Here is a 72,089-nt window from a genome sequence, read left to right as displayed (position 1 = left end):
AATGTCGTTTTTTTTCTAGCGAACAAATGTCACTTCCTTTTTTTTCGCATTGCAGTAACGTTTGCTGAAGAAACAATGGGGTTGTTGAGATATTCTCAATTAGAAATCCCCTGAGTAATGTTTAAATTCATATCATTATGACGTTCTCAGTTGCTACTACGACAGGAAACTAGCTAAATAACATAATGCAGATTTTTTTTTTAAACAAATACATTTTAACTGTTTTTTTTTCGCCCATAATTCGGACGCATTGGTCAGAAAGATAAATTAAATAGTCATGACGTTTAAATCAAACGTTCAAAGCCATGTATTTAAAGTAGGACACCCTGATATTCCCAGGGTGTGGTTTCTGGGACGCGTATGGGCACAAGCACCGGCAGCGAGAGCAAAGACACGGTGTTTCTGAAACAAAACGATTCAATGTAGTGCTCAAAAACAAATAAAATGTTCTAACCTTAGCACCAATCTGGTTTCCGCACTGGCCAGCCTGAAGATGCACAATTTCCCTCATTTTTACTTTGGAGGTAGGCGAGACCTTTCGATGAATGACTTCGTTTTTTTTATGTGCGCGCACAACGGATCGACTCCCACCTTTATAGTCCAAGTGAACCCGCCCTTCGCTCCTCAGCTCGAATGCCTATTGGTTCATTCGTCCAAACCTCCCTTACAGACACAAATATAGACCAATCGAATGTTCCCAGTCTTATCCGTGATTGGTCTAATCCGTCTGCCAATCAAGTTCATCTAAAACGTGTGACTAACGTGTAATCTGTAGACGTTGGCCTACTTCCCTCATGATGGCGGAATAGAAATGCGACACTGACAACAGATTTTATTCTGCATTTATGAGCCGCATGTCAGCGTCCGTTAGAGACAGAAAAACGTTTGATTTGGCCGATATAATGAAACATTTTGATTTGACGTGATCGTTATAAAACAGTTACCTAATTCACTGTTAGTTAGCCACAGTCCACGTGGCTGACATAGTACAATAGTCCAGTTTAGCAGAGGTTTCACTAGCGGAACTGTCGCAGCACTGGTGTGGCTACAACACTGATTTCGGTCATGTGCCTCATTAGGCCAAAGGGTCCACAAGCTTTTCATTCCAGCTAAGCACGAAAACAGCTAATTTCACTTATGAGTTACTGTACAGTTTGTGGGAATGAACTGATGTGCAGTTTGGGGATGAAATGCTGCTTCTTGGCCTTGATGATGCAGATAAAACCACTAGCCTGTAGACAATTACCTATATTGAGAAAGTCTCACTGGATTCAGATTGGGGTGGAATTGCGTCAAAATAAAGAAAATAATTGTAATACTGAGGATATTTACCTTTTTGTGTGAACAGTAGCCTGAAGCTTATCAAAAAAGGGAGAAGGAGTCTGCAGTGCCCTGAAAGATGATCATGTGTGTCTGAAAGGGGCTTTTATTCACTCACACAGTGCATCTTGCAGATCATGGTCGGTTGTGAAGATGAATAAAATATGAATAGAAATATTAGAAATCAGCCTCAGTGGTTCTAATGTAGAGAGGCTGGCAGAGACACTGCATGTCTGTCCACATGCTGTAATGCAGAGTTGTGGAATGAGGGCCAGATGGCGTATTAATAGTTAATCTGAATGCCAGGCGAGAATGTGGCTGTGACGCCAGCGCTCCTGCATGGTACAGTTGCCACAGCCATGTCTCTAAAGACGAGTGGGGTGGGGGCATCACTCCCAGGTGGTTGTCGCCATGACGATTAGGCTTTCCCAGTGGGTGTTGTGGACTTCTGTGTATTAGTACAGGGCTTTATATAATAGCTTCCCAGCACCTAGTCAGGCTTTGCACAGTATATTGCATGCCATACAATTTTTATGTAGATTAGTTCTTGTGCAGACTAGCACGCTTTCTGGGAGTGTTGCATATTAATTCCTAGAATGTGTCTCATTAATGGAGATAGAATTCATATTCACTCAGCCTGGGCTGCATGTTGGTGCACTAGTGACGGGCTTATCATATCCTACAGTATGTAGGTCACACACATAGTCTCTACTGTGTGTGCATTGTGTTCTGACACAGAAGATTCCTCTCTGCTCCAGAATCCAGACAATCAAGCTTAGTAACTAAATATTAGTATGTAATACGGAAACCAACGATAACTAAACTAAAACTAAATGTAACAATAAAAACTTAAATGATCACACTCTGGAAACCAACAGAAACTAAACTGAACTTAAAAATGAAATACAAATAAGAACTAATGAAAATCCCAAACTATAACTCGTCAGATTACAAGCAAATCTCACTCGTACTGTAGCACTGCTCCTATCTCTGTTGGCCCCTGTTTTTAGGTGCGCTTGCTTAAACGGTGGGGCAAAATGTATTTGTTGTCCTGCAGACATTTGAGCAACTGACCCATGTGTTCGTCTGGCACCTTATTGAAGTTCAGTCCATTTCCTTGTATTAGTTTACCGGCAGATCTGCCACGTCCAATATGGCGGACCCGTTGACGTATCGCGACCAACGACCAACCCGCTCAATGCGGTGTCTATGTATATATGTCTATGATATGTCTATGTATATATGTCTATGTATATATGTCTATGACGGTGCCTCTTCACGGTGCGTCTTGCATGCTGTTTTACTTCTGTCATTAGTAAATTGACTTTAACATCTAAAATCAATTTAACCACCACAAACTAAGACAGAGAACCTTTGTGAAGTTGTGGGGCCCTGGGTACTTGCCTGCTTTAACTAGTTACTAATCCAGTCTTGAAAGCTGTATGTCAACATCAAACAAAATACCATTAACAATACTAGATTCTAGAGACTTTTAAACCCCAAGTTGTATCAAAGATTGACCTATATTTTCATAAAAATAAATAAAAAGTATCAAAGATTGACCTATATTTTCATAAAAATAAATAAAAAATAACCGTTCTGCCTTCTACCAGCTCTGTCTAGATATTGCTTTTTTCTCCTAAATGATTGAGATGTGAATGTTCTCTTAACTTAAGGAAGGAAGATGCTCCCCAAAAACTGTTTAATTGGGATCTTGGGTGTACCCTTTGTACATGACATGTACATGTATTGTACTGAAATGTAATCTTCATTTGAAACGTATTTGTTTTTGACAGAGCGGTTTTGTGACACGCTTTGGAGAGAAGCCGGGCTTGGAGAGCCAGGTGAAGAGAGTGTGCTGTTGGACACTGTTGGCACTGGCCATAAGCATTCTCACCTACTGCTTGTGGAAAAGAATGGCTTAGCCGAGGCTGCCACCTAGTGATCACGACTGGAAACTATAACAGGGAGCTCCCATACTGAAATACTGGTAGAGGACCAGTGTGTAGGATTTAATGACATCCAGCAGTGTAGTTACTAATTGCAACCACCCTCACCTTCAACCTCTTCTTACAAGTATGTAAGAGAAAGCACAATGTGTAAAAAAAAGAAAACGCCCCTTATAGAGCATGTGTTTGGTTTATAAGTTCTGGGCTACTGCAGAAATATGGTGGACATGTGGAAGATGACCCGCTGATTCTGTAGTAAAACAGAATTATTTTCAGGTGATTATACATTATATCCCATTTCTATCACTGTACATCTGGTGGCATAAATCTGACACACTGGACCTTAAAATAACCCTCCCATCAGAATTAACAGCATCAATGTTCTGGTGTTAATGTATGAATCTGGAGGATTTCAATCATTCCAGGCAAAAAAAAAAAAGCCACTTGTGCAGCAGTGTATGGACTCTGATCTGGTATTAAACCATTTTGGTGTGAACTCCATGTAGCCTGGATTAAAGAGCAAAATGATATCACCTGTTATTCTGGTTTATGCCTTTATTGAAGACACGTCTGTTCATTGTGTCACCACCATTTAAAACAAATGCTCATCATGTAGTTTTATTTACCTTTACTATTTGACAGCCATTTCAGTCTCACTCAAAGAATGCCAGTAATGCAGCTGCACTTTATGTACAGTGCATCTGCTCAACTAACTATTGAGTCACCCAAATCAAATAAAGTAACTTAACACAAGGAAGGCAAACTGATTATGCAGAAGAACTTTTATTAACATTACCATTTAAGGCAGACTTTCAAATGTGAAGAACTTTATGAACACCTGTTTAGGTAAACTTCAAATATGCAGAAGAACATGAACAGCAGACAGAACACTGAAAACTGGAGAAGACTTGGAACGTTACATTTCACGGCAAAGATTTAACAGCAGAACTTTGTAAAAGGTACGTTTAAGCCAGCTCCTCTTCACCCTCCTCTTCCTCAAACTCTCCCTCCTCCTCAGCAGTGGCATCCTGGTATTGCTGGTACTCAGACACCAGGTCATTCATGTTGCTCTCTGCCTCTGTGAACTCCATCTCATCCATACCCTCGCCGGTGTACCAGTGGAGGAAAGCTTTGCGCCTGAACATGGCTGTGAACTGCTCGGAGATGCGCTTGAACAGCTCTTGGATGGCTGTGCTGTTGCCGATGAAGGTGGCAGCCATCTTGAGGCCACGGGGAGGAATGTCACAGACAGCGGTCTTGACATTGTTGGGGATCCATTCAACAAAGTAGCTGCTGTTCTTGTTCTGCACATTAAGCATCTGCTCATCCACCTCCTTCATGGACATGCGGCCACGGAAGATGGCAGCCACTGTCAGATAGCGGCCGTGACGTGGGTCGCAGGCGGCCATCATGTTCTTTGAGTCGAACATCTGCTGGGTGAGCTCTGGCACGGTGAGTGATCTGTACTGCTGGCTGCCCCTGCTTGTGAGTGGAGCAAATCCTGGCATGAAGAAGTGCAGACGGGGGAATGGCACCATGTTTACAGCCAGCTTCCTCAGATCAGCGTTGAGCTGTCCAGGGAACCTGAGGCAGGTAGTGACACCACTCATGGTGGCAGAGACCAAGTGGTTGAGGTCACCATATGAGGGGGTTGTGAGCTTAAGGGTACGGAAGCAGATGTCATACAGGGCCTCATTGTCGATGCAGTAGGTCTCGTCTGTGTTTTCTACAAGCTGGTGGACTGATAGTGTGGCGTTGTAGGGCTCAACTACTGTGTCTGACACTTTTGGGGAAGGCACCACGCTGAAGGTGTTCATGATACGGTCGGGGTACTCTTCGCGAATCTTGCTAATGAGCAGGGTGCCCATACCAGAGCCGGTACCGCCACCGAGCGAGTGTGTGAGCTGGAAGCCCTGCAGGCAGTCGCAGCTCTCTGCCTCCTTCCTCACCACATCCAGGACAGAGTCCACCAGCTCTGCACCCTCAGTGTAGTGACCCTTGGCCCAGTTGTTGCCAGCACCACTCTGACCTGTAAGGCAAGAATCAACATTAAGCTTTACAGCACTCGGGCACATGATGAGTAGTGTCTGAACATTTCTGGACAATTCAATTTTTACCGAAAACAAAGTTGTCTGGCCTGAAGACCTGGCCGAAAGGACCGGACCTCACTGAGTCCATGGTGCCTGGCTCCAGATCAACCAGCACTGCACGGGGCACGTATTTACCGCCTATAGAGAGCAGACCAGATGTCAGGGACGATGGGAGAGAGGGAAAAAAAAAAAAAGCTCCAGAGTTTGTGAACAAAAATCAGGGCTGCTCTAGACTTACCTGAGGCTTCATTGTAGTAGACATTGATCCTGTCCAGCTGCAGGTCACTGTCACCATGATAAGTACCAGTTGGGTCAATACCGTGCTCATCACTGATCACCTCCCAAAACTGTAAAAAAGTAATCAAATATTTACTAACCAACATAAAATTAGTTTATTGCATTTACAGTGTATTAATCGTCGTTTTATGTAGTTTCATGTTTTAATTAGCGAGGCCATCAGACGGTTGAAACCATTTCCCGCCGTACTGGCTTCGGCGCGCGCGGCCTGACCCCCTATTGGCTGCCGACTCATGACTTATAGTTTGAAAATGCCTTGCTACGTCACTAACCGCCAACCCCGCCTACTTGAGGCAGAAGCCGGCGCGGTTAGAAAAAAGAAAAACCACTGCCCAGTTGGGCCTCGCGAGCCGGGAACCGTTACAAAAATCAGTTTATACCAATGATCCAGAACACTTTGTAACGTTGACGTATTTTAATATGTATATTTTAATTTAACGCTGCGTCAGAAGATTAATGTCGTTTTTTTTTCTAGCGAACAAATGTCACTTCCGTTTTTTTCGCATTGCAGTAACGTTTGCTGAAGAAACAATGGGGTTGTTGAGATATTTCTCAATTAGAAATCCCCTGAGTAATGTTTAAATTCATATCATTATGACGTTCTCAGTTGTCTACTACGACAGAGGAACTAGCTAAATAACATAATGCAGATTTTTTTTTTAAACAAATACATTTTAACTGTTTTTTTTCGCCCATAATTCGACGCATTGTGGTCAGAAAGATAAATTAAATAGTCATGACGTTTAAATCAAACGTTCAAAGCCATGTATTTTAAAGTAGGACACCCTGATATTCCCAGGGTGTGGTTTCTGGGACGCGTATGGGCACAAAGCACCGGCAGCGAGGCCAAAGAACACGGTGTTTCTGAAACAAAACGATTCAATGTAGTGCTCAAAAACAAATAAAATGTTACTAACCTTAGCACCAATCTGGTTTCCGCACTGGCCAGCCTGAAGATGCACAATTTCCCTCATTTTTACTTTGGAGGTAGACGAGACCTTTCGATGAATGACTTCGTTTTTCTTTATGTGCGCGCACAACGGATCGACTCCCACCTTTATAGTCCAAGTGAACCCGCCCTTCGCTCCTCAGCTCGAATGCCTATTGGTTCATTCGTCCAAACCTCCCTTACAGACACAAATATAGACCAATCGAATGTTCCCAGTCTTATCCGTGATTGGTCTAATCCGTCTGCCAATCAAGTTCATCTAAAACGTGTGACTAACGTGTAATCTGTAGACGTTGGCCTACTTCCCTCATGATGGCGGAATAGAAATGCGACACTGACAACAGATTTTATTCTGCATTTATGAGCCGCATGTCAGCGTCCGTTAGAGACAGAAAAACGTTTGATTTGGCCGATATAATGAAACATTTTGATTTGACGTGATCGTTATAAAACAGTTACCTAATTCACTGTTAGTTAGCCACAGTCCACGTGGCTGACATAGTACAATAGTCCAGTTTAGCAGAGGTTTCACTAGCGGAACTGTCGCAGCACTGGTGTGGCTACAACACTGATTTTCGGTCATGTGCCTCATTAGGCCAAAGGGTCCACAAGCTTTTCATTCCAGCTAAGCACGACAAACAGCTAATTTCACTTATGAGTTGACTGTACAGTTTGTGGGAATGAACTGATGTGCAGTTTGGGGATGAAATGCTGCATTCTTGGCCTTGATGATGCATGATTAAAAACCACTAGCCTGTAGACAATTACATCATATATTGAGAAAGTCTCACTGGATTCAGATTGGGGTGGAATTGCGTCAAAATAAAGAAAATAATTGTAATACTGAGGAATATTTACATTTTTTGTGTGAACAGTAGGCCTGTAAGCTTATCAAAAAAGGGAGAAGAGAGTCTGCAGTGCCCTGAAAGATGATCATGTGTGTCTGAAAGGAGGCTTTTATTCAGCTCACACAGTGCATCTTGCAGATTCATGGTCGGTTGTGAAGATGAATAAAATATGAATAGAAATATTAGAAATCAGCCTCAGTGGTTCTAATGTAGAGAGGCTGGCAGAGACACTGCATGTCTGTCCACATGCTGTAATGCAGAGTTGTGGAATGAGGGCAGATGAGCGTATTAATAGTTAATCTGAATGCCAGGCGAGAATGTGGCTGTGACGCCAGCGCTCCTGCATGGTACAGTTGCCACAGCCATGTCTCTAAAGACTGAGTGGGGTGGGGGCATCACTCCCAGGTGGTTGTCGCCATGACGATTAGGCTTTCCCAGTGGGTGTTGTGGACTTCTGTGTATTAGTACAGGGCTTTATATAATATGCTTTCCCAGCACCTAGTCAGGCTTTAGCACAGTATATATGCATGCCATACATTTTTATGTAGATTAGTTCTTGTGCAGACTAGCACGCTTTCTGGGAGTGTATGCATATTAATTCATAGAATGTGTCTCATTAAATGGAGATAGAATTCATATTCACTCAGCCTGGGCCTGCATGTTGGTGCACTAGTGACGGGCTTATCATATCATACAGTATGTAGGTCACACACATAGTCTCTACTGTGTGTGCATTGTGTTCTGACACAGAAGATTCCTCTCTGCTCCAGAATCCAGACAATCAAGCTTAGTAACTAAATATTAGTATGTAATACGGAAACCAACGATAACTAAACTAAAACTAAATGTAACAATAAAAACTTAAATGATCACACTCTGGAAACCAACAGAAACTAAACTGAACTTAAAAATGAAATACAAATAAGAACTAATGAAAAATCCCAAACTATAACTCGTCAGATTACAAGCAAATCTCACTCGTACTGTAGCACTGCTCCTATCTCTGTTGGCCCCTGTTTTTAGGTGCGCTTGCTTAAACGGTGGGGCAAAATGTATTTAGTTGTCCTGCAGACATTTGAGCAAACTGACCCATGATGTTCGGCTCTGGCACCTTATATTCTAATAAGTCCCTTATGCTTTTTGACCATTTAGCTAAATCATCCTGAAACAGGAAAGCAACAAGTTAGAACCCTACGACAGCCGATATTTAATTATCAGGTATAGCAACAGATACAGTGTTTCTGGAGATTCTTCAGCTGAGGACCAAGCTTCATATCCCCAGACTGCTGAGGTTACTGAATGCCCCATGAGCTCCGGGGGTGCAACGATGTCATCAGAGCCTGAGAAAGGATGTGTACATTCAAACAAGTGCGAAAGTCCTTAAGTAATTCCTAAAGTCAGTATGGACGTGTAATCATTTTGCTGAGTGTAGCTGCTGAAGCCTTTGACTTGGCCCTTTCGTGGTAATATGATATCAAAGGATAATTTTGACATTTATCCACTGCTTCTGATTTACACTACATGGCCAACCCAAACACAACCAAAACCACACACATACTTTTGTCGACATGACAACGTGTATCAAATGTGTTTTTATTATCTTTAAAGACAATCTATGTCTTATATTAAAGTCTGCCTCTTTCAGTTTTAATAACGTGGATATAATCTTTCGATGGAGGACACACAGGTCATGTCATTTATCACACCATACAACATCGTACAATTACACACATACTGTTGTGATATTTTGAAGGATAGCAGCATGGTTTTTGATCACACTAAATAGCTCAGCAGCTCTAGATTGTCATGACACTTAGTAGTTCATGGTCTACCACATAAATTCTAAAGAATTTGATGATGGTCTGACTTTTCCTCCATCAGCATCATGAGGTTTGGATGCATTGTCATGGCACTTGGGACACACATTCATCTTCCCCTCCCCCCCATTCTAATCTAATCCTCTAGTGCTTCATCTAATGCCACCCTCAAGTCAAAAATGTGTCCAGTCAACATGCAAACATATTGACATTCCCATCAGCTTCAGCTAAAGTAAAATGGTCATAACAATCATAGCTCCTAAAAATGAGCATTGTCATTGTGGTCATGTTAGCATCCTGATATTAGCATTTATCTAAGAGCACTGCTCACTGCTCAGCTCACAGAGCTGCTAGCATGGCTGTGGACTCTTGTTTTAGACAAGTAGCTAAATAAATCTAAATACACTAAGAGCAATTCAACAATCCTCAGCAGTAGGGCGTGTTTTGGTTGGCTGCATGGGTTCTTCTGCTGGGATTTGGTCTCTTTAAATCAGTATTTCCATAGTAAGTCCTGGTTGCAGTCCCACAAACATCGACTAGATAACTTGGCCGTACTGTGTAACATGTAAGTAAGTTGGACAGTATGTGTGTCTGTTACAGACAGCCTCAGGACTATACTGTCTTTGATCTCCGTCAGTTTTGTTCCTCCTCAGTCTGTTGCCTTTGTGCTATAACAGATCAATTATTCATTGATCTCTTTCTTTGGGCGGATGGAGTGCATGCTTTGAGTGGTTTGTGGTGACAGCTTGAGCAGGTCAGCTGGAGCTTAATGCATGAAAAAACCTTTCAGTGCACTGGGAGGAGATATTGCTGTTTAATGCTTTTATATGAGTATGTTACCTCACAATGTAGCACTCGCCACAGTGTGCTTATAGTACACATACTCACAGTGCGTGTCTCTGTGAAGCCCTGTTGAACCAATGCTGCTCGCCATGACTCAGCATCTCTCAGGACACTGCAGCATTCAGCACTCAGCCCCCAGCAGCCAGATCAATATTATGAAAAGGAAACAGATGGGATGGACACACCCTCATCAGTCCTGCTCAGAGGTTTTAACTAGATTACATGTGAAGTCACTGATGTAATAAAATATGTGCACTTAGGAAAACCTGAACAGATGCTGTTAAACAGAATTTTATTTCTATTTCTTAAATATAAAGTAGATCCAAATAAAACTGTTGGTAGTGTTCTTTAGATCATTCAGTACATCATTTGTGGCATATTGTTTGTGGAAAATGTTTTTAAATGCCACTTTTCAATGCTGTTACAAATCTGCAAGGCTATAGATATCACCAGAGGTGATATGTGTTTTTGTAATCTGCATAATCGAGTAACCCAAAAAGATAATTCGAATTTTCACTTATGTTGTAACACTACTTTAAATGTGAAAAATTGCACACTTCATGGGTTTTTAGCTTCACATCATTAGATTAGAGTAAATTATTCCAATATTTTTTTACTCTGTCATTGCACAGAGCAGCTGAATGAAATGAAATGCAGAAAGTGATTAGAAAAGGTGTGTACATAGGTTGAATGAATGTTATCGCAGGATAGAACTATATGCTATACTATAGACTAATATAGAGTAGCATGTAACAATAACAATGATATACTGCAGAATAAATGTGACTGATAAGTGCCTTGTGGTCATGCTCTCTTCTGGTGGCAGAACAAAGAAACCTCCCCCACCCTATGCCAGAACACTAAACAAATGAATCAATAGCTTTTTTTTCAACCAATAACAAAAGGATCTAAGTATATTTTTATTTTACATATCATAATCAAGAACACAAAGTGCATAATCATCTAGAATCATTATGCAAGAAGGAAAATCACAGACAGACACATTTTGAAGAAAATAATGCAGCAGAGAGCAGAGACTGATTGTGTTGTATAGATATTGTGGGGAATGGGTAATTGGGGTGGACAGGTGTTAGACAAGAACAGCTGGCCTCGTGTACAGTATGTCTGCAGAGAGAACCACTGATTCACTCTCAGATCAGGTTACTGACTTCCCCTGCAGCAGTATTCAGCCGGTCTCACATTCTGCTACAAACCACAACACTTTGAGGCCGAAGACACACATTAGACTCGATCAAAGTGCGTTAGGACAAACTGTGTTTGTCTGACTGCAGGTTACACCCTGAGCTTGTTCTGTAGGAGACAAGAGAATACAATGACACGGCTGGGAAAGAAGCAGACTGAATAGACTTTTCACAGAGATGTATGATTGAAGCATGATACTGGTGTTTGGATTTAGGCCACTGATAGCTGATTTTTTGAAACAGTAGATGTGGAGCAGTTAGCAGTTAGCTGTAGGCTACATCTAACTGCTACATAAGCTAGCCTACTTAAACACTTCATTAGCCTATAACCAATGCTGCCCTATAAAGCTGAACCACATAAGGCTAACACATTGGTCCTTTTTTTTTACTTTTACCTCCCAAAAATAATATACCATAGAAATAATTTCAGTGAATTATTATTTGTAACTATACCTCAGAACAGAAAGACTGCCCTATGTTGCTCTCTGAAAGCTAAAGCAAGACACTTATATACACTAACTGGGGCGCTAGCTTTAGCAAAAACTAAATGTATTTATTTTACTCTGGTATTTGTAATTTTAAAAAATATCCATTTTCAGGAACTAATTTTTGTAATTCATTAATGTAATGTCATTTGTTATTCCACATAACTAAATGAGGCAGTAGCTAAACTCAATCATAACAGAGAGAGCCAAACTCCTGTTAAAGCTAACTAACTTAGCAGAGCAGCACACATCATCAGCAGATCGGTGTTAAAGTCATCTTTAAATGACATTTAAAAGTATTAAAATGTAGGTTCTCCTATTAATTTTAACATAAATATCATATGGAAATTGTTTGGCTATGGTAATATAAAAATGTATTCATTTATGAAGAAAAAGAAACATTTGCAAGGCGCACGACTAAGGCCTTTAATGATGTCATCTTGAAAGAAGGTCAGCAAAGGAGAGAGGCATAGTGAGGGTAGTGTAGTGAGGCCTGCAGCCTGTGAATCATGCTGCAAGAGAGGCACAAGGCCTGACTGTGCAGGAGTGGCGCAGGTCAAACTGTGTGTGAAAACAGGCATAGCAAAACGACAGGGTGATATGGCCTGAAAAATTTAGATGCCGTTAAGGAGGAAAAAATCCACAGAGGCACCTGACCTGAGAGTTGCACCATTATATCATAGATGGAAGATAAAAAATGGGCTGATTTTATGCCATGCGTGTATAGCATTTGAGGGTATAAAAGGAGTTTGGGGACAGACTGGGGGATCAGACTGGATCATATTGGGGAGACTCGGGCTTTGTTTGTCTGTGAAGATAATAAAGCTCATCTACAGCCAACCTTGATGAATCCTGCATCTCTTCTTGAAAACGTATACAATTTGACTGATTGAAGCAGAATTTGGACTTGGTCTCTGACATCACAGCTGACCGATTTTTGACCCGTCACTATCTATGGATAATAGAATGACCATTATGTTCTTAAAATAAACTACATAAAATAGGTGAGAAGGCTAAAAGAACACATTTTATTTGTACATTCTTTCTCTGTATATCCAAAGGCAGAGTGGAGTATCTGCATTAATATTATCTGCAGTCTAAAAAAGTGAAGTTAAGGCCTTTGTGACCTCAATAGCATATCTGTTACACAAAACATAAAAAACTCAACATCACCACTTCTGTAATTACACACGTATGTAGAGCAGAGTACATATTAGAGCCTCCGGTTGACAAATCTAAACAAACTACAATACAGAGGTGGAGCAATATGCAAGGCATACATTCTCCCATATTTATAATTAAAGCTGTATTAGCCAAATAAATACATATTTGAAGTGTACTGCTTTTGAAAATGGAGTCTCTATTGATTTCCCTCTATCGTTCACTGTGTCTTTAAGAGTGCACTCTCTGTTTGGCTGCTCTCCAGAGACTTGAGTCAGGAAGTCCATTTGATGCTAATACAGCCAGACAGTCACCAGCAGGGTATGCACAGCCACAGCCCCACAGTGTACTGAGCATGATGGTTTGCATGATGCAGGGGAAGTCCACAATGCATCCGCCCACCCTGCTAACACAGGATATTAGGTTACAAAAAATACAACATAATGTTAGGGGGCTGCTGCTGCAGTTCCCAGCTGGCTGCACTGGGGGAGGGTCTAATACTACTGTATGTTATACTGTCATGTCATCTCTGGGACGTGATTGTGGGTGTCAATCTGGGTTCTTCAGTGGACTTTCTGAGTGTACTGACATAATCTGTTTTAGAGATGAGCTTACACTGGCTATAAATCACATCATATTCATTACCAAAATGTTATCAGCAGAAAGACAGATCGGCTCTATGACGTTAGGACTGCACTGCAGAGTTCCTGGCAGCCGAGGGCTGAAAAATCACTTCCATCATGTAGAGCAGAGGGGAGGGACTGGGAAAAAACAGAGTGCATGGGAAATGTGGTTTTTGAAACAGAGACAAAAAATTCAGACAGGAAATGATTTCACAATTTGAGTCACTGTCTCTGCACTAACAACACTGTTGTCAGGAAATTCAGATACTTTGCCTCTGAAAGCCTCATCAGCGACATAACCAAGGCAGCTTTTTATGATGCGAAAACATCATTGTGAAAAAGCAGTTCACGCACCCATCTCGGTTGCCTTAAACTACTCCTCTGCTCTGTTAGTACCTAAACAAAGGAAGATTATTCAACATGCAGCGTGCACAAACTAAACTATTCTGGTGTTTAAATCTCACAGCGCAACACACTTATAGTATTAGATGGTTATATTTGGGTATATTTGGGTCCTTGGCCTACTCACTGATATCACGTGATGGTTCTAACTGGATCTAGCATAAGTCTCAGGCTTTTAGTCTCTTCTCTGGCACTAACAGTCTGATTAACTGATTAACATTAGAAAGCAACCTGAACTCTGGATTATCATACAGTAGTTGCGTGTTTAGTTTGTTTGGTAGATGTGCTGTTTCTCAATGTCTTTTAGTTGTTGTTAGCCATGCTAGTGTGACTAGTGTCTGTCCAACAGTCCAGACTGAAATATCTCAACCACTGTGTGAATGGGCTGTCATGACGTTTGGTTCAGACATTCATCTTCCCCTACGTTGTGTATAGAACTTTGGTGACGCCTTCACTTTTCATCAGGTCAAGTCATCAAGTGTGAATGTATCAAATCCTTGTTCATGACAAAATATAGCGATTTCAAAGACACTCTACTCTCAGCATACTATGTGTTAAATGCTAATTATCATGCTAACACGTTAAAGTAATTGGTGAACATGGTTAACATGAACTTATTTGCTAGATATCAGCATGCTAGCATTGTCACTGTGATTTTGTTAGCATGCTAATGTGAGTACAGGATAACAGAGCTGCTAGCATGGCTGTAGAAAACTTGTTTTCTGATGTAAATTGTGTATTTAATTCACATGTACATGTGAACATGTGACTGTGAGGTTGATTTGTTCAGTGGACCAAGTTTGTTACAAAAATTACAACGAAGTGTCACTATTATGGCACTTATAGGTATATCTGTTATTAATGTTAGATTTCAGCTTTTAAGTTTGACTTTTTTTGTGTTTTGTAAAATGTCACTGACATAAATTCTTACCAATACTCCCAATACTATATTGTTAAGATTTACTCAACACATTAATCCTGCCCGGATGGAATGCATGCATCCAAAATCCTGAACAGGTGCTGACACAAAAGTCAAACCCACACCACAGAGGAACTGCCTGTACATTGTTCAATACTGGATTCATCCTCCATTCATCCTCTATTCAAATAAAAAGCAAATAAAAGCAGCATGATGGATAAACCTCAAAGAAAGAAAGAAAGAAAGAAAGAAAGACAAGTTTCCTTGTTGTTGTCAGTTGAGCTAAATAAAAGTTACATTTGTGAGAACACACAGCCACAAGGGGGCACTTCATGTTTGCCCAACACAGGGGTTGATGGGTGACAAGGCAAATAGTCTGTGAATGATTGTAGGATACTTTATGGTGACCTTTACATATTCAGGACTCACTGATGGTTCTGTCACCCAGCAACCCTCTCAATGCATGCATGGCTGGAAAAGACTGTGAGCTGTGACGTGTTCATGATGAACGGGTTTACCTCGTACACCATCCCACTTCTAATTCCTGGACAGTGGACATTAGGCAAAACCAGCACACAGAGAATTCATTCATTCCTATCTCTCCAACGTCCGCTTCATCTTTGCATGATTTCACTTCCCTTCCCTGTGTTCCCTTCACAGTATGCAAAAAGAATGCTTACACATCATCAGATCTGTTTGAGATATAATTGATTTAACAATATTATTCCTATTCTGATGTAAAATAAAAATAATTCTGAAATGTTCATTGGCATGGCATATTTAGGATGTTTACTTTTCCTTGTTTTTTAATGCTAAATTGATACTAATGACATTTCTGTGCAAAAATTTCGAGTAAGTTTGTGGGAAAAATGTGGAATTAAAGCAACATTATGTAACAGATTTTAAATCATGTTGATAATACACTGACTTCTAATCAGGGGAATGGTTTCTCTGTCATTACCACTCTGAACCCTGTACACCTGTACACCTTTTGTGCTATGTAACTTTGTGCACAATCACCAGTGAGAAGTATGTAACACTTTACAGTGCTGAGTCACACACCACCAACTATTTCACAGATTTTGGTGAAACTGGATCATATTTTATGGAGAAAATGTTTTCTGGTTTTCCCTCTGATGTCCTCAGGCTGCTCCACCTCAACTCTCTGTGATTGGTGAGAGCTTGGTGAAATAATTTTTTGATCATAAGTACTGCAATCATGACAAATACATGTATACAGCTGTCCATATTTACCACAGTGGTATTACACTCTTAAGCTGGAGTCACCAAAAAAAACTACATACTGTTCTTTAAATCACAAATTGTGTATATACTGGAGTATAAAAGTAAGATAAGACTTATAATTTTATGAAATCACAAATGATATGATCATAGATGTCAATGGAATTATAACACTAAATATAAAACATGAATTTAGGTTGTTTGTTTTGTGAATCCACTTCCTCATTTGTGCAGGTCCTCTTTTTTTCAACAGAGCAAATTCTGTTGTGTTTGCTGCTACCTAGTGGTACTTTTTGGATGTTTTCCACATAGACAGTAAATGCAGCAGTAGCTCAAGGTGGATAAAGAGAGGTTCTTTCTAAAGTTAACTATTTGTTATGTAGTTGTTGATTTATAAATTCTGCAAAATGTTACACTGTAAAACCAGTCCAAAACAGTCAATGGTCGTAAAAAATCTTTTATCTTTTTTTTGCTGTGTCTTTGTTTGCAGTTTGTGACTCCATTAAGATTTCTAAACATCTTAAATAAGTTATAGAAAGATACAGTTACCAATTCAAATGATATGTAAAATCTTTCGATGTCACTTGACCTAAAAATTAAGCTCAGTTATTTGTATTTTCTCTTCTGTTATTCATTATTTTTCAAACTTAACCAGAATTCTTGTAGTTCACAGTTCAGCTAATATAATATATTATGCCCTCATCTAGAGATGTGAGAGATACAGCAGGTAAGATTTTTTTTCTACACAAGGAAGAGACACTCTGGCTCGACAGCTGTTCAGGCGAACCTACACTGGCTTCACATAGAGTTTCATTTGAATTAGCTTTCCAGCTGCCAGCCCTATTTATCTAACCCCACTATCCCCTCTGATGTGAGAAACTGTTTTATACATGACCTTTAGCCCTTGTCTTAGTAAATAAAAAAAGAACATACCTTCAATTTAAGTGTGTGTGTGTGAGTGTAAGAGTGCAGACAAGTCATGTGGACATCTTCTCAGCACCTGGTGTTTCTCTGAATTAGGCCCACGACACAGAAAAAGGCTCCACAGTGTGTTTCAGTGTCCATCTCCACCCATCACAGCTCCCTGAAGCAAGCTATATTCAGTCCTGTCTACAACATCCAGCTAACATAAAAGAATTTAGGAGCTGAGACCAAGTCTTAACTTTTCATGCATGCATACAAAGTATTTATTGTTACTTCTAAGAGTAAGAGCAACCTTACACAATTTTAATGCACAGTAATAAACAGATCCCTAATGAGGCATCCACATGTGTTCAGGTCTTTAATTTAACCTGCACAGTGGATCTATTCAAATGGTGTGAATCAGTGATGTGTGCTTGATAATCAGGTGAATATTGCTCATAAAAAATGAGCAGCAGCTAAAATGAGAGTAGTCACGAAGAATCTTTTTACTCAGATCTGAATATATATATATATATCATCTACCATTAATACCATAGATAAACTGGAAACACCAATGCCACACTGATTTACAAACTTGAGCCTCAACACACTGAAAAAACTCTTTTATTTGATGTTTTTTGTTTTTTTTTAAAGATTTTTGTTTGGCCTTTTATGATAGTACATCTGAAGATAGACAGGAAGCAAGGGGCAGAGAGAGTGGGAGTGACATGCAGTTAGTGGCCGCCTGATGCAGGATTCGAGCCGGGGCCAGCTGCAGCGAGGACTATAGCCTCTTACACACGGGGCGGCCGCTTAACCCACTACGCTACTGACCGCCCCTTTTATTTGATGTTTTCTTTAAATTCTTTACAACACAGAGGATTTAACAGTTGTGGGCTGGAGGTTGCAGGGAGGGTCCAGGTCATCTACAGCAGTGTGCACATTTTCTTTGGGCTCCATCCACCTCTCTGCCAGCTATAAAATGCACAGCCTTTATCCTGGAAAGTGAAAGTAAATAAGTGAGGTATGGTAGTGTTCAACTGATGAAGCTAAAGCATGAGAAGATGTTTGACGATTCCAACATGCAACTCGGAATAATGGCCTTGAAAATTGTCTTCTTTGTCTATAACGTTATGTTAAATGCACATCTTTGTGACATCTTGCTAATTTGGACAAAATCATAACTTGAAACTAAAACATAGCTTGAAGGCGCAATTATCCTGCATTGACAACATGTTTGGGCAATGAAGTTCTCAATATCTGAACCAAACAGACACTTTTTTTTCTTCAGTTGCAAACTTGAAGTTTGACTTCTGCAGATAAAACATGTAAAGGTGTGGTTGTATGTTACCTAGTGGGAGCACGTTCTTCTCGAAGTATCCCTCGTTGCTTATGTTGCCAGCTGGCCGGTACTGCCCAACCACAAAGACTGTATTTCCATTCGTAGCCATTCCCACGCCCAGTTCAGTGCTGTCTTTCCACACCACCTGAGTAAAATGACCTGCAGGAAATGACACAGCAGTGTAGTAAGGTCAAAGTCTCTTCCAGTGTTGCATCAACTTCAAAATTCTGTATACCTACATCTAAAGCTAAATGAAACGACAGACACAAAGTCAATAAAAACCCTAAGTTATCTGTCCCACTAAATGTGACTAACTGTGACGGAGCAACACATCTATCCTTTGGAAGTTTTACCAGTATTGCCGGTGAATCCAGGACTGCTCCAGTTGTAATCCTTGATCTCACTGTACCACGAATCTACAGCTTCTTTCCCTAAAAAGAAATAACGAAGGAGAAATAAAAAAAAAATGCATAAAATGAACATGATATAAACATGTCATATGGATGGAAGTGGAACTTTGAGAGATGTGACTGCGAAAAAAAGAATGACTTTTTAAAATGTTGGGTCTATAATCCACCTGTTAGATTGAGGGTAGCTGAACTGGACTTATTGAAGATGTTCTCTCCATCCTTTGTTTCACTGTGCATCATGGTCATGTTTGCCAGCAGGTGATCGGCCCATTTCTGAGCTGTAGCACTCAGCTCGCTGTTCAGGGTCATCGGTGGTGTGCTGTGCTTTGCCCTGTAGGCATTGTGGGCTTCCAGGAACACCTGTTGAAAACTTGCATCTGTAGATAGGAAAACATTATCAATTGATGAGCTTTTAGCGCTCAGAGGAAACACATCTTGTGCAATTACAGATGCTTGGCATGTTCAAACATTGTGGATGTAGACAGGATGAATCCTGTCCTGGGATAATACAAATCTCTTCAGTGATGATGCCTTTATAATTCCTCAACAAACAGTTCACTAACCTGCCATTGTGCCTCTGAATATGACGGCTGAAATCAAATAAAACACAGGCAATTATTACAAATTCACAAATATTCTGTAAAAGCATCATCCAGGTGCTCAGACATAAAGCTGAGGTCCTGTGACTGCAGTGATCTCTGCCACTTACCTAGTTCAAGGTGTTTTCCTAAGGTCTGGAGAGATGTCCTGTAAAGATGTGGTGCCTTTAGTGTCTTGAAGCTGATACTTATATGCATGAGTCCGACCTCTCCCCCCTCATCTGTAAGTAGGAGGAGACAGACACCCAGCATTTATCTGTAATAATTTTGTGAGTGCTATTAGAATACTTTATGGTGACCTTTACATATTCAGGGCTAAGGTGATCACATCCAGATATGATCACATGATCAGTTTGCATGTTACTGTCACTCCGCAACCCTCTCAGTGCATGCATGGCTGGAAAAGATGGGGAGTTTCATCCTAACAGGACACGTGACTGTTGTCGTGATCAACCCTGTGACACGTTCATGATGGACATGTTTACCTCGTATCACCATCCCTCTTCTAAATCCTGGACAGTGGACATTAGGCAAAACCAGCAGACAGAGAATTCATTCATTCCATTCCTGTCTCTCCGACGTCCTCTGATATGCTGCATCTTTGCATGACTGCAAATTCACTTCCCTTCCCTGTGTGGTGACAGGCATACAATGCAGTCTTGAGCACAAATGGAATGGAATTCAAGCAAATAATATAATTATAACAAATACACGTGTACAGCTGTCTATATTTACCACAGTGGGATTACACTCTGAAACTGAAGGCACCGAATCACAAACATACATAGTTTTACACACTGTTGTTTTCAACTCATAAATACTGCACATGCTATAGTATAAAAGTAAAATAAGGATTTTTAATTTTATTACATTTTCAATGAATTGATGAGTCATATATATCAGTGGAAAAATTCTGCAGGCTATAACATGCAGAGCAAAGAAGCACTTTCTGTTATGTTTGCTGCCGCCTAGTGGTACTTTATGGATTATATTTTCACAAAAACAGTAAACGCATTAGAAACTCATGGCGGATAAAGAGAGATTCTTTCTAAAGTTAACTATTTGTAATGTAGTTGTTGATTTATAAACTCTGCATTTCAGTTTTAATGCAAAATGTTACACTATAAAACCAGTGCAAAACAAACCAGTGAATGGTCTTAAAACATTTTTCAGGTTGTCAGGTTGTTTTTCAGTGTTGACTGCAGAGTCTAAAGAGTTTGTGACTAAAGTCCTTTAAGATTTATAGACATCTTAAATAAGTTATAGAAAGATACACTTTTCCCTAATGAGGCATCCACATCTTACAATAAAGTGTTCAGGTCTTTAATTTAACCTGCATTGTTGATCTATTTAAATGGTGTGAATCAGTGATATGTGCTTGATAATCAGGTGAATATTGCTCAGCACTGATTGCTCATAAAAAATGAGCAGCTAAAATGAGAGTAGTCATGAAGAATCCTTTTACTCAAATCTGAATATATATATATTATATAATATAATATATATATATATATATATAATAATAGATATATATATATATATATATATATATATATATAGTATAATGTATATATACCATAGATGAGACAGACTCTGTAACATAAACTGGAAACACCAAGCCACATTGATTTACAAACTTTATATGCACCTCAACACACTGAAAAAAACTCTGAATCGGCACAGTTTCGAGAACAAACTTTTATTTGATGTTTTTAAAATTCTTTACAACACAGAGGATTTAAACGTTGTGGGCTGGAGGTTGCAGGGAGGGTCCAGGTCACTACAGCAGTGTGCACATTTCTTTGGGCTCCATCCACCTCTCTGCCACGATAAAATGCACAGCCTTTAGCTGGAAAGTGAAAGTAAATAAGTGAGGTATGGTAGTGTTCAACTGATGAAGCTAAAGCATGAGAAGATGTTTGACGATTCCAACATGCAACTCGGAATAATGGCCTTGAAAATTGTCTTCTTTGCCTATAACGTTATGTTAAATGCACATCTTTGTGACATCTTGCTAATTTGGACAAAATCATAACTTGAAACTAAAACTAGCTGAAGGCGCTATTACTCCTGCGTTGACAACATGTTTGGGCAATGAATTTCTCATATCTGAACCAAACAGACACTTTTGTTTTTTTCTTCAGTTGCAAACTGAAGTTTGACTTCTGCAGATAAAACATGTAAAGGGGTGGTGGTAGTTACCTAGTGGGAGCACGTTCTTCTCGAAGTATCCCTCGTTGCTTATGTTGCCAGCTGCCGGTACGGCCCAACCACAAAGACTGTATTTCCATTCGTAGCCTTCCCACGCCCAGTTCAGTGCTGTCTTTCCACACCACCTGAGTAAAATGACCTGCAGGAAATGACACAGCAGTGTAGTAAGGTCAAAGTCCTTCCATGGTTGCATCAACTCAAAATTCTGTATACTACATCTAAAGCTAAATGAAACGACAGACACAAAGTCAATAAAAACCCTAAGTTATCTGTCCACTAATGTGACAACTGTGACGGAGCAACACATCTATCCTTGGAAGTTTTACCAGTATTGCCGGTGAATCCAGGACTGCTCCAGTTGTAATCCTTGATCTCACTGTACCACGAATCTACAGCTTCTTTCCCTAAAAAGAAATAACGAAGGAAAATAAAAAAAAAATGCATAAAATGAACATGATATAAACATGTCATATGGATGGAAGTGGAACTTTGAGAGATGTGACTGCGAAAAAAAGAATGACTTTTTAAAATGTTGGGTCTATAATCCACCTGTTAGATTGAGGGTAGCTGAACTGGACTTATTGAAGATGTTCTCTCCATCCTTTGTTTCACTGTGCATCATGGTCATGTTTGCCAGCAGGTGATCGGCCCATTTCTGAGCTGTAGCACTCAGCTCGCTGTTCAGGGTCATCGGTGGTGTGCTGTGCTTTGCCCTGTAGGCATTGTGGGCTTCCAGGAACACCTGTTGAAAACTTGCATCTGTAGATAGGAAAACATTATCAATTGATGAGCTTTTAGCGCTCAGAGGAAACACATCTTGTGCAATTACAGATGCTTGGCATGTTCAAACATTGTGGATGTAGACAGCATGAATCCTGTCCTGGGATAATACAAATCTCTTCAGTGATGATGCCTTTATAATTTCTCAACAAACAGTTCACTAACCTGCCATTGTGCCTCTGAATATGACGGCTGAAATCAAATAAAACACAGGCAATTATTACAAATTCACAAATATTCTGTAAAAGCATCATCCAGGTGCTCAGACATAAAGCTGAGGTCCTGTGACTGCAGTGATCTCTGCCACTTACCTAGTTCAAGGTGTTTTCCTAAGGTCTGGAGAGATGTCCTGTAAAGATGTGGTGCCTTTAGTGTCTTGAAGCTGATACTTATATGCATGAGTCCGACCTCTCCCCCCCTCATCTGTAAGTAGGAGGAGACAGACATCCAGCCCTTGTCTGTAATTATTTCACTGTGGCACCTCTCCTACAGAAAGTAAGTCAGAGGTGGTCCTGGCTACATATACCCCCTGGGCGTTTTCATTTTTCACATAACCCAATTAATTACATGTAGGTATATGGGTCTATATTAATTCTATGAATGAAATACAATTTATTTGGAAGCAGTTTGTGTTGTGTGGCCTGCCGCCTGGGATCAGTCTGCCCCTCACCCCCCTCCACCTTGCCTCTTCTGACACACACACAACCTGTATGACTCTCAGCAGGAAGTTGACGTGACAATGAGGGCGCCCACTCCACTAACTTGGCGTGGAAATGAGGCGCTGTAGATAACTGGAGAGTTTTTTTTGCTCGTTTTTTTGGCTCGTGCACCCTCACATAGATTGCGCCCTGGGCGGTCGCCCACATTGCCCATAGCAAAAACCGGCCGTGAAGTAAGTTCATTTTCCATGATCTAAATCTAATCAGTGATTCTTCTGCAGAATTTTGTTTGAACCTTTTAGTCATTGTCTCTATAATTTCTTAGTAAGACATAGCAAGCCGCAGATAAACAAGGAAATCAAGCATGTGATAACAAGGAGCTCTCTTCCTTGGTATTTCTTTGTTTTGTTTTTGTGAATGAATCCTCAGATAATAACAAGGTGTACTTTTTGGCTTCAGGTTACCACATTGGGATATAGATAAGTATCTTATACCAACAAGTGAGTAATGAGGAAATGAACGACCAGCAGACAGAAAGCGTGTAAACAGAAAGCAGACGAGTGAAGGAATGTCCAAGTGCCGTCAAACAGGTTGTGGTAAACTCTACACCCGTGAAGAACTGACTCCTTCCTTAATCATTTTACAGTTGCTGGCGGTTTTAACAAGTTGAAACCCGAATTAAACACAGACAAACAGAAGACTTCAAAAGCACATGGATCTCATTAGCTCACCATTAAACACTGTATCCCAAGGCCCTTAATGCACGCATATGTTCCCCGCAAATCCAGCGAATGTTTTCCTGATCATCATGACTTGATGACACTTACCCCAAATCTGCTTCTAACCTTCTTCAGCTCACAGGTTAAGCTGTTATATACTTTTGTTATTTGTTATCTACTTGTGTGATTTGGATTAGCATTAAAAACCTCTTCATTCCTTTCACTGAAAGTAAGTCAAGTAATTTATTAATGAAGTCTGATTGAAGATCTCGTTTACAATAGACCTAATAATTTATTATGAATAATTACAGTACACACAGTATACTCCATTACAAGTAAAAGTCCCACATTGAAAATGATACCAAAGTAAATGTACCCATTATGCAGAGTAGACTCTCTGGGGTATTATATTTAGTATATTTTATATATAGATGTGTTAACATGTGATATAATTTGATGTACTTTACATGTATTGGACAGTCTCACCTATAACACACATACTGTACATGCAGAACAAACATAGACAAGACATACTTTGCAGAATTACCAGAAACAATATAACAAAGTAAAAAGTACAATATTTACAGGGTGGGAGCATGGAAGCACAAGATGAAGTAGTTAGCTACTTGAGTATATTTCATTAGTTACTTCCAACCACTGCATTTATACATCACAAGAGAACAAATATATTACAAATATCAGGATGTAGAACTTGTGAACTTTGTGTTATCATCAGTGAGGGCAGAGTTAAGCGCAGTCTCTGACAAGGATGTGATAAGAATGGTTTATTGCAATGTTCAGAGGGAAATGATGGGACATGGTTGAGTAGAGGGCAAACAGGGGTGGGTGTGGACAGTTCTGGGTGGAGCAGGCTGGACAGGCAGACAGGGACACAGGGAGACAAGGACATGATGATCCTTGTGATGACCACAGCTGTGGCCACACAACCATAAATGTTGGTAACTTTCTGCACTCACACATTTGTTTCTATAGTTACGTTTTGTTCTATTGTTAATACACATTATACATTTAATTAGGTTATTAGTGTACATTGGCTTCACAGTTAGTATTGCAATAAATTACACAGGGAATTTTCAGTTTCATATATGTTAGGGATAAATATTTCACCAGTAATACAAGTGCTGTATTATATCAGAAAACAATGAGTGTTGTTATGTTACTTAACATAAGTGTTATGATGCACTCACTCTCATAATAAGTGTTGGCACATTAAAGGCGTGGTTGGTTACACATAGGTTGTTGTTGTTGTTAAAGATTTGCACACCCAGGGTGTATTATAATAGCATGCTCTTCCAGTTTTTTCTAATTGCTTAAACGCAATTTTGCAAACTAGGCTGGTTTTATCAAAACACTAACACAATTCACCAAACCACACACCCAAACTGCAAAACACCTCATATATCCTGCAAAATGAAGCACTGCAACCAAAATCAAACTTTTGCACCAGATGGCACACACTTCATTCGTATTCATAGATTTTTGTCTAACCAACTACACACTGTTGGGCATAATGAAATGCACTCTCATCTTTAGTATGCTTTGCCATCATACTAACATAGTTCAAACTGTAGAGAATTCTTCAGATTCTTCACATGCACAGAAATATTTGCAGATAAACACACATGCTATTGAAATATTTTTTTATTTTATTTTACCAAACAAGTCAGTGCAACATATGCACAGCAGATATATTTACATAGGAGTGAACTAAAATATGCTCACAAAACAGTAAGCTGAAAAATACAATTGCAGAAAAAATGTCAGAAAAAATAAAAAAATAAAGAAATAAAGAGGAAAGCAAAATAATTTGACAACACTGCTCTACCCCGACCTCTCACTCTTCCTCCCCCTCTCATTCTCACCCTCCCTCTTCCTCTTCCTCTCTCAGCAATGTCTTCCAAAGATGCTCACCTATGCTCTTTTATTGCTTACTTCCTGTCTGAAGTGTTAACAATTACATAACACCTGTTTGGCCAGGTGGCACATATAGTGGCCAATGAGCTCATGTAGTGTCATTTTCAATAGCAGTGTTTTCAAACTACAAACATGTGACTTTATGTCAGATCGTTGTGTCTTATGCAGAGAACCACGTTCAGTACTCTTATAAAGAGCCACTTTGAATTGCAAAATGTGTGTAAAGCAGAAAATGTGTTTAAAGTTTTGGAGATTTGAGATGAGGTTTTGCTCCCTGTGTGTCAGTTTAAATATTTGTGCTATCCATGTCATTTCAGTGTGTTAGCAACTGGACAAAACTGTAATGTGAAAGGAAGTTAACAGTCAGGAGAGGAAGTGTAGGGCTCTTCCTCCCCAGGTTGCTGACCCCTTTTTCATAAAGACCCCTTTTTGAAAATACTACCTGTTGCCCTCATTGCAGACTGACGTGGTCCCTCACAAACCTGAAGACACAAAAAGATGGCAAGAATAACAGTTTAAAAAAATGAACAATGGTGAGTGGCAATGACTGTGATACTACCAACGGGTGTGAAACAATGATCTGATGGTGATGAAAAACCTCAAGCAGTTATACCATTGAGAAGACGAGCTGATGAGAGACATAACTGATGACACAGCCGTGTGACACTTTGTTTGTCTTGCAGTTAATTCCACTAATGCAGTAGTATAGCAGTGCATAATACCAGAAACCAGTCTGTTCCAGTTCAAGGGTGGAATAAGAACTTTTAAAGCTAGCCTGTCCTGTAATCAGATGTCATTGTTTTTCACTTTGAGTGAAAAGGATAGATAAACACATGTATCTATTAGTGACCAGTCTACCTTTTCATATATTTCACGGCGGATGTGGTTGTATAAAATACTAATCCTTAGTTAATGTGTTACCTTCAGTTATTAGCAGATAACGTGCTCCCAGTTGGGGTAAAAAAATGTGTTCTTACTAAACACAAACGGAATGGTTTTTAGTGCAGGATGTGTGTTTCTTGTGCTGTGTCTCCCGGCCTCTATGTAGAACAGAGGTGGCCGCCAGCACCTGATTGGTAAGCATCAGAGGCGGGGTCACGTTTGGTGACACGGGTCTGGGTTGTGCAGGGATGGGATTGGTGTGGCATCCTCCACGGCATCCAGGTTATTTAAACTGGGAGCGCTGAAGCATCGGAGCGGCTTGTTTTTGTCTTTTGTATCTGTGAGCTCGCCTTGTTATTGAATAGTGGTTAACTCGTTTGTTGCCTGTGAAGGTTATTTTTGTCTGATTACTGGGTTTAGTTAGTTTACAGGTTGTACTGGTTGCACACAGAGTATTTATGTTAGATTCATTAGTCAGGGGTGCTGTTTTTGATGTGTTTTTTCGTTTTGGATAAGTATGTTAGATAGTGAGGTTTTTCTTTCTTGTTTTATTTCACCCAGAAAGTATAGGCTCTGTTTAGAGTTCTCTTTTTGTTAGATTTTTTTTGTTCTTTTAAACAGCATCTGCTCGCCCTTTGTTCCTTTTAGCTCCTCACCTCCTTTTATTAAAAACAATTTGAATTCTCAATCAATAAATACCTTTGTTTTAAACCTGAACACCCTGGTTTTTATGTTACTTGCTTCTACCCCTATGCTGGTCGTAACAACAGGACAATACGCTTTACAAATTCCTAAGTACTTTTCCCTGCTGCAGTGTACTGTATCATTTACATTTCAACCTAGGGTTAGGCTTGTTGCACACTGACAAACCGGTATACTGCAGGACTTCACCAGTCCAACTTCACAGCAGAAATAAACATGTTTACAGCCTGGTACAAAAAGCTTTTTTGATCTCTATAGCTAATTTCCCCGTTCATGACAACTGTACTGAGGGTGAATTTATATACAACTCACCTGTTTAAATTATATTAAGGCTATTAAGGTGACTTGTTTGAGCACCCAGGCATCTCATATACTATAAACCTACCTACCTCACACCCCTAGTCTGCCTTGCATGCTCTTAATTGTGCTTTGTTTAAATGTCATATATAAGTTTACAATGCACAGATTCCTCTGTTGTGTGCAAATATAAAACCTGTCATTATGAATAAGTAAGATATGGAAAGATTTGTTAGAAGCCCTTCAAGGGAGCTATAAACTCAAGGCCTTGAGGGTGATCAGAACTGTCACTTTACATCTGATGTGATGATAGCTTTGTTACTGCCATTGTCTGTAATTTGAGAGAACATGAATTTTATATCTGTCATCTAACCCTCACTTAAATGTCTTAACTGTGCTGTGGTCCAAAACTCACAGAGACACACATTACAGTACATATTCTTTTCTTCGGCCAAACAGAATTCTTATTTTTGTGAATTCCGTGTGTGGCCAGATTGAAATGTGTGGATTGATGGATATTTTAATTGCATGTGAACACACAATGACTAAACGTCATGTATAGCATTTAAAACCGGTGTAACGCAATCAATTCTTTTGCTACAATGCATCCTAAAAATGAAATGTATGTTTTGTAAGAAATGAATGATGACATTTTTTATCAGCACAATGACTAAATTAATGCATCTGCTGAGTTGAGAAATATTGATGCTTAACATGCTTAACATATCTGCAAAACGTTCACCAACTTCACAATACATCTAAAGCATGATTAGATAAAGCATGACTCTTTTATGGTTCAGTTTAGGAACTCACACCTCTTGGTCAAGTCCACAGTGACCTGAAGCCTGAGGAAAGTTTGCAATAATTCTTGACTCCTAAACCTGCTTTTCTTGACTGCCTGGGGGGTGCAAAACAGGTTGCAAACATAATAACATCCTGTGTTGATGACTTTTTCAGATGATAGGTTAACAGACACAGAGCAACATTTCCATTCATTTGGAACCATGTTTGCATGTCCATTCCATCGTTAATATCACGAAACTACAAACAATGGGCTGAATGCTCAACACATAACAATGTCAGCAAAATAATGTGAAGCCGGTCAATGTTTCATTAACATTAGCTTAATAGCAGTAAACATGATGACGCTGTGCTTATTTTTCAAGCAGCCTGCGGTCTGCTGTTGATGTCAGTCTAGTTGGTGAGGCTTGTGGGAATGTTGTGGTGAAGTACCTTAATCATTTGGTGGCACGGAATTGTACTGAAGGTGAAGCCGCCTTATTCACTAAATAATGTTTGGTTAGAAGGAGTTGGATTCTGAAGGGTGGGCTTTATTAGGTACTGGTATGATGGTGGATAATGCTTGGGTATTGACGCTGTTCTGTAGGATTCACAGCCAGATTTTACTTTGACAGGTCACCAAAGTGATTACAGTGCTTAAATGTTCAAAGCAAATATTATGGCAATCCATCCAACAGTTTCAGACATTTCATTTAAAAGCACAAATTTCCACCCCAATGCATGCACTGCATCTTCTGAAGGGGTACCAAAAAAAAGCTCATCCTCCCCATGAATATATATATATTACTATTTTTTTGATAAGTGGAAAAACAAATCAGTGTAAAATAATTTCTAGGTGACAGGGTGCATAATGTTACTGCCTGTTCTGCTTTTTTCTGCGTCGGCACAGTAATCATATTTATCCTTAATTGAAAAGGTCTGCTTTTCTCTTGTTCCTGTTCTTGAAGGCTTGTGTGGGAGTGAGCGGAGACTCTCAGACTCTCTACAGTGTAGCACACATGTTGTTGTAGTTGGAGCTCAAGGGCTGATCAGGGACTGCGTTTTTATGTACAGCACATCATGTGACTGTAACAATCACAGAATCACAACTGTTACGTGAAAGTTGTGATCTGTGCTTCCATTTTCAGACTGCTGCCGTACGAGAACAAATGCATCAACCCAGTGTCCCAACCACCACAACCACCACCACAACCCCGACCACCACAGAGAATCAAATAAGCATTTTGCCATCATTCTGTTGAAAATGTCTTCTCCAATCGCGTGCCTGTCTGCTTTGGTTCAAATTCCCAACTCAAGCATTTAGTTTGCACAGAAAACACAGTCTTGGCACTACACCCACCTTTCTAGGACAGTGCATATTTAAACAGCTTAGTCACAGGCCTCAAACAAAGTCACAATTTGTATATAGCTAAGTTAGATGAGTAGATATCCCAGAGAAATTTTTTTTCCCCCCAAACTAAAGCAGATCATAACAGCACCAAAAGATGGTTAAAATAGACACAGGGTGCCTGAACAAGATTATCAGAAAGTTGTCACGGTTGAAATTTTGCATACACTTTGACTGTTTATGCTGTGGAAATTTCACATTTAGTCTGGACTTGCGTCATATCTGCGGGCTTCATGTAGATTGATCTACTAAAATAATTTTCTTATTTAAATGACTCACAAAAAGTGTCTGTCAAAGTTTGTCATTAGGATAGATGAAAGCAAATATTTGCACGAGGTGACATAATACTTTCAGAGATACTATCTGTCTGATATTTTTTAGCACACAACATTCTGTTTGCACAAGATTACAGTTTACAGCCTCATAAAACCATGCAAATGGTCAAATTCTGCAGATATTCTTTATATGCATTCCACAGAAGTATCCAATATTAAACTTTATTTAAACAGAGCACAAAAACAAAGTTACAAAGTGCTCTCCAGCCAGGATTTACACATTTCAGGATGGAGGCAAATAAAATAATACCCAACAATAAAGATATAACAATAAAACATATAGGACATGTGCAAAAGAGAGCCAGGACTCAGGCTCACAGCAATTCAGCAATGTAGCTGGGAACTACAGTAAAACCATTTTTTTTGGCCCAACACTGAATACAATGAAGTACAGTGATCTAGGATGACCTTCATGAGATCAGACAGAGAGAGGAAAGACCTTATCTTGGAAAAATGGAAAGAGATACACGGACACGCTTGCATGGAGCTGAAATGAAAACAAAATGTGCGTTCATTCTTGTGTCACTGTCCTCTTAAGCAGCTGATCGCTCCTTATGATCAGAGAGAAGCTGCAAAGTGAAAATATTTTGATCCGACTGAAAGTTGAAAGCGACAGATATTTTTGATGATCATAAAGAAAGACATAAGAGAGAAAGAAAATGTATAAATTATATTAAAATATTCTCCCATTTTATAGACTGCAAGACTTGAAAACATGTAAAGGAAACCGAAATCAGAAGATTTATTTTTAGAGAATACATTTTTGAACAGATGGCAGAAATATGACTTTCTCAGGTGTGTTTTCACCATTACAGGTCTGATCCTTGTGAATGCTTCACAATAAAAGAGCCTCATTAAGACAGTTTTAATAAGAAGCAGCAGCAGTAGAGAATGTTGGATTAGCAGTAGCAGTAATCAGACTGTAGACGATTATACAGTAAACAACAGACTGATGTCAGTTAGATCAAATTGCATAACAGTACCACTGGGTCATTGTCTTCAATCCCTTGTGCACATGAATGCACTGCGTGAGAATGAGGCACTCTGACAGATCCAGGGAAAACTTAATATGGAGAGGTGATTACAGAATGGAAATACACTGAATAACCATTTCTGGAAAAAATGCAGAACATAAAATAGTATGAAATTCAGGTATGATTTCATTATTATTTTCATTTCTTATGCTGTATATATATATATATATATATATATATATATATAATATATATTTTAAAAGATGAACCTGAAAACAAACAAACATCTGGCTCATAAGACGTCCACGAGGGCCCCTTCTAACTTTGTAAGCACCAGAGTTAATGACCCCTCGGTTACAAAAATACAAGGACTCTATATTATAGACTTACAGACTTTGAATTAAGACTCCTGTAAAGCCTGCAGAGAAAGCCACATTAAAGACCGTGGGGTTCCATGGGGTACAGGATGTTGTTATCTGGGACCACTTTCCATCTTAAAAAAAACCTCCAGGTAAAATACAGGAGAAAGATATTTGTTTATCATGAATTGTATCTTTAACCACACATACTGTACACATTACTGTCTGATTCCTGGCTCATGTCTGGTTGCAGGAAAAATGGAATGGGTGAACTGGGAAATCAGAGACTGTTGTGCCCACATCTTATACAGACCTGCCTCCATCACATCTTGGATCAAGCTTAGCACTCGATGGATAGGCTGTGAATGATAATGTTTGCCAGATGAGTTTTTAACATTAACATAAAGAATCTCATGAAAACAACAAAACCAACAATATTTTACAGCTTTTCTTTCTGTCCAATTCGTTTCTAAAAAAATTCTCATAGTTGGCTAAAACAGCTGGATGCTGTAGGTTTTAGCAGATGTTACGATTATTAATACACGTTTGACACACTATTGACTTTTAAGGTAGCAAGAGGTGTATAATACTGAGAAATAATCAGATGTTGGATGCACAAACATCTTGGATTCATTTATTGATGGTTTTAGAACATAACCCTTTAATTCCACATAATATGAATCACTGTTACGTTTCCTATCATGATGTTTGTTTCTTTGTTTTCTTCTTATGATTTGTTCATCTAAAGGGGGCAACACTGCGGCATGTCATTCCCCTGTCTCTCTCCCCACATTCCTGTCACTCTTCAGCTGCACTATAAAGCTTGAAAAGGACATAAAAGATATATGTGTGTGTGTGTGTGTGTGTGTGTGTGTAAGTCTTTTATTTTTATATATTTCATATTCCAGTTCTGTTATATTCTGCCGATAGATAGATAGACATTGTAACATACTTTCACACTTCAGTACCAAAATAAAGTGAAAGTTGAGCTGACACGATGTTGCAGAATGACTATAATTGCAAAGTTCCCTCCCACAGTCTAGAGACATGCAAATCCTGAAGCACAAATGCAGACAATACATTTTCCTATTGACATGACATGACATAACTTGACTTTTAATCATATATAATGTACAGCTATAGTCACAGCTGGATTTGCATAAGAAACAGGAGGCAAAGCCTGACTAAACCTGTTGAACGTCACCATGTGCTTTCAGCCCAAATTAGCAGTTGGCAGCTTCTAACAGAGGCTGAAAACTGAGGCACTTAAAAATTTTAAAGCATTCTCAGACTCCAGTAAAAACAGCCTGCTACTGTATAATTTGGATGTTTGCCATGTTTAGCATCAGACACACATGGTACATAATTTACATGAAGCCAGAAGGCATGTTTGGACACCATTTGTTTGTTCGTATCGTGCTTTCAGCCTGTCAGATGTTGATGGTGGTTGATGATCATGAGCAAGTCTAAAAGAAATCAACCAGGTGTGCAGGAATTTCCAAGAGCAAAATCTCCAATCAGACAATGCGGAGGACTAACAGGGTATGGGAATGCGATGGAGTCTTGTCATGGGAGATAGTAAAAGAGCAAACAACAAACTAAAAACTCAATTCTCTTCATCTTTATTCTATTGATGTGTAAACACAGCTTCGTGTCAGTCATACACAAAGACTGGACATTTAGTAACAGCATAACGTAACATGACTGGATAAATTAAGATTAAATCCACAGTGTAATCCACAGAGAAACAATCAATTATAGTCTGTGATCCACATTTGACTCATTTTAAGACCTTCAGAACTTTGAAAAGTGAAATCTAAACACATTTCCATCTCATTAAATACTGTCGCTGCTTTGTCACACCCATTAGTGCATCGTACTACCAGTACCTCTAGTAGAGATATCTCTGTTTGTCTAAACGTTCATTCCTCTGAACTGAACAAACTCAACATTATCATCATGAAACTAGGACCAAAGGAAAGGTATGAAGCACTGGAACCCAAATTTACTCAAATTTAACAAAAGATCACAGATATAACATGAAATGCGACTTTCTTTTTCACATTGCTCATACTTCAACTCACACCTCTTAAATATGGCTTGATCTTACAAGACATGTTAGGAGTTCAACAGACATCACACATAAGACTTTACTTCACAGATTACTAAAAGAAGGTACACTGTTGTGTTATTAATGAGCACACAACTCTTTTATTTATTTATATCTCTTGTTTTTACGTGGCGTAATTAGTCGTGAGTCATAAGACAATCATTACATAAACTGCCAAACAATTCCACATTTGCGCCCTGGGCGAACACCCCCCCCCCCCCCCCCCCGCGAGTTTTTTTTTTTCATTTTCGGGCGCTCATGCGCCCCCCGCGGAGATTGCGCCCTGGGCGGCCGCCCACATTGCCCATAGCTAGGACCGGCCCTGATTCCCATCCCTACAGCAGACGGACTCCTCTAACTTAGATGCAACACAGAGCGACACAGGAAATCATTCCTGCCTGTGGTCATTAAACTCTACAACGCCTCCCTCAGAGAGTCAGACACACCCCCTTCTGTAATCTGACACAAACACGAACAATTAATTTTTGCAGTTGTTGCACATTATTTAACTGTAAATTTGATCTTTTATATACCTTTTATATATATATCTAGTGTATATATATATATTTTAAAATATTTATATTTTGTTCTTAATAGATGATTACTTGTTTAACGTATGGTGTTTTTGTTTGTTTGTATACTGGAGTATTGTAACAAAAGTAATTTCCCTCTGGGATTATTAAAGTATTTCTCATTCTGATTCTGATTCTAATTCGACCCAATAGTTCCACCATGAGCAAGCACTTGCGACGGTGGTGGGGAAAAACTTATCTTAACTTAACAGGCAGAAACCTCAGGCAGACCTATGCTCATTGGTAGACGGTCATCCACCATGACTGCGTGGTTGGAAAAATATATATATATATTTTTAACATTTAGACAGGACAATAACATCTCTGAAAATTCCAAAGAGGTTTTCAAAAAGTTACACAGGACAGAAACAGACTGACTCTAAACCATGGAGGTGAATGTTTAGTTTGTGGTGTGGAGTGGAAACAGAAATCTAAGACAGATATCTTCAGATCTTCATGTTTTGATACCAGTAGCGGTTAAATAACTTTTGAATATATTTTCTAACAACATGCTTGACTGACATTTTTTTAGGTGAATTTGATACAGTTTTTTTTCATTAAATTATTCTGCATCATAGTTGTATAGAGCTCATGCCTATGTGTGTCCTCTGTGAAAGAAATTCTTAAAACCAGATGTCAACAAGTTTATGATTGTGTCTTCCATGTTGATAGGTACCTGTGCTTTTCCCGTGTTGCTGTTCTCTGCAGCTCAGCACAGCATCAGTGTGTGTCCATGTGTTGACTCACAGCAAAGTAAAACCTGAGAATGCAACAATAACAACAATAAAATGCCACCCGCGCCCTCTGGTGACCAAGTCACTGTATCACAATTGGGCGTACCCCTGCAACCACAGGGCCCTCCAGTGGATCAGAAGGAGAAAGAAGCTGCAGTCTCACTGAGTTTCCACACATGCTGAGAGAGGCAGGCGGTTGGTTGTATCCATTCATAGAGGATCAGACATCATCATCACTGTTCATCACTGGAGCCACATAGTCAGGTTTGTCTTCAAACTTGACATGACATAACATGAAAAAGTTTTTTTTGTTGAGCATCAACACTAGAAATGTTTTGTGTATCCAATCTTTTCTGCTCAATCCTATTTTATCATGTTACGTTTTTACTACAGTTATATAAGATAATATTTCTATAATATTCCTGTTTGGAGACACAATCACGCTCAACAGTCAGAAAAAGTACTTTTCTCTGTAGTATTACTATATATTATAATGTATCTTGATCTTCTTATCGCCACAGGTCTGTGGGCGGATAATAATCCCAATATTATTTGACTTTTATTTCTTTTGTTTTCTATATTTTTTCATTATTACTTCCTCAATATTGTTTTTATTTATGGTGTCATGGTGGTATATTCTTAAATACATTTACATTTAATCAAATCACCACAAACTAACCAACACAACACCGGACCTGGAACACAATACACAAAACTCACATACTCATATCACAATACTTTTTAGAACATGGGCAAAGTAAAGTGAAGTCTCTGTCTCACTTCTGAATCCCACCTACATTTCTGCAATCCAGAAAGATACCACGCAGCTGTACCATGCAGTGGAAACCAGGCTTTAGATTCGGAAGGCCCTTGCGAGTCAATATGTTATGCGGGGCCCCTCTACCAGGGTAAGGCAGCCAAAGAGCTTGTCTGATATTCAGACAGAACTTACGTTTTGCTGCCAAACACTGAGATGCAGAGATAAGAGTTCAGAGGACTGAAACCAGATTAGGTCTAAGACTTAAAATGGTCTCAATAGTCTCGTAGCTGCCAAGGGTGAGACATTAGTCCCTTTTAGTCTATATGGGCTGAACTCTGTATCTCTGGCTTCTACACTTACCATAATGCAACTCAGTATGAGTTGAAAGCAGGAACCATTCTGATCCTTAGAGAATAGGGCTATCTCAATCTATAGACACAACAGATAGGTACATAACATAGAATCCTTTCCAAAGTCAGACAATGTCGGGCCACTAAGGGGAAACATATTTTCTTGTTTGTAGATCAATGACCAGCTGGCAATTACCTGTAGAGTGAGTATGAGCATTTCCTGAGGGCATAGACGAGCCAGAGAGGACAGTTTCTTCAGAACTGAGGTGGTGTCATGTCATTACAAGTGCATTGATGAATCCTCAAGCTTCAGTAAACCTGACAGCAGATGTCTTGGGCTCCTGTGCACTTTCCACTGACTGAACTGACCATTGATGAATAAAATGTTCCACAACAGCACTACAGCACAAAAATACCTGTTTCTACATAATGTCACCTACAATACACCTTACATTTCTATATATGTGATGTCTTGAAAACACAGCATTCTTTTTGGACATGTATAAGACGACTGCCACAAACTGCAGAGTCCTACATTACAGAGAGATGTCTGCACCAGAACAACAAAAACAGAAACTGTCTGGTCTGTCCTGACTCCCCTGCTGTGAATTCCTAGTAGTATTGTCTGAGCTAAGCTGACAGACAGACACAATCTCCAAAGCTAAATGGAATGCGATGTTTTACCGTCATATTTATCTTCCAAATATTACTGCAGGACGTTTGCTTTGATCCCTCCTGGCTTTGTTCAAATCCCTTTCATTACTCGAGCATTTGAGCGTGCATACTTCAGACCAGGTTTGGGTGATGAAGGGTTAATGGTGGATGTTTTGGAAGGTTGTGGGGGCCCTCTGGGGGGGCCACTGTTAGGAGCCGCTGTCTTTTTGGCTTATTAGTCCTTCATCAAGATTAGTGCAGACAGGAGGCCAGAGGACGGGACAACAGATTGAGGTCTGACAATCTCTTCATACCATACAGAGAAAATATCATTAGAGGAGAGGTCAGCTGTTTCTCTGAACTGCAGACATTCTCATGTTGAACTTGGAGATTTAACCTGACAACCACCTTATTTATAGAAAGCAGTGTGTTGCTGAATCCGGTCGCGCATGGATGACATCTTAATAAGACCCTCACACAGACAGGTAGTGAGAAAGGCCCCCGTTGGTGTGTAAGTCACTTTATTGTGCTAATCATGAGACGGCCCGAGCAATTAGTGAAGCCAACAGAGATTTCTTTTGGTGAGCCACTGTCAGGAAACAAGATTTTACCCTGTTCTTTAAGATGCATGAACAAACCAGAATCCTCTTACTGGGACTCCAACTATCCACACTAATTCCCTGTGGAGGAGGTGAACTGCAGTGCTGTAGTTATTGCAGCCTCTTATCACGGCTTCAGTTGTCAGGCTGCTATCCTGAAACTCTTCATTTAAACTGTGTTTACACAGGGAGGCGTTGGTGACTAACATACAGACACAGCTCTGCCTCGTGTTGAAATAAGCCACATAAATTCAGTTTACTCACCGGAAAAGGATTAGGAAACTTTAATAGAGGGACAGAATCCCACATACTGCTCAGGTTTCCATTGAATTTTGTACAGATATGCATGGTCCCCAGAGGATGGCTACTAACGACATTGATGAACCTCTGACCTTTCCTGTAGTCCCACTCTTATATCAAATTTTCCCCATTAATAACACTTTAATCCATGACACGCTATCCCAAAGACTACTGGCCACATTTCTATTAAATCTGCAGTTCATAGTCCACAGAGGATGAACCCTCAAGTTTCTGTGGTCTTAAAGTACAAGCATTAGATCTCATAATCACTGTAGACTCTAAGCCCAAGAGAACCCTGACGACATCATCAGGGTTATATGGTGGACATTGGAGACATTGTTTTTCCTGAATCCTTCTTATCTGGTATTGCTCTTAATGTGTGGAATGAGATTAAACATCTCACCTATTCTATTGCCAATGATTTATCAGATGATAAAGATATTCACACAGCGCCACAGGCCATATGTGCAAACTAATATGCCTACTCATAAATTAAGCACAGGCCAGACAGTGATGGTAGCTTTATTTAAAAGATATTGTGTTTTCACAGGTCCAAAACATGATGAGCAAATCAATGTTGAACAATGGTAACATGTCTTTACAGATTTTTAGTTCACTTTAGTTCTGTCAAGTGTAATAAACGTGGTTACCTCAAGGGCCTGGTATCAAGCCTTTTGAGTTTTAGTCTTGATCATTGCCAAGCTTAGCTCTGCTGTTTGTTGTTTTTCAAGTTTGATATTCTTTTTTGAACTGTGTGAAGGAAAAAAATCCCCAAACACTTTGATTTAGTTTAACTAAGATGTTGTGGATGGATGTGAGTAATGGTGTTGTTAAATGAAGCTCGAGTGGATCCCCATCTCAGCTCTAGCAGCATTCTTTGTTAGTGGAGTTGAAAAAGGTGGAGGCGTGGGGGGAGTTAGGGTTCACAAGGCAATTGTGAGTTCTTTTGAGATGCCATTGTTGTGGAGGGCCAGACAGGAATGGATGTTAAGATGTGCAGGGGAGGGAAATATGTGTGTGGATGTGTGCGGGGGAGAGACGGAGTGAGGACGGCGTGGAGCACTAACAGCAAAGCCTGGCTGGAACTTTATAACGAACCCCAGAAATGATCAACAGCCCTGTCTCTCCTCTCTTTGGGGAAGGTGGCAACATTAGCTGTCTTTTATTTTGAAGAAAACACTGAAGAGAGGCATCACACTGTTACACTCTATTTAAAAATCAATGTTCCTTTTGAACTGCAGAGGTGCTTTAATCTTGCATCATAAATGAAGTTTTAGTTTGTTTTTCTGACTGTAGCCTACTGTTATAGTCAGAGTGTTAATAGTTGCACCTCGGTGGGCAATGATTGACTGTTAGAAACCTCCATTACCATTCAATAGCAGAATTAGCATTAGATGGTCATTAACAGACAGCTGCAGTGCTTCCCACTGCTTGTAAAATACCACCAACAGTGTTTCCTCTTTGCCTGCCTGGAAACTTGAACAGACACAAGACAGAGAGAGATCACATGCATATGAACATTTTTATTATAATTCAAAACATATACATTGTTCATCCTTTACTCGGACTTCATTATGAAATATGATTGCACATTTGTTAGGAAGACACAAAACAATGTGCACTATGCTGAGTTTATTATAGCGAAGCACAGGTTGTTTCTTAATTTAAAGGGTCAGTTCACAAACAAACAAACAAAGGCTGGTATTATTATTTTTCTAATTTCAACAAATCCCACAATACTTGCAGACTACATTAATTGTTGGTTCTGAATTATTCATGGGGTTTGTTGACCAAACGAAAAATATAGAATTTTTACCTGTTTGTCAACCTGTTGAATCTGGCTCCCTTGTCATGTATTGTTTTCACTCTCCTGTTTTAGTGGAAGATGGAGATAGGTGTAGTAGAGATGCTAAAAGTTGACTGTCAAAATTACAAACCTTATTGACCCAAACCTTGTTGACATAAAATGATATCAAAGTTACCTCTGAAGAAAAAAACAATAAAGATTCTGCAGTAAAGAAGTCAAGTTTCAGATGTTTTGAGATGAAGTTCATTTGTGAGCCACTTCTTCCTGTTGCATTACCATACAGTGCTGCTGTAAAGCAGGATGGAGTGGTAGCATCCTGTTGGTAGCTGTAATTTTCCAGTGCGTGAAGTTTATAATTGCTTGTGACTGCATTGTGTATTGTAACCATGTTTGTTAACTAGCTTCCAGCAGATCTCTCAGACCACTGCTCCGTATGGTATCATGGGTAAAGCTGCAAATGCTGACGCAGAGGAACAGATTGCCTCTTCGTGTCTGTTAATCTGGACAGTATTTGTTGATACAGATGATGACCTCCATGGGTTGTCTGCACCCTGGAGAAAACTGGATTTATCCGTCCAACTGCTCTGAAAGGAATACTGTTTCAAGTGGTCAGCGTGTGCAATCTAATTTATCCCAATATCCACCTGTAGATCTAATTATTGTTATTTTGAATCATTAATAGATATAGGTAGTTTTACATGATATAAGAAAGAAAACATAAAGTAAATGACTGTCCCCTCAAATTTGATATTTAAGATCTTTTCAAATGCTGTGATAATATGTGATGGTGACTATTGAACAATAAACAGTAAAAAGGGGTCTCATGTGTGTTTAGCTTTTGTTTGTTTGTCTCTTTTCCAGGTTCCAATGTTTCTGTATAGTGCTGTGTTGTCTCTGTGTGGCTCCCCACAATAAATCACCTCTGCCCACACAGAGAGCTTGGCCACTCTGTAAACTGTACAGTGATGTTGGTCTGTAGGGACAGGACTGAGACGAGGAGGATTTCAATGGGCAGAGTGAGAAAAACAAGATGAAATGCTGTTTTCTTTTTTTAGATTGACTGAGACTTGATTGAATTGCCATCACTTCCTATGCAGTCTAACATTCTGATCATACACTTTTCTGCAAGTCGGCAAAGAACAATCTTTGTAAGTCTCATCCACGCCTTTCTTGTGGCCATTTTTATGTCACAAGCTTTTATGGATCTAGGTAGCATCCATTGTGAAAATACTGCAGTTCCATGATTTCCCACTTGAGGCTGGCTACAGAATGAGTCAGTCTCTATAAGTCCCCATGTTTAAATGTCCAACTTCACAGCAGAAATAAACATGTTTACAGCCTGGTACAATAAACAGTTTTGGTCTCTATAGCTAATTTCCCTGTTCATGACAACTGTACTGAGGGTGAATTATTATAGAACTCACCTGTTCAAATGATATTAAGGCTTAAAGTTATGAGGAATTAAGAGCGTGGCAAGTGAGTGCAGGCAAATTTATCTGGTTTTGAGAGCCAGGCTTCATTCAGCCAGGCTCCACGTTACATCACAGTTTGTTTAGCTGAGAAGAGGTTTACCAAGATGGGGACGACTAGAGGCACCACACTGGCTTTCACAGTGGCTTTTTAGAAACTCGTGGGTGACGTCACAGAGACTATGTCCATTTTTAAAAATTGTACACAGTCTGTGGATTTTACCAACCTGGTTATACTGTTTAGAAGTAGCTGTCTGCTTAGATTCGAAAGTTAACTAACTTCGTTCCCCCAACTGTGACGAAATAGGATGTGTACTGATGTCGAAAAACATGTTGTACATGAACAAGCTTTGTGGCAGTAAACAGACTACATGGGTTTGCTGTATTCAGAGCTGGAAGATATTTAAGACAGTAGCGTTAACAGTGATGAAGGGCAGGTGTATGGCTATATACTGACACTGTGGTCATAAAACACAGGAAACAGTAAGTCTCTTAACGTGACATAAATGTGCTTGTAGTAACTGTAAAAATATCCACAAGCAGAGAGTCTAGCATTAGTGTTAGCTCATCTACCCTCATCATTCACACAACCCTTGCTTTGCAGGTTGTAGCCGTCCCTTGAGAGTCTCCTCAATAAATCAGAAATGTGGGTGGTAACCAGTTACTGCTCTGCACGCAATGGAGACAAGTGCTCTATATGTTGTGTCATGTAAGACAATGAATAGTAATAGTCACAGATCTAATGAATAAAGTAAACAGTTAAAATTCAGGGAAACACAGATTAAAGAAGTTTGTTCCTCACTCTTCCTTGACATAAAGACAGACGTCCAGACATCCACAGGCCCGCTCTTTGTGAGGCAGACCTGGCTGAGAGTCTGTTCCCGCTGTCTCTTCCTCTGTTGTGTGGCAGGTTTAATGAAAGCAGCAGCCCGTCACTGAGGAATGTGAAGCTGCCGAGCTGTGACTCACTACTTCACACATTTGCATGTCGCTTGTCGAAGGCGCTGAAGCGGGGAGGCCTGTCTCTCCTTAACGCCCTCCGTCTTCCCCCTCTCCCCTCCCCCCGCAGTGTTTAATTAAACTTTTTTTTTTAAGTTGAGTTTTTAAGCTGCAGACGCCAGGCTCGGGGGCTGGGGGTTAAGGGATGGGGGTGGTGGGAGTGTTTGTGGGAGTGGGGGGGGGGGGGTGAGTTAGGCATTCATCTGCCACAGGCCTCCACCAACCAGATAGGTGCTGGATAAGCTCCCTCCACCTCTGCTCCCCAAAGGGTGGGGGTGGAAACTGAGGGAACTTGTCCGGAGAACCAAAACATCTGCGATGATAATCTGGACTGGACATAAGGAACTGGCTTAAAACAAAGTGGTCGTGGACGACTTACAGGAACCAAATGTGGTTGAGGAGCAGTTAGATGGTGATGCATGATGCAGCCCACTGTTCTCATAACAGGGTTTCTGGGTGTGCAGATAACATGTGGACAAAACATCTTTGTTTTGGAGTAGTTGCAAACAAAGTGGTATCCTAGCAACCGCTTCTCCTGAAACTTAGATTTATTCCACTGATTGCTGTGCAGTTATATTTACTTATATTTATTTATTTACTCCCACTGTATTCTTTGTAAAATCTCTTAAAATCTATTATTTCTGTGAAATGATCCATTGAGCATATCCACATATGAACGAGGTGTGTATAATGTATACAACACTTCTGATTCTGTTTTTATTTTTCCATTTTTATTATCTACCCTGTGCACTGTGAGCTGCTTTAACAAGTGAAGGTCAATCTTTTCTGAACACGGGCTGCTTGGTTTTCACTGCAATACAGTGTCTGCTCATGAAGCACTGAAGTGTTGCTCTCATTGTTTTTACGGTGATGTTACTGTGTCAGTGCTCGTGTCTCAGCTTCACCAAAGTGTGAGTGCAAGTGTGGTGCACCACATCCTCCTCCACCACCACCTCACAACAAGATGTGTGTACAAGAACATTTCCTGAAGTGGTAAAAAATGATCAATGAATATAATGACTTTTCCTGAGTAATATATTAGTGGTAGGCTGCTTGTAGGTGTAATTTATTCATACTCTTGGAGGGTTTTCAAGACAAGACTTTTGGTTTGGTGTGGATGGCAGTAAAAAAAAATCACCCTCAATTACAACACATCTACAGTTATCTTTTTGTTCAAGAATGTTGATTGAAGTTATATATGTTATGCTTTGAGCTACACATCATGGCACACGTAGTAAAGACACAGGACAGTAATAAGGGGAAAATGGCACATTTGCTTTCAGATGCAGACCCCATCTTTGGCCCAAACTCTAAATCTTAATTTCATACAATTTGTATAATGCCTCAAACATTATTTATCCATTTTCCCATTTCCATAAACATCAGGTTCAGGTTTTTCTCCTTGAAAACTGAATACAGCTATTTATATATCTACAACTGAAACAATGTCATTATTAAAATGTTTTCATACTTTTAATTACTATGTGAAAATGTGATTCTAGAAAAAATGTCAAACACTCTCTAGTTCCAGCTTTGAGATTCACAGATTTTTTTGATGATTGTGATAGAAAACTGAAAATATATATTTCTGCTTTGAACTGTCAATCATGACAAGTTGTTAGTTAGTCAGAGAGAGAGAGAGAGAGAGAGAGAGAGAGAGAGAGAGAGAGAATGAATGGACCAGTCGGTGAATGAGTCCAATCCAGTACTCCACCTCATGTTTTCCTCCCCTCAGTCTCTGCTGGGGTGATTACTCTACTTTACTCCAGCCCATCTTGGTCCCCAGAGAGACTCACACACACTCCAAAACACATGCTTACACACACCATCAGACCTAGAGTCCCAGTGGTCAGGCATGGAGGTGCTGGAGCTCCTTCTCAGCAGCTAACTTGGAGCAGCCTGGATGGAGCGCAGCAGTGTGCTGGATGGAGATCCTGTGGACTGACAACATCGTGCAACTACACTAAAAGTGTGAAACCTCAGCAACCCTGTTTACCATGGAGTTTGGAAGAGTTTGGTCCAGATATCAAAGGACGCTGCTGATCACCATGATGACGTTCAATCTGGGTGAGACTCCAACATGTACCGTAGAAATATTAACACATTATTTTACTATATACATCTGTGCCATCCATCAGAGGAGGGGAAAGAAAAAAAACAGTTAGTCATTTCATCCATAATCGTAGTTGTATTTGTACCTTTGCTTGTGTGTAGAGTGTGTGCAACCATGCTTGTTTACAGTATGTGTGCACATTCATGACCATGTAATAATATCTACAGGACCATAGTGTATGATAAGTGCATGATAGTTCACTAATCATTTATTTTACAGGTCCATTTTTTGCAAATAATTTACCACAAATTTCTAAGAATTTTCCTGGAAAGAACTGTATGATTTGGTATTACATATAAACAATGTTCAACACTTAATAGAGGTGCTCCAACTAGCCTTACTCAGTGGGTCTTTTAGTCAGTGCACAGCAGGTTAGCGGAACATGTCAGCAACGGACCATACAGTTGCACATATAGTGATTAATACAGATGAAGTGCCAGTTTATAAGTTCTTTCTAGAAATGATAAACCCAGCATCAAATCCATCTTTTATTTGTTTTATTTTGTTTTGTTTTCATTTGTTTTGTGCACACTATATTATAATCATGACTAGCTGTGGGTTAGAGCCAAGATGATGTACAGTATGTAAGTGATTTATGCAGTGACTGATGTGATCAGTGATCACTACACAAACCACTACATTACTTACGCTTGACTGAAGTTTTTACAACTCTGATTCTCAAAAGACGATTACATAACTCATTTGATGTAAGTAGCTGGTTTTCATGACTCCCTCATGTCTGATGAGTCTGCAGCTGGTGCAGCACCAGTCTTAGGGTGTGTTTGTGTGTGTGTATGGGGGTGGGGTGGGGTTGCTGAGCATCTTGGTCGACCCCAGCACCTTATGAAACCCTGTTGACCCATTTTTCCCGCGACCTTCATTTGTGTGAAGCGTCTGAAGCTCATTTAAACGGCGACAAACCAGAGGCAGGGATTGGCCGTGGGTGGCATTGTTAAGGATCACCATGGTAACGAGTTGAGCGTCCGGCTGCACTGCTGCACAGCTTTTTTGTCTCGGCCTTGAATGGAGGGAGTGATGGGTATTAAGGAGCATGGCAAGAGACCTGGCACTCGGAGCTATTGAGAATTTAAAGAAAAAGCAACCCCAAGACCCAAACAGGAAGCAGAGTGAGGATAAAGATGACAGGGATTGTAAGATGAAGAGACAATATATTTTTAAGACTTACTTTTAAGGGAAGTCAGCAAACAGCAGGAGAGGAATTTGAGTGGGAAAAAAGCCCATAAATGCTGTCTTTAATGAAATGAAGCATGGATTTTTAGAAAGATGAAAAACACCAGCAGAGGCATCCTCCATGGGCCTCTTAAGGGCTGCCATTTCCAGATGACGTGCACAGAGGAAACAAGTGCATTCTAGGCTCTCAGTATGAAACTGTGACTAAGTCGAGGAGTTGAGAAACCGTGACCCAAAAAAGATAAAAAATATGGGGGGTGAACGCTAAACCCAGTATCTACATTAGTATTTCACTTCACAAGAAAAAAGTTTCATCTGGAGGAGTGAGCTGGTAACTCCTCAGAAATGACTCACTGCTCTGACTAAAGAAGGGAAAACACACATCATTCATTGTTAATTCATTATACCGTCTAATCCTACAGTATAATTTGTCGTTTGCTGTTAGATGAAGGTAGCTTTACAAAGCCCCCCAGAACTAGACAAAAAAACTTTGTGTTAGAAATGACGCAGCCTTTGCAGCCGCTCACACGGGAGACAAAGGGATGTGCGTAACTGTGACTCACTCACAGAGGATTTGTGCATTTTTTTTGTACAAAGCTGAGCAGCCACCTGCTGTGGAGTCTGCGGAGCACAAAGCTGAACTCAGGCAGAGCCGTCAGTCTCTTGCGGTGATTCAATAAAATTCCTCTGAGCTCGACTTGTGCGTTAGCCAGGGGCTTCCCTTTCTCTGCGATCCACAGTGTTGCTGCCTCCTTTTGCCCTGCAGCAACACTCTCTGTTGACTTTGTGCTGCTGTTTTCATGACTTGGGATACTTTCTCTCATTCTCTCTCTCTCTGCCTTTTGCACCTGACAAGAATTTGATCTATTATTATGTTCGATCTCATTTAAAAGTTTTTTTATTTCAACGTGTCACTTCAAGACGTGCAGAGATCTTTAAAAACTTTTGAAATGTCTAAAATATCAGCACGTGACATATTCTCAATGTCATTAACTTTATTTCTTACACACAGTTCTTGTAAAAAACAAACAAACAAAAAAACAATATTAATGAACTTATTATTAACTTAATATTTATGATATTTACTAGACTAAAAAAAATCCAATAAAATAACCAAACCAATAATGTGTTAGGGTTAGATTAGGATTAGAATTGTGGATCTCTTTTAATAATAACAATGATCATAAAGAATATGGTCTAGACCTGCTCTACATGGAAAGTTCATTCATCATTTGACACTAAAATAAATAAACCTGATTAAATACTTTGTGATCCACTCTGTGTCTGTGGCACTCAACCCCAAGCCAAATGTAAATCTTTAAAAACAGCTCACATTCCAAGTTTCCAAACAGCTCTCTTTGATTTAAAGACATACCGTTTACTTGATTAATTTTAAGATTTAATCTTAATATATGAAGCAGACTTAATCAAAGATGTATGACACAACAGAATCACAAGTGACTGAACTCCCTGCTTCCCATCAGGGGAAGACGTAATGTGTTACACCAAAGTCTATCTGTCGGCGGCTCTGCTTAGTGTTACTGCTGAGCTGAATTACTGGTACCAGTCAGTGCCAGGATGAACCCTGTCTGGCCATAACCATGATCTATGAAGTACTCAGTAATGGGGGGGTAGGTGGGCTGTGTGTTGGAGGAGCTGTTATCAGCTCCTTGGAATGTGTGATGGGTTGATTGGGTTTGGATGGAGGGGTGACGAGTGAGTCAACCCTCATGGTCTCTGTTAGCCCCCCCCCCCCCCCACACACACACACACACAGGGTTACTGGTAGTGCTGGTTAATGTAGGAAACATCTGGGGACTTCTTTGACAAGGGAAGCGAGGGAGAAAAACAATGAGAAGAAATAAAATATGATCTAAATACAAGTGAGAGCCACCAGAGGGAGGAAAAAAGTGATGTAAAGACATGATGCAAGAGAGTTTAAGCCAACAAGGACAAAACATGTGAAACATACCACCTTTACATTCTGTACAGGCATTTGGCTCACGTTGTAAAATATGGCAGATTTATGGATTTACTGCATTAACAGAAAAAGAGTTTTGGAAAGTAACAGACACAGCCACTAATCTGAGTTTGTGGGGGTAGGGGATGTGTTTATTTGTGATAAATGTATCACAAATAACTATGAAATAACTTTTTATGTCTCTTATTCATAGGCTTTCTGGCTATTGGTGCTCCCTCACCCTCATTCAGTCTATGCCGCTTGACCACAGCCGTCTCTCTCCCAAACAAATGATTACAGACTAAAGCGAACTTCTTGGTGCCACTAGTTTGTAGCACAGCGTGCCAGCCAGAACTAGATGTAGAATGAAACCAAGCCAGAACACAGCAGGCGGTATCATTGTTTAGTCCATGAACTCCACCTGGACTCACTCAGTTTCAGTGACTGACTGTGGAGGGGTTTGACCTTTGGACTGACCACCACAGCTTGACGTCAGGTTGTTTTTCTCCAAACGTTGAAACTGGCTAAACTTCTCTGCTAAAGGCCATCAATGGCCACTGCTGATTACTATAGTGGCTGATTAGGAATAAATCATGCCTTAGTATTCGGTGGCACCGTGGCACATTGTTTAAATGTCTTTAAATTAAAGAGAACTGAACTTTCTAAATTTAAGCAAACATGAAACAGGAACACTGTCTGTTAAAGCAGGAGACAAACTAATTGTGGCAAACACACATTAGATAATGAAACGTGCAAGCTAGACTTGGTCTAACCTTACAAAAGTAGCTCTTCACAAAATGAATTCTTTAAGAGTTTAGACAAAAGCTTCAGAAAACATTTCCAGTCATCATAAATTCACTTATTCAGGGCTGATTGCACAGGTCTCTGCACCTCATTCTAACAGTTCAGTAACATCAGCTCAGGTTATAAACACTATGCTAGGACTTGTTACCAGATGCAAATTAAAACAAAGGAAGCACAAACAACACAGCACTTCTCAGGAATTATCAGGTATGGAAAGCATTAAGATGGTGGGAGGGGAAGTGAGAGACTGTGAGGAAGAAGATGTGGTGTCAAGAGCAGATAAAGGAAGTGACAGCAGATGCATGTGAGAGGAAATTGGGGTGTAAACATTGATGCAATGGGATTGAAGCATTTAGGTGTCACAGGGTAGATGTAAGCACAGTGTTACTGGGATGTTGTTGATGACTTACTAGAAGAGGAGCACATTGTCTGCCATATTGTTGATGATTTTATTTAAAATATTCTACAGTGCCATGATTTCTGAGTGTGGGTGCTTGTGGTGGAAATCAAGTACCATGTTAGGAGATACAGGGAAAGAAGGTGTCATTATTGGTTTGGCAGAATTTTAGTTTCTTTATTGTAAGCTTTTTCCAGCTCAATGCAGAGTGTCCTGAAGAAGTGACACCATGGCTTAATAATTGGATACATTTTTAGTATTTATATATCTCATGTCGATTGTTTTTCCATCCTAATATTTGACTCTTGTTATTGTGGTCTGATAAAAAGCAAATTCAGTGTCTGTTTATTATTGTCCAAGCTAAAACTGAAACTGTTTGCTCACACACAACACTAGTGTTGACCACATAAAAACATAAACTAGTAAACATGCTAATGCCATGACAGTAGAATTCATTTTTGGACAATTCCGTCCAGCAATCCCATCATCAGATATCTTGAGCATGAAGGTGTTTGGCACATTTTGACATAGCGGTAGCTCAACTAACATGACTTTGTATACAGGAATGTTCATCCTCTGGCGAGTGTGAATGTGTAGATGGCGGTGAGAAGGTTGGGGATCAGGGGGAGCATGAACATCCGCAACATATTTTCTAGCAATTAGGTCAGTAGTTACTAAGCTATCTTGCTAAGATATTGTGTTTGACAGATGGATCGATTACTTCCTGAAGTCCTGCTCCTGGCAGACCAAAGAAAAGAAAGAAAAGCAACTATGTGGTTCATCATTACATTGCATAATGTCATGCATATGTCACTACTGTTCTACACATTACAATCTCAAACAGTGTACAAAGTGTATGAGTGAAACTTTCAATGACAACATTGACAGCTGCTAGCTTGGTCGTGTAATAAGTTTACGCCATCTGCTGTGACCGTAAGTCCAGAGGAAAGAGGGGCTTGTTACGCTTCATCACCAACCAGATTGCTTTCTAAGCACCACTAAAGGTCAGAGTTAGGTGTAGCCCACTTTATAAGCTAAAAGGCTAATACAGCTAAAGCTTACATGGGGAAGGGCAGTTTATTGGCGCTCAAACTCCTTACTACTGAGAGGTCCTTTTTGCATTAGAGAATGGTGGTCTAACTGTACCACAACCAGTCAATGGAAATGACAAATGATGCATGTAAAAATAGTTATATATAGCCTACTTATGTAACACAAGAATATGGTACATTATAGAAGAAGAACAATTTTGGCAAATGGGTACTTCCACTCTTCATCCCACTGTGTTACCAGTTGAAATGCTAATTGGGATCTGTCTTGCATTCCAGGTCTTCTGAGCACAGCAGCTGACAAGTGTTCATCATCTCCCTGCCTTAATAATACATGTATTGAGCTCCAGGATGACTATATGTGCCTGTGCACAAGTGGACCAGTGTGGTACATGGGTAAACAATGTGAAGAGCTGTATGATGCCTGTATCCAGGCACCTTGCACTAACTGTACCAGCTATCTTGGGAGTGTTAATTTCACCTGCCACTGCCCAGATGACTTCACCGGGCTCAACTGCTCTGAGGGTGTGGATCCATGTCAGAACAACCCCTGCAAAGGCATCAAGTCTCACTGTGTCAATGAAATAAATGGCTACTCTTGCCACTGCCCCCCTGGATTGATAGGAGAGGACTGCCATGCTAATTTGACCACTTGTTCAGAGGAAGTATGTCAGAACGGTGGCACCTGTATGAACATCCCTCACACTGGTTACCGTTGCCAGTGTGCTGCTGGGTACCAGGGGAGGAACTGTGAGGAGAACATTAATGAATGCCAGTCCGAGCCTTGTAAGAATGGAGCCATCTGTAAAGACAGAGTTAATGCCTACCAGTGTTTCTGTGTACCTGGATTTCAAGGATTTCACTGTGACTTGGACATCAATGAGTGTGCCTCCCAACCCTGTCAAAATAATGGCACATGTGTAGATGAGATAGATCACTACAGGTGTGAATGTGCTCCAGGATTCAAAGGTAAGACACCATGTTTGGTAAGTCAGCGTTACAACTGTGTGCTTTGAAAACAGAAATACAGTTTTGCTAGTTACAGAAGTTTTGTAGTTAGTGAAACTAGTAAAGTGAAACAAACCATCGGATTTTGTGAGAGAGTCGTAAATGGACCCATTCGGGCCAAGGCAGAACAAGTCTACCAATAAATTTAGAGCTGGTAGATAATTGCTGTTGCTCTGTCAGCTCCGAAGAAACAACAAATATATAATTACATTTATACATACATTTATGTTTATGTTACATTTAAACTAGTTACTAATACTAAACGTCACACAGCAAACCTGGGGTAGAACAGTAATTCAGAAGAGGAATTCCAGTTTTCCAATACAAGAATTAGAGTGACCTTTATACAGTGAAGGAGAAAATACGAGTTTGAAGGTCAGGGTGGAGCAGTGTTTCTGTCCTGTTACAGACTTGAATTTTTTGCTTACCTTTGGACTAAATATAATCACAATCTTTGCTGTGTTTTTACCTGCTCTACAAGTACAGACTTTCTCGAATCTTAACTCTAGTGTACTAGTACTAGTCATTGCCAATATTTTCCACTTGCAACCCAGGAAACAAAGCTAAGTCTGCTTTGGACCCTTTACATGTACATATTATATACTTGTACCAGTGCCTTTCAACCAGTTCAAAGACTCCATCCAAGACTATTTGTTATTTGTATACATTTGGAAAATTCATATACATTTAAAGAGCAAAAATGCGAAAAAAAAAAAAAAAAAAAAAAAAAAAAAAAAAAGGTTTTGTGGAATCATTCAATATCATTTTTTTTGTCTGGTGATAAGGTTGTCCATGTGGTCAATACCATATGGGTACTTGAATCCAACAGGATGCACAGAAAATGCAAGTTGGGTCCACAGCTCAATTTTGCCCTTAGGACCTCCAGAGCAGAGGTTTTTAAAGTCAAGAGTCAAAAGAGTTGGAAAAGACATGCAAAGAGACGTGTTTTGAAGAAAAAAGTAAGTCAGTAACTGTAGTTTGACCTGCTCACCAACACAGTCAGTTGCCATTGCAGTGGCTGGGACACACAGCTCACAGAAAATAGTTGTTTCCAGTTTTTTGTGACAGCATTCAGCAACTTTAAATTTGATAATTGTAAGCCTAAAAAAAATAAACTCTTTGGGGTGTATAGGTAAAATTATGCCTTACCTTTTTATACCATTCTAAAGTCCTTTAAGTAGCATTAAAGTCTGTGTTTCTGTCTTCTGTTTTCAGCTGAGCCTTGGCAGCTTCAGTGTTATTGTGTTGTATCTGTATGTATGCTAAGATAATTAGGTGTGTTGTAAATCTCACACTTTGGCCAACTGCCATCTCTGCTCTGTCCCCTGCAGGGATTAACTGCAAGGTGGAGATCGATGAGTGTGAGGTGCATCCCTGCCAGAATGGCGCCACCTGCCGAGACCACATCGCAGCATACACGTGTGAGTGTATGGCTGGCTTCCAGGGCCAGGACTGTGAGGTCAACATTGATGAATGTGCCAGCATGCCCTGTCTGAATGAGGGCAAGTGCATAGATGGGGTCAACAGGTAGGATGAGACACACACACACGTTTATACTATCTAAGCATAACTTCAGTTAATGTAGGGAGAATTGAATTGAAAATGCAACCTCACGGATAAAAGGTTACACGCACTGATACACACAGTGTATGGTCTGAAGTAAATGAGGTCTGATAATCCATTGAGATTTAAAGGTCAACTGTGTAACATTTAAGGATACGTATAGGCAGAAATGGAATCTAATAAGCATAACTATGTGTGTATATATTAATGAAAATAAGAATCATTATGTTGTTATTACCTTAGAATGAGCCTTTTATAGGAGGTTGAACCACCATGGTTCTACATACCCAGAATTGACAAACCAAACATTGGCTCTAGATAGGCATGACACTTAACGGTAAGATGAAGAAGCTATCAATGTTTCAATTGGCTGAAATTAGTTTTCTTTCCTGTTAGAGATATCTGGTGGTTCATAATGACGAAACTGAGCTGGCAAAATTCTTTTTGCTTCTCTTTTCATCATAAATGTGCACAGTTTTTACAACTTCTCTTGTGCACAGCTCTGAAACATGTGGATGAATTATTATTAGCCTGTTTTCAGAAATGGATAGTGTGTGTGACACATTATTTGTTTTTCTTCTGGTTTAGCTGGAGGTAATTAATCACTTTTTATGTGTAGGTGGCTTCCTGAACAACACTTATGTGTGAATATGTGTATAATACACAGTATGTCTTTTGGTCTGCTGTGATAAGGCAAACTGGTATCACTGGCCTCCATCTCAGTCTTTCCAGTGATGATTTAGATCAAACTTAGGTGGCGTATAATCATATGCCCAGTTATAATACAGGTTTTAATAAAAGTTGCCTATACTGAGCTACATTGGTGGTTGTAAGATATCTTCATATCATATCTATAACTAATATACATAAATAGTGCAAATTTCTTTAAGACTATTGGTCTGTGTTTATATTTCTCTGTCAGGTTGAGCCGATGTGTCATCCAGCAGTGTGTTGGGTCAGCCTGAGGCAGCATAACAGACATTAAAGTTGACCAGGGATAAGAATTAATCCACTTACTGTGATGAGTCATTAGATGGCTCGAGGTGGCGAGAATACCTGGTAGTAACACCGATATGAAGATCAGGGAGTGAGGAAGATGGAGGATGTTATATTTTACATGCGCTTAAGAACAAGAAACTGATGTGAAATTCAAAAGGACAGCTACAATGATTTGGTTTAAACTTTACTGTATATTTACAATATATTGTATCACTGTCACAGATAAACATTTAAATGGTTTTATGTAAAACAAGAGGTAACCCACCGTAACTCCCCAAGAAACATGCTCTCTTTGTCAGGTCACCTAATGATGATGCCTTTACTGTCTTTAGAGCCACTTGAGAAATAAAGGGAAATTCACCATGTCATTATCCTGTAATTGCCCCTTGTGGCCAAAGCAGTTGCTGTTCAGCCGAATTAAGTAGCTAAATTGTTTACTGACATATGTTGATATTCATTTTTTCTATTACTTGTTAATATCAAGATATAGTCATCCTCATCCTCTTGACAGTCACTGAGACTGGCGTATCTGTGTCTGTGCTTTTTCCTAGCTACAAGTGTCACTGTGATGGGACAGGCTTTGAAGGCGGCCACTGTGAAGAAGATATTCTTGAATGTGCTTCTGACCCCTGCCTGCATGGAGCCACGTGTTTGGAGGGGATCAACCAGTACAAGTGCCATTGTTGGCCAGGTACACCATTACTCTGAACATCTGTTAAATCAACTCCTAAACATCACAGCAGTCACACATTAACCCATAGCTCAGGGTTGGCAACCTTTGTGGCTGTGAAGTGACACCAAAACTGCCGTTCCTCAAATGGCCACTTAAAGGTTGGCTACAGAACATGTCAATCTCCATAAGTCCCCATGTTTAAATGTCCAACTGTACAGCAGAAATAAACATGTTTACAGCCTGGTACAAAAAAGCTTAACATTAAGCATAATTAATCACATCTGATTTGATTGACAGGTGGGTGCTGTTACAGGTGGCTTGTTTGAGCACCCAGGCTTCATCCAGCCCGCCTCAGTTTCACCCACAATGCCTGTCTTTGCCCATTTTTGAAGCCGTTTTCGGAGGCTGGACTGCCAAGATGGCGATGAAAAAAAAAAGAGGTCCAGAATGTGAGCGAATAAAAAGTGACCTCAGGCTGTGAAGGTTTCCCACACACAAATCAAACCAAACAAAACAGTCGGATGACCTGGCCGTTGAGTTTATAGGAAAAGACAAAAGGCTTGAAGAGCAGGGCTGTGCTTTGCACCATCAGTTTTTATGGCGGAGCTATACAAAATGAACAGCGTAGCACTGTTTAAGTCTTTCAGAGCTGTGAAGAATTGAATGAATGTCACAATGCGCACGCACATTGTGGCAGAGAAAGATATCGGCAGTCTTTGCAGCCAACTGTTTTCAACAGAGCTAAAGTCTTTTACATGATATCATAAACTAAGCTTATGGCCTAAGCCATAACTCTAAGTAGCTTCAACATTATCTATTATTTTTCATGTTGGTATAATTTAATATGTATCTAGATCTACCTGAAGTTTCAAAGCCGTTTCATGAAGGCTGTGCGCACTGGAATAATGCATATTTTGCACTGTTTCCACTAAAGTCATTTGGATGTGGAGATATGTCCTGGTAGTCACATGTGTGTATGTTGACAGAACTGCCATGTTCTTGTCAAAATGTGAATTTTCATCTTGCTTTATTCGAACAAATGTGACAGCTGATGTGTTTACACAGCTCGTGTTTATTGACACAGCCAGTGAGCAGTGCAGATGTTAGCTCTCGCTAGCTAACAGTAGGCATATGTGGCATATGTGGAAGTTGGAAGCAAAATGCATGATTACAGTGACTAATAACTCATTTAATGTACTTATGGACGTATGAGTGTTGTATACAGACAGACCTGAAAGAAATGCAGCCCTGTCCATTAAACAAAATGTATATTTGTGCATGTGTGTGCATCTGTTCAGGTTATGTGGGAGAAAACTGCCAGGTAGATATAGATGAGTGTGAGCAGCATCCCTGTGAGAACGGTGGTGAGTGTTTCCAGCGCTCAGATATCCTGAACTATGGGACGCTGCCTGAACTCAGCAAAGCCAATTTCAGCTATGAAGCAGCAGCTGGCTTCATCTGCCACTGCCAGCCAGGATTCGCTGGTAAGCCACAACAGAAGGCCCTTCAGTTTGTTAGTATAGTGTCTCATTCACTCATCATGAAACAATGAGGACATAGGTGAATCTCATCAATGTCTTCCCTTTGCAGGAGACAACTGCTCAGTCAATGTGGACGAGTGTGAGTCTGCTCCATGTCAGCATGGAGGAAGCTGTCAGGATCTGGTCAACTCTTATCAATGTGTGTGTCCAGATGGATTCACAGGTAGGAGAAACATCTTATCATCTCACTCTTATCTTCTGACAGGACAAAACTGATCTGCTCTTCCCCCAGAGGCACCGCCTGTGTCCTGTCTCTGTTACCTTTCATGCTCTCTGACTGTACATAAGTCAGGACAAGGATGGACACTTTAAACATCTGTTGCATGGGCCTTGCTAAAGAATACTCAAAATAGTGTGTAAGCATACTAAATAGATAATATAATGCACAATGGAAATGGAGGAGCTTCTCGTAGTCTAGACAGATGATGTCAGGTCTCAGAATCTCCTTGGCCAAACTATAAATGGTTAATCTTCCTCCTGCTGATCATTCCTCATGGCCAGCCAAGGTATTAATTCCAAATTAGGGGAGATTTGTCACTGCATCACTCAAAACAGGAGGTGCCACAGCAAAAGATGACCTTGAAACACACAATCTGGACTGAGAAGTGAGGAATTCAGCCAAAAGCTTTAATCAACAAAACTAGAGACTAATTTACTAATGTTTTTTACGGCCCCGCTATGTGGAGGCCACGGAAGAGCGGAGGATAGGAGCGGATGAGAGGACATATGGTATGGAGGAGCATAGCAGAAAATAACAAAGCCAATAAAAGGTGCCATATGTCAGGGGGGTCCAGCTTGGGCATTAAATAGGGGGTCTCCCAAGGAATTTTTCAGGGGAAGGAAAGATTACAGCAAAGCTGCTTAGGAGACTAATTAATGCCTGATGAAAGAAAGACAAAAAACATGTATTATACAAAACAGTGTGAGCAAACCAAGGTCCTTTTCTTAACTGATCTGCACGTTATTGTTTTTGTACGGTAAACTCTAAAGACATCACAAACTCCATATGGTTTAAAAATGTGATCCTATTAACTTGGGAGCATGACTCTCCACATGCATGAGGTGGTCGTCACTGGAACTGGCTGTTAAGCTGGTATAGATAAACTCCTCTCGCGTCCTCCTGGTTGCATTTAGATCATGTTTACAGAGTTTGGATTTGTGGTTTTCAAGGCTGATGCAGGACATTTTGACTTTATAAGTGTAGGGAGGTTTGCTCATCGCATCCTCAGCAACAGGTACATGCCGTTAAAGCTACAGTGGCCCATAATGGATAGATAAAATACTGGCTTTAGACAGGACCCTTTTTTGTAGTTTCTCCATCAACTACACTGCTAATGACCGGTCCTTTGAAAACAACATTTGATTGAACTTGTCATTCCACACATCATGTTTCCCATCCACCCACCCTCTGCCAGCATGTAACAAAAGACAATAAAGTTTGGATTTTCAGAAATGTCTGCAGCAAAGTCAGCGTATTTACATCACAAAAGGAATTCCGAGAATGTAAGACTTCACAGTCACTATTTCCAAATTGTCAAAAAAATATTTTATTCCTAATAAATCTGAATTTAATAACTAAGTCAGAATTTAGACAGTCTGAGAAAAAGTTAGGATTGTGAGGTTTAAATCACGATGAGAATAAACCATGGTATTCTAATTACCAGAACATATTGTAACATAACATAACATAACATAACATAACATAACATAACATAACATAACATAACATAACATAACATAACATAACATAACATAACAACAATAAATCTTGTCAGACACGGTGGTGCATGAGACTGATGTAAATAAAAGATCAGTGTGGGCTCCATGTATCGGTCCAGCTCAGGCCTAGCACCTGCAGATCCTCCTGTGGGTTCATTCTAGAAGCTCCTGCCACTAGTGGGCATCCACAGGCCAGCACATGGAGCAGGGAGGGGACTGCAGCACTGCATTCCTCTTGTCAAACACTGACAGGAGCCAGCTGGTGGCTTACTGCTCAGACAGACAGGAGAGGAGCAGAGGGTGTGAGGGAGGGACTCTGGGAGGGATGGAGGAGGGAAGAAGAGAGGGAGGAAAAGAGGAGGTAGGCAGGACTGCCTTGTAATCACTCCCGCCTGTCTTCATGGTACAGAGTGGAGGAGTGGGGGCACTTCTGCCTTGTAAGCTAGAGAGAGAGAGAGAGAGAGAGAGAGAGAGAGAGAGAGAGAGAGAGAGAGAGGACCTGGTTATGTCACTTGTCATCCAGCAGTGTGAGCAGTTTATTGGCTGTTGACTCAGTGGATCATGGGGGGAAGCAGGTTGATGCTGCTGCCGCTGCTGTGCTGCTGCTGTGGGCCCTGGTGGCTGTCAGGTATAGTATAGTACAGCATTTTAATGCTACGTTAACAGACGAAAGTTGCATGCTTGTATATGAGGGTGGAGTCTTGGCACAGAGAGGACTAACAGCTTTAGGGTTGCTTGGGTGTAGAGTGTTTTAAAGGACTATGTTAATGCAAGTTGACTGCTGCTGCCAGGGCTTAATGCTGAATGCGGTTTGATGAGGTGGCTCTAACTACTGAAACCAGGCAGATAGACACAGGGTGTGTGACAAGTTTGTCTAAGAAGCATATAGTGAAATATTTCAATGTCTAGCTTATATAATAAGTGAGACAGATGCTGGTTTAATTGTGTAAAGGAAATCTGTGAAAATCTAATTAACTTCTAATTGTGTAATCAAAGGCTATTTCCTCCAGTCATTTCCTCATCTGAACTGTCTCAACCAAACATGCCTGTATGTCTATATGCATGCACGCTTAACTCTGTATTTAATGGAGGCATGTAGCGTCGTCTCTTTCCCAGCTCAGTCCCCTTGTTGTTTGTGTATTAGACTTCCATTTTGATGGATTTTAGCTGCTAAGATGGAGTTGTTTCGTACCAAATGTGCTTGTCTTTCCATACAGGTATACACTGTGAGGTGGACATTAATGAGTGTGACAGCAATCCCTGCCAGAATGGTGCCATGTGCAAAGATGCTGCCAACTCATATAGTTGTCACTGCCCATTGCCTGAACCTGGCCAGGAGCCATGGGGTGGGCGAGACTGTGATGTCCGTCTGGTCGGCTGTCAACAGCACCAGTGTCAACATGAAGCAAGTTGCTTCCCTGTGCTGACCGATGATGGAGAGCACAGCTACACCTGCCAGTGTCTGCCTGGCTGGACAGGAGTTCACTGCAACACCTCCACCACCTTCTCCTTCAACTCTGAGGGCTACGTCCACATGCAGCTCCCTGTTTCCAAAAACAGGAAAAAACGAGAGACTAATGACCAAAATCATGGACTCCACATGCGTCTCAGATTCAAGAGCACTTTGCCCGACATGGTGCTGTATTACCGGGGCACTATAGGGCGCTTTGTCTCCCTGGAGCTTGTCGGAGGGTCCCTTCAGGCCACGGTGAAGTCAGGGAAGCTACTGCAGGTCATTTACCCTGGCCCGGCCAATGATGGAGAATGGCACCAGGTAACAGTGACCATGGATGAGAGGCTGGTTCTGGTTGTAAAAGGACCTAGCTGTGAGGAAGAGTGCCTGGTGAAGAATGAGGGTTACAATCATCTGATCTTCCTCCAGCCCAGCTCCTTTGATCAGCTTTATGTTGGAGGGGCACCGCAAGAATATTTAGCCCATACATCCAGCGGAAGGGGGTTTATTGGATGCATGGAAGACCTTCAAGTGGACCATAAGCTACTTTTGCCTCAGGATCTCATCAGAGAGGAGAACCATGGCTTGGAACTGGGATGCAGCAAGATAAACTGGTGTCTGGATGACCCATGCACACAACGTGGGCAGTGTGTGGACATGTGGGTCCGTGCAAGCTGTATGTGTCATCGGCCCTACTATGGAGAAAACTGTGAGAAAGGTGAGAGCACTTTGGTTTACCTTATGCCTTATAGCAAAAACACTGTTTATGGAGGACTGGATAGATCATTTTATGGCTAGTGATCAGGCCTTCTGTTTATGTCATGTTCAAATTGATGAATCCATGTGAACAAAATCTAAACTCTCTTCTAATGAGTACTTTGTCTAGACAAAGATGGAATTATCAAAGAGTTCTTTGAGTTTTTAACCCATACTGCTGTTTGGGGCTCTATTCTGCAGTCATACTACAAATGATTTCACCTGTAGATCACTTAACTTTGGTTTTGCACTTTTATAAAGTTGGAGCTCAAAATAAAACATAAAAGATATTTAAGGGATGGCAAGGAAAGTTTATTCATATAGCATTCTTTCAAAAGCAAGGCGTGTTTATATTTTATACTCACCCATTCCGACTCCCATGATCACACCACCCCTGTCCTCCAGATACTCAACTGGCTCTGTCTTGGATAGATCAAACATTTTTCCTCCTTCAACTGCTTTTCACGTGTGATTAATGTTGGGAGTTGTATATTTTATTTTATTTTTATATATATTAACTTATTTAAAATGTCTTTCAATATCCTTATAGATATGTAGATAGATAAAATGTATCATTATTAAGATAAAATTAATACAGCGGAGGTCAAGATATACTGACTTTATTCCCTACAGAGAGCCACACTAACCACACACAGGCTGCATTCTAATCCACACCTTGGAGTTTCACTTCAAGGAAACCTAACTAATGTGCCAATGTTTTGAAATAAGATGACTGACAACTTTGTGCCTTCCACTCCCTCCTCAGAGTATCCATCTTGGACCTTTGGTCATGAGAACACCACCAGCTATGCCGCCTTCAACATCTCGGAAACCCATGGAGACAACTTCACCATCTCCTTTTCAATGCGCTCCCTCAAACACAACGGCCTGCTCCTCCAGCTCAGTCGAGAAGAGAAGTTTTACCTGACAATCTATCTGAAGGAGGGCACTGTTGCTATTTACAGCCCTCACACCACACTGCTCTCTGAGGCCAAATTTGTCACTGATGGCAACAATAATTTGGTGACCATAAAGGTACACTATGGCCACGTGGTCTTTCCCAAAGCAGGGAATCATCGTGCCTTAGGGAACGTGAGTGTAGAGGCAGGGGATGTAGCATATGTCGGAGGGCTCCCTGCAGGCAAGAGCATGAATGCCTGGGGTGGAAACTTCAAAGGCTGCCTGCAGGACATTCGGCTGGACCATAAGCATCTGACCACTGAGGATCATCCAGAGGGGGTAGAAGTCTACCAGGCAAGCACAAAGGAGAATGTGCTGCTAGGATGCCACAGTGATGACACATGCAAGGTAAAAAAAAAAAAGACTAATATATAGTCTGTTGCAGACTGCGTGCCAGCCAATATATAAGATATTGACAAAACTGCCTGGCTAATATTCAGTTTTAATTAAAAGCCAGAGATAACACTGTTATGTTTTGACAGTGTGCGGCTTTAACACTGAACCCATGCTAATTGTGTTAGTGCCTCGTAGTACTGTCTAATAGCTGGGCTGCACTGTATTGCACAAACTCAAACATATTAACATCGATCTGTTTGAGAATCCCTTTCAGCTGCAAGTCAATCCTCTCTGTAGATTTCACCTGTGCGGTCGTATCAGGTGAGAGATTTTTAATCGTCTAATCCATCCATCTGTGTTTGTCTCTGCACAGGGTGAGCCCTGTTTCAATGGTGGACGGTGTCAAGTCACTTGGAATGACTTCAAGTGCAACTGTTCAATAAACTACTCAGGACGGCTGTGCGAGACACGTCTGTGGTGTGTCGACAACCCTTGCACTGAAGGAGTGCGCTGTGTGGACCTCATCGATGGTTACGAGTGTGAGTAATTCAGTGATTTACAAGTTTATTTGTTTAACTCTTAATTTCTTTGAAAGTCATACATTGAAAGTTGGCCCTTAACAGGGAACAGGAAACCTAAATAGAGTTAGAGAAAATGTACTTTAGCATAATCATGACTTAAAAAAAACAGATTTTATGCAGGTACACTTGAATATCTGCTATTCCTCAGTCACATGCACAGAGCATGCTGCTTACTGCAGGGCTGTTGAGGCCACGCCCCCTACCTGCACAGGTGATCTCTGTACTTGGACCACACTTTAGAGCCCAGAGCACACAGAGACTATTGAAGCCACACATTTGAGCTTGTGGACTTAATAATATTGATCAATAGAATAACTGAAGTTCTGCTTTCAAACAAATCTGTTGAAATGTCATGCTTTTATGTTTTTTTTTTTTATTGATATGATAGAGTTTGTTTAAATTACCCCCAATTTCTAGTTAATTCCCATAAATTCCCATAAATTTACATCCCATGAAGTTTCCAATTTGGAATATTTCCAAAATCCCCCATCTTAACCTCCTATTGAAAGTTTCCAGAAGGTTTCTGGAAATTTACCACCCCTTTTCTACCCGTTTTGCAACCCTAGTTCTGAGAATGTATACTGAATTTATATATTTATAAATTATTAATTTTGAACCCTGACAGTGATTTAGTATTGCTCTGCCATGAAGTCAGTAGAAACAGACGAGAAGAAGTTGCGCTAATCATGATGAGTAAACTCACTTCTCTACAAAGTCGATGGACTTCCCCTTTAATTGTGATATCTTTGATTTACTGTCAGCAAAACAGGTATAGCCAAAGTGACTGATAGCCTCTATCTATCTCTTCCCTGTCAACTTAAATGAACCTTAAACCAACTCTACCACCAGACTTCACATCAGTTTGTGGTGTTAGCAAAAAAATACATAATACAAATATAGAAGTTTTCAGCTTACATGATCTTCTGCTCCCACAGGTTTAACTGAAGCCACATTTCAAGACAACGCTCTCCAGTATGTTGCTAACAACTCCCTTCTGAACTCTGTAACCAACATAACTGTGGACATACGGACACGAGACACCAATGGAATCGTGTTGAAGGCCACCAGCAGATCCAAGGTCTTCTGTCTTGGTTTGCTCAACTCCTCCCTTCTAGTCAAACTGGACAGCGGGTCGAGTACAGAGCTGCAGGCCTTCACAAGTGAAACAGTGATTGCAGACGGAGCTTGGCATCGAATCCAGCTGATCATGGTCGATCCCACGCAGTTTGTGTCCCGCTGGCGTCTCCTTGTGGATGGGAAAAGAGTTGGTACTAGTGGCGTTGTCGGCAACCTCAACTTTCTTAATCACACCAAGATCTGGCTGGCTGAGAAATTCACTGGATGTTTGGGGGAGGTGAGAATAGGTGGAGTATACCTGCCGCTCATAAGTGTGCCAGACGCCCCTCAGATGAGCCAGTTCTCCAAACTGGGTGGGCACGAGCCAACCATAGGATGTCATGGTGCACCGATGTGTGTTTCCCAACCCTGCCTCAACATGGGTGTATGTCAGGACCAGTTTTATGAGTTTAACTGCAGCTGCAGTGACGGATGGGAGGGGAAACTGTGTGAGACGGAGATAAATGAGTGTTCTTCAGGGCCCTGTGTCTACGGTACATGTGAAGACCTGCTGGCAGACTACCAGTGTAATTGTGAGCCTGGATACACAGGGAAGGACTGCCAGGATGAGGTGGATAACTGTCTGGAGTTTAGCTGTGTGAATGAGGGAACCTGCATGAAAACGACGGACACACACACATGTTTGTGTCGTCCTGGCTACGTCGGCAAGCGCTGTCAGTGAGTACACTCATTCCCGTTTCTCCAGCATGTATTAATGTTTTTGCTATTGCTCATATTCAGAAGAATAACCAGCCTGAAAACATCCTATTTAGTAGACTGTGTTAGAGTATTAGACACCTTTGCATTGTGTTCACTGTTGATGGTTCACAAATACACCAACATGAAGAGTTCAATGAGCACTACACATGAGTTCTGGAGTTGATCTAGCACCAAATGTCAAGGCAAACAAATTCTTATTGCATGATTTAAAGATCTGATTTGCCTCACGGAGATCGTGTACTTGACTTACTCAATATTAAAAGTCCAGGTTGTAGGATTTAGTGGTGAGGTAGTGAATTGCACACCAAAATTCAGTGGAGCTATTTCATAACAAAACAAAAGTCATATATTATCACCTTATGGTGGTAATGTAGTAAATGTGTCAACAGACACATCTAACACACTCTAGTCTTGTTTGTGCCCACCTGATAAATGGCAATATTTAGCTTCCTTTTTGCTCTTTTGTGGTCTCTTCCAGCTCCTGAGAAAAGACTCTTTAGCTGCTACATATTCACCAGATAGTCACTAATATTTTATGTCTGCTGTTTGGTGCTGAGCTTGTGTTTATCCAAGCTTTTTTCACTGAAAACAAGTGCCGGCTGCTGTTGGGAACGAAGCTGATGAGAAAGCTAAACCAAACAGTGAAGATGTGGGGGTGTAAAACCAAAACAATGAGCTGAAAGAAGCTAAAATGATCTATAATGGCATTATTTAACATGCCATTAACAGATGGACATGTAGTAAATTGTTAATATAAAAATTTTTAGTGCAGCTTTGTGATCAAAACTGCAGTATTCACACAATTAATCAGCATTACTACTTAAAGTTATAAATAAAAATAGATTAAATAATAATAATAATAATAATAATAATAATTTCTTTCATTTGAATGGTCCAGGGTGTACGCCTCTGTCATCTGGGGATTGCTAAACCCCACCATGACCCTGATGGATAAGCGGGTTATAATAATAATAATAATAATAATAATAATAATAATAATAATAATGACACATTGGCATGCAACTCAAGTTTTCTATTTATTCAGACTAGCATGGTGTTTGAGCTTTGCAAAGCTTGATTTGATTTCATGTAGCATGTAGCATGTAGCATGTAGCACAAGCCACTATTAATGCCATGTGTAAAACTGTACACACTCCAAAGCCAAAATTATATTATATTATCGGCGAGGTTAATTGTACAGTTCTTAGTTACATAGTTTTCATATACAACAAATACTGCTTTTGGGAGATTATTTTAGGTCATCTAAGTGTCAAAACGACAAAATCATACATTAGTGTAATGAGAATGTTTGTTTCCAACAGGTGGCGTTTCCCTCCAGTAGCGTGTGATACAAACTCAGACTGTCTTAATGGAGGTTTTTGTGTAGGAGGAGACTCTGGAGGTAACTGCACCTGCGGGCTGGGATACACTGGTGCCAGGTGAGAGCAACACAGTGCACATTCCTCACCACACACCTGCTGCTCAGCAGAGAGTGTGCTAAACCATGACCGAGCGTAAAGGTCAGAGAGAGAGAGAGATAGAGAGAGAGAGAGAGAGAGAGAGAGAGAGAGTGTCTGTGTACGTGTGTGTGAGCTGCTGCTCTGTCAGTCAGCGTTGTGTTAAAACCCTGCTGATGTGTTTCAGGTGTGAGACAGAGATAGACGAGTGTTTGTCCAGCCCTTGTCTCAACGGTGCCACCTGTCTGGACAGACTCGACCACTTCCAGTGTGAGTGTGTGCCGGGCTTCAGCGGTACACTGTGTGAGAGCAAAGTAAGTGACAGACTCTTTTCACAGCCTGACTTTGACGGCACCTGTGCTAGAACCTCAATCTAAAGCCTGGCTTTGTGTATATTAAATGTTATTTACCTTGTACCTTATTTGGAGTTATTTACAAGTGACATTTAACTACAGGACCTCCTGAATGTGCTGACACTTTTTGCTGATTTTAAGCTCTGAAGTTTCAAGCCAAAAACATCTTCAGGCTTTGCTCTGTAGACTTTATATCAGATATCAGGTACACCATATCTGGTATCAAGATTGAGATTTTTAGATGAATTTATTTTCAGGTTGTAGGATTTAGTGGAATCTAGTGGTGAGGTAGATAATTGCACCCACAACTCACTGATATTCTTTATTATCACCTTATGAAGTTATTATGGTAAATGTGTCAGCACACACAGGCCTTTTTACACATTCAACAGACACAAGTCTTGTTTATGTCCATGTGATGCATGCCAATTTTTAGCTTCCTTTTAGTTCTTTTGTGGTCTCTTCCAGCTCCTGAGAAAAGACTCTTTAGCTGCTATATATTCACTAGACAGTCACTAATATTTTCTGTCTGCTGTTTGGTGCTGTGCTTGTGTTTATCCAAGCTTTTATCACTTTTATCAAGTGCCAGCTGCTGTTGGGAACGAAGCTGATGAGAAAGCTAAACCAAACAGTGAAGATGTGGGGGTGTAAAACCAAAACAATGAGCTAAAAGAGGCTACAATGACCTATGGAGCTGAGGGGAACTGCACAATTGGTGACATGGTTTAGATGGTGATTTTTTATAGAATACAAAATTATAGTATCATGAGATTTAACACACAATATAATAAAACAGGATGGCACATATACATTGACAGCAATTGTTCTGACTATCTTTAACTAAATCACACACATTTAGACTGTTCTATGTGATCTCCTTTTGTAATAACAAATAACTAACTTTTATATTTAACTTATATATTTTACTTCCATTCACTGTGCCTCTCCTGAAACTGCTCGGAGCTTGGGGAGGCCTGCCTTCCACTTTGAAAACCTCTGATGTAGATACTTCATCAGCATATAAGACGATCTTTTAAAATAACTCCATCATTGTTAAATTTATATGATAGCTGAGTGTGGTTCTTTCCCACTTTTAAATCAGGACTTGGTAAATCTAGAAAGAGTAACTTAATCCTCTTGTAAATCTTGTAAAAATTGTCTCCAAGAATATAAAGAATACAGAAGTTACTCTTTAATTCAATACTTTGAGAGATTTCACACAAAATCCTACCAAGTGCAATTATTTTACTTTACTGACCAATTCACCTCTTTCTAGTCTGTATCTTCTTAAATGAAGTATTTGTTTCTTATACTGCATCATGTGCATCATCATATAAATAAATAATAAATATGATGTGTTCATGTTTTCCTTGACAATAGAACTATACAATAAAATAAATGGTGTGCTATATTTTGATAAGGCATCCCTCACAACATAAATAAGACATAAATGAGAACACCTTTGAGTAAAGTACCTTCGGGTGGTGCTTAAAAAAGCTATGGCCATGCATACAGCACATACAGTAACATTCTGTCCTCTTGCAGAAAGAGGAGCATCGCGAGCGAGTCCCCTGGCTGGCGGTGACCATTCCCCTGACCACCCTGTGTGTGTTACTGGCCATCCTGGTGGTGTTTTTCCTCATCTTGACAGCACGGAAGAAGCGTCAGTCAGAGGGCACGTATAGCCCGAGCTCACAAGAGGTGGCAGGCGCCAGGTTGGAGATGGGCAGTGTCCTCAAAGTACCGCCAGAGGAGAGGCTGATCTGAGGCCTCACATCCTGTGATGTATCCATGTAAAGGGTGGAGAGAACATATGCTCTGTAGTGTGGATCATAAATCAATGACTGATCCTCCACCTGGGAAATGTACTGACGCTGAAGCCTGAGAAAAGGACAGGTAAAGACCACAGGCTGAGAGAGACGATCCACGGATTATTTGTTGGGGAGTGTGGTCAAAGGATGCTCTGACCCTGGATGTGCCCTTGAAAAGTTGAGTCTTGAGGACTATCTCAAGATCACCAGAGGATCATGTGTATTAAAGAAAAGCCCAAAAGCCTGTGGATATTAAGGACTGTATTCACACGGGCTGAGAATCACTGAAACAGAAATTCTCTGGCGTCCGCCACACCGTCATGTGGCAATGAATTCATCATTTCTGGTTTAAGAAAAACATTGAAAATCTTCTGCTGCTGATTCTGTTTGTATGACAGTGGAAGGCACAAACATAGATTTGAGACAAAAACTGTCAAACTGCAGGTTAATTTGCATGAATATAGACTGCAAAGAGCCATTTTCTTGTAGTATTATTACATTACATATACACGGCGGTGTCTGTTTAATTGCAAGATGTTTTGGAGACAGACACTAATTTAAATCCTTTATCTTGATGGCAATTCTAATCCAGCATGACTTCAATTCTTCTGCTGTAATGGGCTTTACCAGCTGATTTTTCTCTCCTTTCACAGTAAATTTGTTTCTGTCTCAACAAATAGAAGCAGCAGTTGTAAAATCTGCTGAAGAAGTAATGTATTTATGTTCCAAGCCTCATGTTCTCCACGGGTGAATCAGATGTTTTGAATTTGTATGATACCTCGAGCGCTGGTGATTTCAGGTACTTAACATATATAAAGTAATCCTTGTCTCCTTAGTGAAGAGCATTAAGTTGAAGGCAGTATTCTTCCATTGTGTGTCTGCAGTCTTTAATGAAAATGAACATGCAAATGCTTCATATAATGGAGCATGAATTGAGAACCCCCAAGTAAATGTGTGGATAAACACTGCAGCCCCTGCAGGAGTCAAAAACTGTTGCGTTAATAACTGCTGTATTATATTGTCAGTGTGCACTGTGTGGATGAACAAGCTAACTGCTCTGCCCAATCTTTGTTACTATGTTAAGACACTGTGAGTGTTTTATGTATTTGTGTTTTATATAATGGAAAGGTTTAAGTCACTGTATTTTCTTTTTTGTAATATTTTCAAGGGGATCTGTGTTTTGAATTGTACGGATGTTATTGCTGTGGTCTGAGGTGGACTCATCAGTATTTAGTGTCACAACTTTAACTTCGCAGAGAATGTCTATTTGAATTGTAGCTAATTTATAGGAATAATTCCACAGTTAAGAAATCAATTCATTCACATTAATACCAAGAGTTAGATGAGAAGATGAACAGTCAGAGCTGGAAAAGGTAGGCTAGCAGTTTCCCCCTGCTTTTAGTCTTTGTGCTAAGCTAGGCTAACAACATCCTGACCCATCAGCACTGACACAAGACTGACACCTATCTTCTCCTGTCACTCTCAGCAAAATAAGTGTATTTTCACAAATGTTGAACTACTGACAAAAATATCACATCATATTTTCCATACATAATGCTCCTGACAAACTTACATTCTAGCCTCGGGGGTGATGTTTGATACATACTGATCAGACTGCTATAGACCCTCAAACTAACACTAAGTTAAAGGTCTAGTGTGTAACAGTGTAAACTCTCCTGAGAATAAGAATGTAATTGTAATGTTTGTTACCTTAGAATGAGAGACCTTAGAATATCTACAGCGGGGTCAGAGTGGGTCCTCATCTACGGGGTCTGCCATTTTGAACAACTTTGTTTCTACATCAGCTCAGAAGGGACAAACTAAACACTGGGTCTACGTAAGACTTTCATGTTTTTTACGTTTAAGTGTCATGGCCACTGTAGTTTTTTCTTAACGCTGCAACCAAGAGGGAGAGGTGAAGGGTCTTCAATTGGTTGCAATCTGAAATGTCACCACTAGATGCCACTAATTTCTACACACTGGACCTTTAAGAATTCTTTAACCGAGTATTAACCTGTCAAACTGTATTGCCACTGCACTCACATTTCTACTCCAGGAACGCCCTTTCCCTTTTGCCTTTCACTCTGTACTCACCAGTGCTGCTAAGTTCATGAAACCACTTACACAGGATGCTTTTACAGACGACTAAAGGTGCTGATGTAACTCAAGACTTACACATGGTACCAGTTTCATGTTGAATGCAACAGAACAGTTTGTGAAAGGGAAGTGACACGCATGTCAGAGCTGAATGTGAATCAGAAAACACTGGTCATTACTATTGAATGTATTGCGGTATTAAATGTCACTTTTAAGGAGTAATCAGTGAGCATGTTTTAGGTGGGGTTGGTACTTATGGCAAATTACTTTCCAACAATGTTTGCCACTTTTGCTCTTTCATCATGAAAAAGCAAGTTCCAACACCTTTGGGGTGGGAACTGGAGCACTGACCCAACTCAGTCTTCCATGTCTGAATGGAAGCTAATCCCTGCAGCCAGGTTCCAATGTCTGCCAGAGAGCATGAAACCAGAAGAGTGGAGGCTGTTGTAGCAGCACAATAATGCTTTCGAAACAAACAGCATATGCAGCAGTTAGATATTGGTGTGATGTTCAGCTGTCCATGAAGAGTAAATGTCATATTTCCCTCATCTTTCTGGGGTCAACCCCCCCCTTAAGAACTTATATCAGAAGGGCTCCAGCACCGGACAATGATGAGATGTCAGTATGTGCCTTCATGTTCTCTTGATCCATGAAACACAACAACCCTGTGGTCTGCTTTCATGTTCACATAGATTAAAGCCTTTGTGTAGACTAGTAACAGAAACCTTGTTGTTAAAAGCAGTGTGGTATTGTGCAGGAAAACAGTGTTATACAGTGATGTGACTTAACAACCGAACATACACAGGACAGATAAGTACCCCAGCTATGTACAGAATGGTAGTGATTTTACACTGGAGTTGTTTTTACTAAAGCTGTACCGTGTACAGCACACTGTAGATCATACACAAGGAGTTCTATTCCAAAATACATTTTCACTTTTGGGCAAAATTCACACAATCCACTCATATATGAACATGTCTAAAAGTGAATACCTTGTTTTGGAACAGAACTCTTCGTTTGTAGTCGGGACACTTGTCTATACAAGGGGGATTTTATTTTATATATGAAGTGAGATGATTACTTTCCAAGTGGATAGTAACGCTGTAATTTTGTGTATATAGTGGTGTATGAATGGCACTTCATTTGGAATCAAAGTTGGTGGTTATAAAGTGTGTCTGAAACAGTGTTAAAGAAGAAATAAAACACAAAGGAAATGACCTGGATGGATGTTTCATTGAGTAAAAAAGTCAATTTCGTTTTTGTTCCCAACAGGATAAAAATGATATGTAAACACTTAAACAAGGTACAATATTTTTTAAAAAGGACTGATGTGTCAAATGTCAGTGCTCAGCTCAGATGTTCATGCATCTCCAGGGTGACAAGTATTCACCAGAGAAGATAAGACTGTGAGAAAACAGGAGACTGAATGCATCCAGAGTGACAATGTTTTAGCTGCATTTCATACTGAGGGGTGTTATTTAATTTGCAAATAGCACACTGATACACTTTATATTGCTTCGGCAATAACTGTTTTCTGAAGAACAAACAAGAACATTTCAATCTGCCTTGAAGAAAAAAAAAGAATTGAACTGTTCCCCCTCCACATTCCCCCTCATTTAAAAAAAAAAAAAAACATCTTCTCTTTGCACCGTTCACCCTGACCACCCCTGCCCCCTCCATTCTCTCTTTGAAGCTGTAATGGTGCATTCCTTTGTGTCTCTGAGTGACTCCCACCCAGGCTGGCTGCCGGCTTGGTCAGTGCTTCTCCTCCCTAATGATGGAAAGTGAAGCAGCTCAAGCGTCCTCCTCCTCCTCTTCCTTCTCCACCTCCTCTCTGATCCCACAGTGTGGAGATGGAGAAGCCAGGAATGCTGGCATGAAACCCTGAGATCACCAAAACAGGTGAGAAAAGGCTGAGGAGTTGTTTTCTAAAACACACATACAGTCACGTTAGCAGGTAGCCTTAACGGAAACTTTCTCCCTTCAGTGAAATATGTGAAACTGCAAACTTGAAAACAAAACTACATTTTCAACTGTCTTATCAGCCTGAGTGAGTCTGCAACAGAGAACAGCCATCACGAATTTTGAAACGCTTGCTGTGTTGGGTTGTTGATCATTGGAAACAATACAAAGGCTTATGTGGAGGGCCTTTTCAAGACAACCTCCTCCTGAACGTCAGCAAGACTAAGGAGCTTATACACTCTGCTTTATATCTACAGATCATGTGCAAATAGACACAAGCAAATTGAGAGATCATATTCTTTAATATGGCAAAAAACACACTGCAAATACATACAACTACTAAACACACAAACCCTCTGCAAAAATACACATGCTTGGGCTATACCTTGTACAAGTATATGCATGTGTTGTCAAAATTGATAGCACTCATCCAAGCTAGTGTATCCACTGGTTCAGCTTATCTTCTATTGTCATGTGCCCATGCCTGCATGAACCATGTGCACTGACAATTTTTAGCTTTTCCCACCCCACAGACATCATGCAGGCTTACTCCATTTGGTTGAGAGGATGGACAGCTTCTAGTTGGTGTTCACATATAGACATTGTAGTTTTCTTTAATTGCAGTGTATTGAGCTCTCATGACCACTACTGTATAAAGAACCTGATACTCCCTGTTATAAACCTGTTGTAAATTGAAAGATTTTCTGATGTTCTATATTTTTCTTTCCGTCAAGAAATCCCACGAAAAGACCAAAAGCAGCAATGAATGTATTGTGAGGGTATCTAAAGTCAGATGTTTCTTATTCTTCTCCGTCATAGAGCTGCATTGTTGTCCAAAAACACATAATTGAATCATTGCTCATTGATGTTTATCACCCGTGCACTTGGTGACATGAACACACACATATACACACATGCACATACACACACACACACCATCCTGCTGTATCAAATGCTGAAAATACTGTCCAGCATACACACCATTAAACCTCTGTTTGTTAAAAACTACAGGGGCACTAAGCCTTGAACCCATTCATTATGTGTTTTAGGGTTAGTGCTACAGACAGGGTAGGGAAGTGAGAAAATACTGAGACACAGGCTGCTGGTTTTCATATTTTTATGGGATTTTCTCACAATAAGAAAAAGAGGAAAAACACAAACCATGTTTTTAAATCGCCATTTTAGATTTCAGACAAAGCTTTTGGTTCTGATGGACCAGAGCAGCTTACCCTCATGCAATTAGTTCTATTTTACTCTGCTGAAATCTACTTAGTTATTAATTCTCTTTTTTATTTTACCCATCACACATTTAAAGATGGCAGCATCCAACTCTTCAGGCCACCAAACACTTCATATGTTACCAGTTCATATTCCTGTAAAACTCGTCATACATATTCACGATCATACTCTTAATATTGCTGGTGGTATAAATCATTATTAGATCAACTTACAATCTGCTGTCACCACACTGAAATGTCAGCCACATGTCCTTCAGACAATATGACATATATTGACATTTTGCTATACAAATAAACTTCATTATAGTCTCTCCCTCCCTAGCCCGCAGAGTAGGGTACATGGTACACCCTCCCACCCTGCCACCCCCCTCCCGTGTGCACCTCCTCCTCCACCCATCTGCCCCTCGCTCTCCCTGACTGGATGGCTGGCTGGCAA

The 72,089-nt window shown here is 40.3% G+C and overlaps 3 protein-coding genes, 1 long non-coding RNA gene and 2 pseudogenes across 4 annotated transcripts in view; 3 read left to right on the top strand and 3 right to left on the bottom strand.

Annotated features, from left to right (window-relative positions):
- LOC113745243 (tubulin beta-1 chain-like) overlaps positions 1 to 526 on the bottom strand; it is a 2,404-nt pseudogene extending 1,878 nt beyond the window's left edge.
- bcl2l16 (BCL2 like 16) overlaps positions 1 to 4,123 on the top strand; it is an 11,533-nt gene extending 7,410 nt beyond the window's left edge. Inside the window, exon 3 of the mRNA XM_010736971.3 lies at positions 3,117 to 4,123. Within this exon, the coding sequence (XP_010735273.1) occupies positions 3,117 to 3,245 (129 nt within the window). The 3' untranslated portion in view covers positions 3,246 to 4,123. The remainder of the gene's footprint in view (positions 1 to 3,116) is intronic.
- On the bottom strand, positions 4,034 to 6,730 carry tubb2b (tubulin, beta 2b). The gene is made up of 4 exons (XM_027276758.1): positions 6,574 to 6,730; positions 5,598 to 5,706; positions 5,387 to 5,497; positions 4,034 to 5,298 (listed from the first exon to the last, which is right to left on the bottom strand). The coding sequence occupies exons 1-4, from the start codon at positions 6,628 to 6,630 to the stop codon at positions 4,235 to 4,237; spliced, it is 1,341 nt and encodes a 446-aa protein (XP_027132559.1). The 5' UTR covers positions 6,631 to 6,730; the 3' UTR covers positions 4,034 to 4,234.
- Positions 6,731 to 17,690: 10,960 nt separating this feature from the next.
- LOC104923783 (uncharacterized) lies at positions 17,691 to 22,803 on the bottom strand (annotated as a pseudogene).
- Positions 22,804 to 34,399: 11,596 nt separating this feature from the next.
- Positions 34,400 to 36,352, top strand: LOC113744464 (uncharacterized). The gene is made up of 4 exons (XR_003461556.1): positions 34,400 to 34,516; positions 34,797 to 35,122; positions 35,671 to 35,766; positions 36,142 to 36,352. It is a non-coding gene; the product is annotated as an uncharacterized LOC113744464 (long non-coding RNA).
- Positions 36,353 to 43,635: 7,283 nt separating this feature from the next.
- On the top strand, positions 43,636 to 70,266 carry LOC104923802 (crumbs cell polarity complex component 2). The gene is made up of 13 exons (XM_010736989.3): positions 43,636 to 43,863; positions 49,590 to 50,279; positions 51,650 to 51,845; positions 53,432 to 53,571; positions 54,852 to 55,037; positions 55,144 to 55,257; positions 58,031 to 58,984; positions 59,789 to 60,330; positions 60,692 to 60,857; positions 61,835 to 62,693; positions 64,058 to 64,174; positions 64,380 to 64,506; positions 66,091 to 70,266. The coding sequence occupies exons 1-13, from the start codon at positions 43,794 to 43,796 to the stop codon at positions 66,310 to 66,312; spliced, it is 4,383 nt and encodes a 1,460-aa protein (XP_010735291.1). The 5' UTR covers positions 43,636 to 43,793; the 3' UTR covers positions 66,313 to 70,266.
- The last annotated feature ends 1,823 nt before the right edge of the window (positions 70,267 to 72,089 follow it).

The sequence above is a fragment of the Larimichthys crocea genome, chromosome III, assembly GCF_000972845.2.
Source record: "Larimichthys crocea isolate SSNF chromosome III, L_crocea_2.0, whole genome shotgun sequence".
NCBI classification, from domain to species: domain Eukaryota; kingdom Metazoa; phylum Chordata; class Actinopteri; family Sciaenidae; genus Larimichthys; species Larimichthys crocea.
Note: the sequence above shows the minus strand (reverse complement) of the source record. Positions and strands in the feature narration are given on the sequence as shown.

Coding starts and splice junctions, on each gene's coding strand:
- LOC104923802 (XM_010736989.3), top strand. CDS start 43,794: ATGGAGTTTGGAAGAGTTTGGTCCAGATATCAAAGGACGCTGCTGATC. Junction 51,846..53,431: donor TGCATAGATGGGGTCAACAG/GTAGGATGAGAC, acceptor GCTTTTTCCTAG/CTACAAGTGTCACTGTGATG. Junction 55,258..58,030: donor GTGTCCAGATGGATTCACAG/GTAGGAGAAACA, acceptor CTTTCCATACAG/GTATACACTGTGAGGTGGAC.
- tubb2b (XM_027276758.1), bottom strand. CDS start 6,630: ATGAGGGAAATTGTGCATCTTCAGGCTGGCCAGTGCGGAAACCAGATT. Junction 5,707..6,573: donor GAAACCAGATTGGTGCTAAG/GTTAGTAACATT, acceptor ACTTTTTTACAG/TTTTGGGAGGTGATCAGTGA. Junction 5,498..5,597: donor CTACTACAATGAAGCCTCAG/GTAAGTCTAGAG, acceptor TGCTCTCTATAG/GCGGTAAATACGTGCCCCGT.